Source organism: Ornithorhynchus anatinus, chromosome 4, assembly GCF_004115215.2.
Source record: "Ornithorhynchus anatinus isolate Pmale09 chromosome 4, mOrnAna1.pri.v4, whole genome shotgun sequence".
Lineage (NCBI taxonomy): Eukaryota > Metazoa > Chordata > Mammalia > Monotremata > Ornithorhynchidae > Ornithorhynchus > Ornithorhynchus anatinus.
Window position 1 is genome coordinate 65,275,262 of NC_041731.1, and position 53,010 is coordinate 65,328,271.

The 53,010-nt window shown below is 43.0% G+C and overlaps 1 protein-coding gene across 1 annotated transcript; it reads left to right on the forward strand.

Annotated features, from left to right (window-relative positions):
* The first annotated feature begins 267 nt into the window (after positions 1 to 267).
* Positions 268 to 41,799, forward strand: BAALC (BAALC binder of MAP3K1 and KLF4). The gene is made up of 3 exons (XM_029063409.2): positions 268 to 485; positions 29,629 to 29,798; positions 41,415 to 41,799. The coding sequence occupies exons 1-3, from the start codon at positions 287 to 289 to the stop codon at positions 41,523 to 41,525; spliced, it is 480 nt and encodes a 159-aa protein (XP_028919242.1). The 5' UTR covers positions 268 to 286; the 3' UTR covers positions 41,526 to 41,799.
* Positions 41,800 to 53,010: the final 11,211 nt, after the last annotated feature.

The following is a 53,010-nucleotide window of genomic DNA, read 5'->3' on the forward strand; positions in this document are numbered from 1 at the left end:
ATGAGGAAGGTAAGAGGAGGAGAGAGATAGAAGGGAGGGAGGGAGGGAGGGAGGGAGGGAGGGAGGAGGAGGGAAAGAGGAGGAGGAGACGGAGGGAGAGGGAGAGGAGGACGAAGAGGAAAAAAGAGGAGGAGAGAGAAGGATAGAAGGGGGAGGGAGGAGGAAGGGAGGAGGAGGAGACGGAAGGAGAGGGAGAGGAGGACGAAGAGGAAGAAAAGAGAAGGAGGAGGAGGAGCGGGCGGGAGAGGGATAGAAGGGGAGGAGGACAGGGAGGAGGAGGCGGAGGATGGGCTGCGGGGGCAGCCGGGCCGATGCCATCGAGCCGCGCTACTACGAGAGCTGGACCCGGGAGACCGAGTCCACCTGGCTGACCAACACCGACACCGACCCGCAGCCTCCAGCCGGCCCCGGACCGGACCCCGCACCCGCTTCCGGCCCCGGCCCCGAACCCGCCGGCCTGCCCCTCCGCCGACACCCGGACCCCGGTGAGTCTGACACCGGACACCGGACACGGGCCACCGGCCACAGGACCAGGGGGAGGGGGGCAGGGGGTAAGGGGACAGCTCCTCCAGCACCCGGACCCCAATCCCCGCATCGACCCGCGGGGCGCAAAGCCGGACAGGCACGGGGCACCGGGCGCACGGATGGATGGAAGGATGGATTGACGGATGGATGGATGGATGGATGGATGGATGGATGGATGGATGGATGGATGGATGGATGGATGGATGGATGGATGGATGGATGGACGGACGGATGGATGGTTAGATAGATAGGTGGACAGGTGGTCGGATGGATGGTTAGACAGATGGATCGATGGATGGGCGGGTGGTTGGACAGATGGTTGGATGGATGGGTGGATGGACAGATGGATGGATAGATAGGTGGGCAGGTGGTTGGACAGGTGGTTGGAGGGATGGTAAGACAGATGGATCGATGGATGGGCGGGTGGTTGGACAGATGGTTGGATGGATGGGTGGATGGACAGATGGATGGATAGATAGGTGGACAGGTGGCTGGACAGGTGGTTGGATGGAGGGTTAGACGGATAGATGGATAGGTGGACAGGTGGTTGGACAGATGGATGGATAGGTAGGTGGACAGGTGGTGGAACAGGTGGTTGGATGGATGGTTAGACAGATTGATGGATGGACGGGTGGTTGGACAGATGGTTGGATGGATGGTTAGATGGATTGATGGATGGGCGGGTGGTTGGACAGATGGTTGGTTGGATGGGTGGATGGACAGATGGATGGTTAGATAGGTGGACAGGTGGTTGGACAGATGGATGACTGGATGGATGGATGGATAGATGGATTGATGCATGGGCGGGTGGTTGGACAGATGGTTGGATGGATGGGTGGATGGATAGATAGATGGACAGGTGGTTGGACAGATGAATAGTTGGACGGATGGTTGGACAGATGGATGGATGAATGGACAGACGGATGTTAGTAGAGTTGGATGGAGAGATGGATGGTTGGATGTACAGATGGATGGATGGATGAGGGACGGATGGATGGCTGGATGGACAGATGGATGGACAGTAAGGAGGTGTCATTACCTCTGAAAACTGAGGAGAACCTGTAGTACATAAATATCCTAGAGTTCTGTGGACATTTGATAGAAAAATAGGTAAATAATTTTCAGGTTCATTTACAAATCAGTGTACTTAAAAGTGTTAATAATCAATCTGTGATCTTTAATAAATACCATTGGTTGATTTATTGAGCTCCATCTGTGTGCAGAGCACTGTACTAAGTGTCTGGGAAAATATGGTATAGTAGAATGGGCAGATACAATCCCTGCCCAGAAGAAGCTTTACAGTCTCCATCCTTCATTACAGGTATGGAATGAACATAGGCAAATGGGGGCCATGGAAGGATAGAGAGTGATTTGGACAATTTGCTGTTTGGTCATATTCCGACACAGTCAGATGCTTAAAAGTAGCTGATCAATTTAATTTTCTGATTTATTTGTGTTTGCAAGTACAATGAATTAAAAGAAGGAAAACATACTAGTTATTACAAATCAGTTCACCTGGCTTCTTCCATTCAGTTTAGTGCTAGTTGCATACATTTTTTTTTTTTTTGGTTGGGGGATCACTTATTTGACATTGTCTAGTATTCTAGCACAGAGGAGAAGCAGAATTGCCTAATGGGTAGAGCACGGTCCTGGGAGCCAGAAGGACCTGGGTTCTAATTCCGGCTCTGCCACTTGTCTGCTGTGTGACCTTGGGCAAATCACTTTACTTTGCTGGACCTTAGTTACCTCATCTGTAAAATGGAGATTAAGACTGTGAGCCCATGTGGGGGGTGGACCACATCCAACCTGCTTAGCTTGTATCTCCCGCAGTGCTTAGTACAGTACCTGACATATAGTAAACACTTAACAAATTCCATAAAAACAGATCTCACCTAGTACTTTAAAGGCCTTGGCATATAGAATATGAGATAGAATACAAGGAGTCTTAAAAAGGAATATTAAATACTTCCTTAGTTTTGAGTGATTCTGGTTTCATTCAGTACATTTACCTGCTGTCATACAAGATGTCAAGCACTTGGTGCAGTGCTCTGCACACAGTAAGCGCTCAATAAATATGATTGAATGAAGTTGTCATTTCAAGCTGTGGAAGACTTCTGCTGCTACTACATTTCTGCAGGGTTGAAGGCTGCTTATGCATATTTAAGCTATGTACTGAACTCTTGGTAACAGTACTGTGAGTCTTGAGGAATATAGCCTTCCAAGCTTTAAACACTTGGTTGTCCAATATTTTTCTGTTTTTGAGAATGAACAGAAAAGAGCCCAATTCTACCAGTTTTTTCCCTAAAAGTTAGGGAAACAAGGTAGCATAGTGATTTACAGGTTTTGGTTTATATCATCTTTGCACCATGAAATCCTACAAACAAGTTTCGACATTCTTTAAAATGGGGGAGAATTAAAGCCCACTCTGAATAATATACTACTGTATTTTTAATTGATCTGTGAATCCTTCAGCTGAGTCACTCAAAGCCTTTTTTTATACATTGTTTTGGTTATCTTTTGAGATTGGATGAGGACAGAGTAAACTTCTGTACTTACTGACATGGATACATAATGAGATGCGTCATTCTAGAAGTACCTGAGGATTTATGCACAAAGTCTCATTAATGTTGTTTCTGTCTCGGATATTCTTTTCATCATTCATTCAAACATATTTATTGAACATTTATTGTGTGCAGAGCACAGAACTAAGCTCTTGGAAAAGTACAACACAACAATAAACAGTGACATTCCCTGCCAACAGTCTAGAGGTGGGGAGACAAATATCAATACAAATACAATTACAGATATGTACATAAATGCTGTGGGGCTGGGTGGGAGAAGAGCAAAGGGAACAAGTGAGGGTGATGCAGAAGGGAGTGGAAGATGAGGAAAAGTGGGGCTTAATCTGGGAAGCCCTCTTGGAAGAGTTGTGCCTTCAGTAAGGCTTTGAAGTGGGGGGGGGGGCAGAGGGCAAAGTAATTTGTCAGATTTCGTGGGTGGGGGAAGCATTCCAGGCCAGAGGCAGGATATGAGCTAGGGGTTGGCGGTGAGACAGGTGAGACTGAGGCACAGAGAGAAGTGTGCAGGCTGGGCGGTAGAAGGGGAGAAGTCAGATGAGGTAGGAGAGGGCAAGGTGATGGACTGCTTTAAAGTCAATGATGAGGAGTTTTTGTTTGATACAGAGGTGGATGGGCCACCACTGGAGTTTTTTGAGGAGGGTGGTGACGTGTCCTGAATGTTTTTGTAGAAAAATGATCTGGGTAGCAGAGTGAAATATGGATTATTCTTCAGTCATTTACAGTATATTTATCTTTGTTTGCAAATGGGTATTTCTAGACTGTAAGCTCCTTGTCAGTCCGTCAGTCATATTTAGTGACCACTTCTTGTGTGCACAGCATTGTACTTATAGCTTGGAAAAGTACAATATAACAATTTAATTGACACATTCCCTGTCCACAGTGAGCTTACAGTCTAGAGGATTTGTGGGCAAGGAACATGTCTACCAACTCTGTCATATTGTAGTTTTTCAAGTGCTTACTACAGTGCTGTGCACACAGTATGCAATCAATAAATACCATTGATTGGGTATTTGGATTTGTTGTAGCCTTTAAATTGAAACTTCTCAAAAGCAGTGAATAGAGAAGCAGCATGGCCTAGTGGATAGAGCACAGTCCTGGAAGTCAAAAGGACCTGGTTCTAATTCTGGCACTGCCACTTGTCTGTTGTGTAATCTTGGGCAAGTCTCTTCAGTTCTCTGTGCCTCAGTTTTCTCGTGGGGATTAAGACTGTGAGCCCCATGTGGGGCAGAGACTGTGCCCAAACTGATAAGTTTGTACCTACCCCAGAACTTAGTACCCTGCCTGCCACTTAGTAAGCACCTAATAAATACCATAAAAAAACAGCAGGGTCATGCCTCATTTCCTTTGTAACTTGCACTATGCGAGTTCCATGTATGTAGATGCTCATTACTTTGTGAGAAAGTAACCTTACCGTGAACTAGCAGGCCGATTCTTGTAATTTAAAACTTGTTTTGCCAACGACCCAGAATAAAGCCTAATGGAGCACTGTTTTATCTTATGTCTGTGCTTCTCGTTCCCTTGCTGCAAAATGAGAGCATTCCGGTATCAGAATTTCTCAGAGGGCTTATGTAAAGATCTACTTAGGACTTAGAAAGCATGTAACCCTAAATGTTGGGAATTCCTTTCAGATTGTCTGACTGAACTGCCTTTTTCACAATAACGCAAGGTGCATCCTCATAACCCAGTTAAATGGCATACTGCTCCAGTTTGGTGTTCTTTGTGGTTAGACACTGATGAATTGCTGTCAGAATGACTAGCTGTAGTTCCCAGAGGAATTTGAGGTTGAAAGTTTTGTGAGATTTGGACCAAGAAAGCACACTGGGAGCAGTTGTAATGGCCCCCTCCAAAAACATCTTCATATGTTCACCTCTCTTGACAGCTGTTCCTCAGAGGGATCATGGTGAAGCTTGCTCTGGGCCTTTATGGACCACTCCACCATCTGGAAGTAGAAACTGAGCTGGTCCTAGTGGAGAGGACCAACAGAGAAGCAGCATTGCCTAGTGAGTAGAGCAGAGGCCTGGGATTCAGAAGATCCTGGTTTCTAATCCTCACTCTGTCACTTGTCTGCTCTGCCACCTTGAGCAAGTCATTTTGCTTCTCTGTGTCTCAGTTCACTCAACTGTAAAATGGGGATTAAGACCGTGAGCTCTATGAGGAACAGGGACTGTGTCCCACCAGATTAGTTTGACTCTATCCTAGCACTTAGAACAGTGCCTGGCATATAGCAATACCACTATTATTATTATTATTATCCTGTGGTTTTGATTCATCGGCGGATTGAGAGGGAGATGTGAGTTTTGGCATCAGTGACTACAACCAGTCCCAAAGCTTCGTTTCCTGGAAGCTGCAAATAGTTACTATCTCTAGGCATTGCGGAGGGGAGGTTGGTGGGAGGCTTCAGGGCTGGGAGGGAGGTTGGATTTTGGTCTTCAGTGACTGCATCCCAACCTGCAAACCCACCCTCAGAGAAGCAGCGTGGCGCAGTGGAAAGAGCACGGGCTTTGGAGTCAGAGCTCATGAGTTCAAATCCCAGCTCTGCCACTTGTCAGCTGTGTGACTGTGGGCAAGTCACTTCACTTCTCTGTGCCTCAGTTCCCTCATCTGTAAAATGGGGATTAAGACTGTGAGCCCCACGTGGGACAACCTGATTCCCCTGTGTTTACCCCAGCGCTTAGAACAGTGCTCTGCACATAGTAAGCGCTTAACAAATACCAACATTATTATTATTATTACCCTCCCTTGGCATTGTCACTCCCTCACCTAGCTTTGTGGTGTAATTTGCTCCTCACATCTTAATGGAAGCAGCGTGAGAAGGGGCGTGGCCTAGTGGAAATAGCCCAGGCCTTGAAGTCAGAGAATCTGGGTTCTAATTCTCAGCTCCGCCACTTATTTTATGTGTGACCTTGGGCAAGTCACTTACTTCTCTGTGTTTCATTCCCTCATCTGTAAAACGGGGATTAAGACCATGAGCCCCGTGGGGGACAAGGGCTGGGTCCAACCCGATTATCTTGCATCTACACCACTGCTTGGTAAGGTGCCTGGCACATAGTAAGTGCTTAAAAAATACCACGATTATTGTGTATGATTTTTTAAATGGTGTCAGAACTGGGTGTGCACTCCAACTGGCTACTCCAATACAGAGGAAGTGAAAGTGGCCCTCCCCATATTCCAGAGGCTGGGAGAGTCAGGTAAAGGAGCAGGGGCAAAGAAGAATTGCTCATGGAGGGATCTGAGGATTAGGACAAGAAATCCTATGGACCACCTGCTAATCCCAAGTTAGAAGTTAAGAAAACCAGAACATTTGGGAAACCCTGTAGCTTTTTAGGATGACCTCTCAGTTGATGGATTCATGGAAGAAAGAGTTGGAAATGATGCTGTTTATGCACTCTGGTTTATAAGGAAGTTCATAGGAAAACAAAACAAAATATGACTTTAGGAAAGATATCCCTAAAGGAAGCTGTGATTACTAAAAGAAGAATGTAGTGGACAAAATGACCTAGAGAAGGGTACTGCTGAAATAATAATTGGTGTTTCAGTGCTATTCATAAAGTGAAGAAATAGCTATTGTTTAACACAGAACTTTGTTTATTAATAATAATAATAATAATGATGATGATGATGATCATGGTATTTATTAAGTGCTTATTAAATGTCAGGCACTATACTAATCACTGGGGTGGATACAAGCGAATTGAGTTGGACACAGTCCCTATTCCATGTTGGGCTCACCATTTCAATCCTCATTTTACAGATGAGGTAACTGAGTCCCAGAGAAGTGAAGTGACTTGCCCAAGGTCACCCAGCAGACAAGTGGTGGAGCTGGAATTAGAATCATGACCTCCTGACTCCTAGGCCTGTGCTCTATGCTCTACACCATGCTGCTTCTCATTTATTTGAACTCCCCCAACTGGGAAGTGCTACTTTCCGACACTATTCTTAGCTTTGTTATTTTTTTAAATTCCCCCCAAATCATTAATGAGTGTTAGTCTCTGGCCTTTACATAGTTGCTTAATTTAATTTGCGTTAACTATTTGTGTTATGGACATACATATTTCTGTGGAAATTTATTTATCTCAGATTCCTTTTCCCTGGTTATTGCCAACCAGAGAATGAACATGGCTGCTAATATCCCACGGCACAAACTCTAATTCTTTACAACAATAGGAAAGGGTCTAGTGAGCTGTCAACTTGACAGCTAGGCTGAGAACTTCCTAGGGAGAATTAGCAGATGGGCAGTGGCTAATATAAAGCACTGACTTGGGTCCTTGCGAAAGTTTGGAAAATCACCCTGCTATTGTCTGGGTTGCTCATGGACTTCATAGCATGAGATGCTAAAAAGGATTCGCAGAAAATAACAAGGGCTGTTGGAAAACTGGTTGTCATAACAACAAAAGGTAAAAGTGGTGGTGGCTATCGTCGCAGTTCTCCGCTGTTCTGCTCACCAGGCAAGCAAGCAGCGTTGATGAACTGGGAGCAAACGACAAGCAGGTTTCAAATCAAAATCCCATGAAATCATTATCGCTTTTTAAGATACAGCCCTTATTTCAATAAGGCAAGATCAGCTGGCCTTTCATTCATTCAATCATATTTATTGAGTGCTTACTGTGTGCAGAGCTTTGATGTGGAAAGGCATATGAGAGAGAGAGTGTGTGTACACAGGCATGCTTTGAGAAGCCTGGGTATAAAAGGCCAGGTTGGGGTCACCAATGATCCCCTTCCTTGAGTTATTAAAAAGAGAAAATTTTAATAACTCAAGGAAGGAGATCATTGATGACCGCAACCTGGCCTTTTCATCAAAGGAGAAAGACCTGGGTTATTGCAAAAGCAGTGGACTTTATTAGGGGGTTGATCCACAAAGTTGATTTGAATCTCTTTCTTATACTTTTAAGTTTCTAAATGAGCAAATAGGCTCTCTCACAAATCAGGACTCTGTAGTTGAATTTTCTGAGATTCTTTGTACACGAGAAGCAGCATGGCTTAGTGGAGAGAGCACGGGCTTGGGAGTCAGAGGACATGGGTTCTAATCCCAGCTCCAACCTTGGGCAAGTCACTTAACTTCTCTGAGCTTCAGTTTCCTCATCTGTAAAACGGATATTAAGGCTGTGAGCCCCACGTGGGACAACCTGATTACCTTGTATCTACCCCAGCGCTTAGAACAGTACTTGGCACACAGTAAGCACTTAACAAATGCCATAATTATTATTATTATTATTATCAGGTAGATAGGACTTCTAATTAACTGAAGTTTGGTGTAAATAAATATCTATGTAAATAGTTTGAAAGCATTCTGTTTTGTATTCAAAATGAGATTATGAAATGAACATTGTACTTCACTGGTAGAGGGGTGTGAAGATCTAGAGAGTGTAGCCCTTCACCTATAGAGAATATAAGCCACCAAAACATAAAACTCTTTGTAAGCACTTTCTTTTAATTTTACATGGCATTTGCTTAGCCACATATGACACAGCCAACATCCCTATATTTAGATTCTGAATCTGGAATTGTGATATATTTGGACAGGTCCTAATCTCATATATTCTGTACAATTTAACTGAGACTTAAAAATACATTAAATATATATTTTCCATTCAGTAGGGTGGTAATCCGATGGTACTCTCCTTCCCTCTATACTATTAGCTCTTTGTGCGCAGGGAATGTGTCCACCAACTCTCTTATATCGTAGTTTCCCAAACTGTTAGTACAGTGCTCTGCATGCAGTAAGCTCTTAATAAACATGATTGTAGATTGATTCCCTTTCCCCAAGAGGTTACTAAAAACTGATTTAGCACCTTTTGGGTGGTCCTAAATGGCCTTGCTGCCCCAGGAATTTTGGAGCAACAAGACCAGAAAAGACTGAGTTTTTTAAGTGCCACATGGCTGTAGAGTGCACACAGACCACACAGGACAGGCAACCATGGAAGGTGGTTTTGTTTTAGAGCTTCCAGAGCTTCAGGATCACTGTGGAGTTGAGGATTCATCTAGTTTGGAGCTCCTTGGGAGTCTGGAGGAGCCCCCTGAATAGGTGACTTGAGTTTGGATTTAGGAATTCCCCAAAAATCTGATTACAGTCTGATTCTCTAGACTGAGAGCTCGTTGTAGGCATGGAATGTGTCTACCAACTCTGTGGTATTGTACTCTCCAAAACACTTAGTACAGTGGTCTGCACAAAGTAAGCGCTCAAAAAATTTGATTGATTGATTGATTTAATCCAGATCTTCCAGGTCTTAGAATAAATTGGAGGCCTGGAGAAAACCATTGGACCAGTTCTGGAACAGAGCTTCTGGGATGGGTCTAGCCAACGAAATCATCCTCACATCCAGGGAAGCAGCGTGGCCTAGTAGATAAAGCAAGAGCCGAGGAGAAAGAGGACTTGGGCTGTAACCTCGACTCTGCCACTTGTCTGCCATGTGAACTTGGGCAAGTCTCTTTATTCATTCATTCATTGAATCGTCTTTATTGAACGCTTACTATATGCAGAGCACTGTACTAAGTGCTTGGAATGTACAATTTGGCAACAGATAGAGACAATCCTTGTCCAACAATGGGCTCTCAGTCTAAACGGGGGAGACAGACAACAAAACAAAACAAGTAGTCAGGCATCAATACCATCAAGATAAATAGAATCATAGATATATACACATCATTAATAAAATAGAGTAATAAATAATATATATAAATATACTCAAGTGCTGTGGGGAGGGGAACAGGGAAGAGCAGAGGGAGAGAGTAAGGGGAATGGGGAGGGGAGGAGGGGTAGAGGGAAAGGCAGGGTTCAGTCTGGGAAGGCCTCCTGGAGGAGGTGAGCTCTCAGTAGGGCTTTGAAGAGAGTTAGTTTGGCAGATGTGAGAAGGGAGGGCATTCCAGTTCAGTGGTAGGATGTGGATCGGGGTCGATGGTGGAAGAGGTGAGAATGAGGCACCATGAGGAGGTTAATGACAGAGGAGCGGAGTGTACGTGTACGGGGTGGGCTGTAGAAGGAGAGAAGAGAGGTGAGGAAGGAGGGGGCCAGGTGATGGAGAGCTTTGAAGTCAAGAGAGAGGAGTTTTTGTTTCATGCAAAGGTTGATAGGCAACCACTGAAGGTTTTTGAGGAGGGGAATGACATGCCCAGAGTGTTTCTGTAGAAAGATAATCCAGCAGCGGAGTGAAGAATAGACTGGAGCAGGGAGACACAGGAGGAAGGGAGATCAGAGAGGAGGCTGATGCAATATTTCAGTCAGGATATTATGACAGACTGTACCAGCAAGGTAGCAGTTTGGATACAGAGGAAAGGGCAGATGTTGGCGATATTGTGAAAGGTGAGACCGTCAGGTTTTAGTGATGGATTGGAAGTGTGGGGTGAATGAGAGAGCAGAGTCAAGGATTTACTTCTCTGGGCCTCAGTTACCTCATCTGTAAAATGGGGATGAAGGCTGTGAGCCCCAAGTGGGACAGGGACTGTGTCCAACCTGATTACCTTGTATCTATTCCAGCTCTTAGAACAGTGCTTAACACATAGTAAGCACTTAATAAATACCACAACGATTATCATTATCACCTGTAAATGCCTCACTCCCAATGGGTATAAGCAGGTGACTTCAGGTGCTCCTCAGGATGTCAAAGCCAGTATTCATTCATTCATTCAATAGTATTTATTGAGCCCTTACTATGTGCAGAGCACTGTACTAAGCGCTTGGAATGAACAAGTAGGCAACAGATACAGTCCCTGCCGTTTGACGGGCTTACAGTCTAATCAGGGGAGACGGACAGACAAGAACAATGGCAATAAATACAGTCAAGGGGAAGAACATCTCGTAAAAACAATGGCAACTAAATAGTACCTAGCAGTCACCTCTGTGGTCCTCACCTGTGTTACTCAATACAGAAGTGCACCTTTTTAATGGTATTTGTTTAATAATAATAATGTTGGTATTTGTTAAGCGCTTACTATGTGCAGAGTACTGTTCTAAGCACTGGGGTAGATACAGGGTAATCAGGTTGTCCCACGTGAGGCTCACAGTCTTAATCCCCATTTTACAGATGAGGGAACTGAGGCACAGAGAAGTTAAGTGACTTGCCCACAGTCACACAGCTGACAAGTGGCAGAGCCAGGATTCAAACCCATGACCTCTGACTCCCAAGCCTGTGCTCTTTCCATTGAGCCATGCTGTGTCTATGTTTAGCACTTACTATGTGCCAGACACTCTACTAAATGCTGGGGTAGATACAAGCTAATCAGGTTGGACACAGTCCCTGTCCCTTATGTGGCTCACAGTCTTAATCCCCATTTTACAGAAGTGAAAAATAATCCTTTACCTTAATGAGATTACACAGCAATCCACTTGTGTTATTCTGACATCTACCATGCAAGGAACAATTACTCATTTGGTTTCTCACTGCAATTTAAAATTGCTTTGTTGCAGTGCTCAGATCTCACAGGCTCTGTGCTTGCTAAGGTATAAGGAAAAGGCCTAGTAGACAGAGAACAAGCCTGGAAGTAAAAAGAATCTGGGTTCTCAACCTGGCTCCTAATCCTGGCTCCACCACTTGTCTGTTGTGTGACCTGGGACAAGTCACATAACTTCTCTGTGCCTCAGTTATCTCATCTGTAAAATGGGCACTAAGCCTGTGAGCCCCATGTGTGACATGGACTGTATGTCCAACCTGATTAGCTTGTCTCTGCCCCAGCGTTTAGTACAGTGCCTGGCACATAGTAAGCACTTAACAAATGCCATTAAAAAATGTGCCTTTGGTTGGCAAGAGAAGGAAGATTTACTTTTCGATCTACCTTGGTCTTCTTCAATTTCATCTATCTTGCGGCCGACCTCTCGCCCACATCCTGCCTCAGGTGGAATGCCCTCCCTCTTCAAATCTGACAGATGACCGTTCTCCCCACTCCTTCGAAGCCTTATTCATTCATTCATTCAATCATATTTATTGAGTGCTTACTGTGTGCAGAGCACTGTACTAAGTACTTTGAAAGTACAGTTTGGCAACAGAGACAATCCCTACCCAACAGTGGGCTCACAGCACATCTCCTCCAAGAGGCATTTCCTGATTAAGCCCCCCTTTCCTCATAGTACAGTGCCTGGCACAGAATAAGTGCTTAAGAAATACCACAATTATTATTATTATTATTATTATTTAATGTGGAGGTGGATGGGCAATCACTGGAGGTTCTTGAGGACTGGGCAGACTTGGACCAAATTTTTTTTAGAATAATGATCCTGCAGCAGAGTGAAGTATGGGTTGGAGTAGGGAGAGACAGGAGGCAGGGAGGTCAGCAAAGAGACTGATACAGTAGTCAAGGCAGATTATATTAAGTGCTTGGATCAGTCCAGTAGCAGTTTGGTTAGAAACAAAAGGGCAGATGGAGAGAAAAGGGATATTAACTCTTGGAATCTCTGAAAGAGTTAATGAGGTTCTGTTACTACCTTTCTGGATAAGGCAAATGGAGGAAAACAGCACAATTCCAGGGTGATGTTTGCAAAAATAAGTGGCAAGGATAAATACTGCAGGGAAGCCAGGGTTGGCATGAAGGGACATAGTTAATTTCCACCTCATTGATTTTCTCAGGCCAACCGTTTCCGCTTCATCAAACTTTGCTGCTGATAGAGTTGTGTTTGTCTGGTCACTGGAGTTCATTTAATTTCCTTTCTATTCATTTGTTAACCTGTTCAGCACTTCTCATTCTCAGAGTCCTATTTCACATTCATTGCAATTGCTGGATACAAACGGATGGGAACGTTGTGCCATTTCAGCCTGGGCAACCAAGTTATACTCTCTGTGGAGAGATTTTTTCTAGGTGACCTAATTTCATGATCCTAGCACATCTTCTGATTTCCCCTGAAAGGTTGGGGAGAACATGTTAGCTGTTTAGGCTATGAAACCTGCCAGCCTTTGAAGATACATTCAGTTTTGCCATAATGTTATTTGGAGTACATTTTTTAACTAGAGAAAACTTAGGAAATTAGGGAATATTCTTCTGACTGCACGAACCTGTTATGGTTACAGTGCAACACCGGGTCAGAAGAATGAATGAATGAATCAATCCATCAATGGTGTTTATCGAACATTTACCGTGTGCAGTGCACTTTACTAAGAACTTGGAAGGGTACAATGCAACCAAGTTGGTAGACTTGATCCCGGTCCACATGGAGCTACAATCTAGAGGGGGAGACAGACATTAAAATGTTACAGATATGTACCTAAGTGCTGTGGGGCTAAGGCTGTGGAGTCAGGGAAGACCTCTTGAGGGAGATGTGACTGCCATAAGGTTTTGAAGGTGTGGAGAATGGTTGTCTGCCATATATGAAGGGGGAGGGAGTTCCAGGCCAGGGAGACGACATGGACAAGAGGTCGGTAGCGAGATAGACAAGATCAAGTTAGAGTGAGTAGGTTGGTGTTAGAGGAGTGAAGTGTGCAGGTTGGATTAAAGTAATAAATCAGCAAGATAAGGTAGGAGGGGTTGAGCTGATCGAGTGCTTTAAAACTGATGTTAAGGAATTTCTGTTCAATGCGGAAATTGATGGAAGTTCTTAAGGAGTGGGGTGACCTAAATGGAATTGTTTTTAGAGAAATGATCCGGGCAGCAGAATGAAATATGGACTGGAGTGGGGAGAGACAGGAGGCAGGGAGGTCAGCAAGGGGGCTGATGCGGTAATCAAGGCAGGGTAGATTAAGTGCTTGGATCACTATGGAAGCAGTTTGGTTAGAAAGGAAGGAGATGATTCTAGAGCTGTTGTAAAGGTAGAACTGCCAAGATTTGGTGACAGATGGAGTATTCAGTTGAATAAGAGTGCCGAGTCAAGGATAATGCCAAGGTTACGGGCTTGTGAGACAGAAAGGATAGTGGTGCTGCCTATAGGGATGGAGATTGCAGGGTGAGGACGGGGTTTGGGGGGGAAGATTAGGAGATCTATTTGGAACATGTTAACTTTGAGGTGCCGGCAGTAGAACTGTCCTGAAAGCAGGAGGAAATGTGAGACTGCAGAGAAGGAGAGAGGTCAGGGCTAGAGATGTAGATTTGGGAATCATCCACATAGAAGTTGTTAGTTGAAGCCATGGGAGAGAATGAATTCTCCAGGGGAGTGGGTGTAAATGGAGAGTAGAAGGAAATCCAAAGCTGATCCTTGAGGAACTCCCACAGGGAGAGGCTGAGAGGCAGAGGAGAAGCTGGCAAAAGAGACTGAGAATGAGAGGCCAGAGAGATAGTAGGAGAACCAGGAAAGGGCAGTGTTACTGAAACCAATGTTGGATATTGTTTCCTGGGGAAGAGCATGGTTGATAGAGTTGAACGCAGTTGAGTAGTCAAGGAGGATTAGGATGGAGTAGAGGCTGTTGGATTTAGTAAGAGGAGATCATTGGTGACATTAGACAGGACAGTTTCCATGGAGTAAAGGGGGTGGAAACCAGATTGGAGGGGGTCCAGGAGATAATTGGAAGAGAGGAAATGGGGTCAGTGGGTTTAGACAATTTGCTCAAGGAGTTTAGAGAGGAATGGTAGGAGAGAGGTAGTTGTGTACATGTTGAATACAATAGAGTTGGTAGTCACATTCCTTGCCCATATGGAGCTGTCAGTCTAAAAGGGGAGGCAGACATTAAAATAAATTACACTTATGTACATTAGTGCTGTGGCACTGAGCATGGAGTGAATATCAAGTGCTTAAATGGTACAGGTCCATTTTATGAATTACTGTATTGTAGAGAAGGATTACAAAGTATTTATCTGCTTTCTACCTCACTTGCTTTACTTTTTGTTATTCATCCTGGTGCTGCTGATTTTGAGAAGAGAGGTGAATTCAGGTTGCCTCCTACAAAAAACTGGGACTACAGTGTCTCTCCACAAGCCACCTTTAGAATGGGCTTCATCTGGTCTCTGAACAACCTGAACACAGTAGATTACTCTGTGAGGTCCAAGGGAGATTATATAGGAGAGATATTTCATCAAATGCTCAAACACTGCAAAGAGTGTTTGCAAGACTGTAAACTCCTTCTCTAGACTGTAAGATCCTTATTCATTCACTTATTCATTCATTCAGTCATATTTATTGAGCAGTTACTGTGTGCAGAGCACTGTACTAAGCATTTGGAAAGTACAGTTCAGCAATAGAGAGACAATCCCTGCCCACACCGGGTTTACAGTCTAGAAGGGGGAAATAACAATTATGGTACTTTTAAGAGCTTGCTATGTTCCAAGCACTGTTCTAAGCGCTGGGGTAGATACAAGCTTATCAGGTTGTACACAGTCCCTGTCCCACATGGAACTCACTGTCTTAATCCCTATTTTGCAGATTAGGTCACTGAGGTACAGAGAAGTAAAGTGACTTACCCAAGGTCACACAGCAGACTAGTGGCAAAGCTGGGATTAGAACCCATGTCCTTCTAGATTCCAGGCCTGTGCTCTATCCACTATGCCATGCTGCTTCAGGGAACGTCTCCCAACTCTACGATACTGTACTCACCCAAGTGCTTAATACAGTGTCTGCACACAGTAAATGCTCAGTAAATACTTTTGATTGATCGATTGACGAATTAAGAAGAGCAGCCAAATTGCTGAGGAAAGGGTTCTGTCAATGGGAAGAGTCAAGCACCCCTCCTCTTTGAAAGATTCAATCTTGGTTTGATCAAGTTCTCAACCTCTTCAAAATTCTTTGCTTCAGCTGTTGTGATCTCAGTTGGCACTGGTTTTATGTTTTGAGATACAAATCTTCAAGTAGCTTCTTTGTGCTCAAACATAAAAGACTTTGGCTCGAAAGGAGCAGCATAAATCAAAAGGCTTGGCTTTTCAAGGCAAAAGTTCCTAACATTCTGTTACCTTCATCTTGCATTTGCTAATGTCTTCATTAGGTGAGCTTCTAAACATGAAAATGTATTTTTCTTTTAGGCTGCTGCTGAAGCAAGCGAATCACTCTATTTTTTAAAACAAAGTTGTGTTCTGTACCTTTATCTTGGGAAAAAGGACACTTTATCCAAATCTCTTTCCATAAAAACTTTAACTTCATAATTTTCTCTCTATCTAGCAATGAAACTGAACAAAACAGAACCTCAGATTGTTGACAGCCCTAGTCTACCTGGATCTGAAGTTTGTGCAAATTCTCTTTATAGCAGTATGAGGATTCAGTGCACTAGGATAACTCAGAATGAAAACCTAAGTGTGATGTTTGCCTGAGGCTCTAGAGTCAACAAGTCCAGATTTTGGTTTGGGGTAACTCTTGCCTCCATTATTATTACATTATTATATTATTATTACATTAGCCAGTTACTTTCAGTTCTCCCATTATGTATTTTTTCACTACTTGTTTTGGAAAGCACACTGTTTGGGGAATAAGGAATGTTCTTCTGACTCCCACTGTCTAGCTGGATAGAATGTGAAGTGTTGTCAAAAGAAAAACTTGTTACAATAATAATAGTAATAATTGAGGTGTTAAATGCTTACTGTGTGCCAAGCAATCATTGAACCAATTGTATTTATTTAGTGCTTACCTTATGTAGAGCACTGTAATAAGTGCTTGGTGGAGTTCAATATAACAGTTGGTAGTCGCACAACTAAGTGTCGGGCTAGATGATAAATTGTATTTATTGAATGCTTACTGTGTGCAGAGTTCTGAATTAAGTGCTTGGGAAAGTACAGTATAGCAGAGTTGGTAGACATGTTCCCTGTTCAGTCTAAGCAGAAGGGAGAACAGGTATTGAATCCTCATTTTGCAGATGAGGGAACTGATGCACCAATAATTTAAGTGATTTGCCCAAGGTCATGGGTGGCAGACAAATGGCAGAGTTGGGATTAGAACCCACATCCTCTGACTCCCAGATGGGTGCTCTTTCCCCTAAGTTCCTAGTAAAAAGAAAAAAAGGAAAAGTCAGGAAATGATGCTTTCCTTTAAGGAGGTGTGAATCCAATAGAGAAAAAGAACAACACAGATAAGGGACAAATACACAAAAATCACAGCTGGATTCATATGTACAATTGGTAGAGAAATGGTGAACACTTTGAGGGACAGAGTCTCTGTCTAATTCCCACCCATATACTTTTTCCCACACTTAGTGTAGTGCTTTCTACACAGTAAGGGCTTAATAAAGAAAATGTTCAGGACATGTCACCCGCCTCCTCAAAAATCTCCAGTGGTTGCCCATCCACCTCAAATCAAACAAAAACTACTCAGCATTGGCTTTAAAGCAGTCCATCACCTTGCCCCCTCCTACCTCACCTAGCTTCTCCCCTTCTACAACCAGCCCACTTAATTTGCTCCTCTAGTGCTAACCTGCTCCCTGTGCTTTGATCTCGCCTGTCTCACTGCTGACCCCTGGCCCACATCCTGCCTCTGGCCTGGAACACCCTCCCTCTGGCCTGCAACACCCTCCCTTCTCAAATCCTACAGACAATTACTCTCCCCCCCCTCAAAGCCTTAATAAAGGCACATCTCCTCCAAGAGGCCTTCCCAGAGTAACCCCACTTTTTCTCATTTCCCATTCCCTTCTGCAACACCCTGACTTGGTCCCTTTGTTCTTTCCCTGCTCCCAGCCCCACAGCACTTATGTACATATCTGTAATTTTATTATTCGTAGTGATGTCTGTCTCCACCCCTATAGACTGTGAGCTTATTGTGAGCAGGGAATGTCACTGTTTAATGTTGCCCTGTACTTTACCAAGTGCTTAGTACAGTGCTCTGCACACAGTAAGCACTTAATAAACGTGATTGATTGAATGATTACAATTCCTACTGCATCTACAAATACATTAATTTATATTAATGGCTCTCTCCCCTCTAGACTGTAAGTTTTTTGTGGGCAGGGAACATGTCTACCAACTCTGTTATACTGTACTCTCCCAAGTGCTTAGTACAATGGTCTGCACATAGTAAGTACTTGATTGACTGATTTTCAGAGTAGATAGAGGGGTTGGAAACCTTAGAGTCAAAGCTCATTCTAGAGAGCCTTGTGAAGAAGGTGGGTCTTTAGCAGAGTTGAAGAGAGGAGAGAGGGAGGAGAGAGGGGTCCGCTTTGGCCAGGAGGAGAAGGGTGAGTATTTCCCCACTCCTTAAGGAGACAATCTTCTCAGTTGAAGGTTAGGCACCCAGACGAAACGTCACACTCACCTTCATGGTGGCAGATATTCCATTCTAGAAACAACTAAAGCTGAGGGGCCACCATCAAATGAAAACAAGAACTCTCTTTTCCACAGCTAGTATGCAGAGCTACTTTCTTCATATAGAGCAGCGCTTGATAGACTGCTTCTCTGTTCTCCAGTGGGGAGGGGAGTGAAGTAGAGAGAAAGTAGAGTGTGTGGGAGTGGAGTAGGAGAAATGAGAAACGAGAGGCAGAACTTCTTAAGGACTCCGTAAGAGTCTAGGCAAAACCCTTCCTGCAAAAAAAGAAATAAATAAAACAAAATTATGTTGTTTTGAAGGCTTAGCACAGGGACTGATTATTTTCCTGCTGCTCTAAAGTGGTGGTAAATATCTGTTGGCTTTTGTTCAGCAACTGTAAAATAACTGACATGGCACATTGACTAAGCTATGTGTATGTCACTGTTGGAAGGCTAGGTTGGGTATCCGGTGGAAAGCGAACCCTGTTCTAATAACATAAACTGGGATTTTCTAGCCGAAGTCGAATGGACTCCAGCTGGATTCTGCTCGGTAGTTAGGGTTTCGTTGAATAAGATTTTCCCATATGAATCTTTTAATTAAATCTGACCATGCAAATACTTTCAGCATCATTTTGAAGTATAATTGTTCATGCAGACTTTTCATTAATTGTGAAGGAATAACCAAATTATGATTTCCCCAAAACCTCATTAATATTAATAGTCCCCTAGATGGTAAGCTCATTGTGGGTAGAATGTTTCTGTTATATTGTTATATTGTACCCTCCCAAGTGCTTAGTACAGTGTTCTGCATACAATAAGTGCTCAATAAATACAACTGACTGACTGACTAGGTTGGCATACATGAGCAATTCCCACCCCCCACTCCCCAACAAAAGGATATTCGGTTTGCATATGCTTATAGTTTATAGCAGAAAATGTTCATTAGGGTGGAAGGAAAAGATCTGCAATCTTGAGGGGTGGTGGCTGAACTCCATCTTAGGTTTAAAGACTCTGCAAATATGCCTATTCAGTTCAAATTCCTTGGCCAGTGGAGACCCCTTGATGCCATAGTTAGACCCCCTACCTTATATGGAAAGGTGTAACGATCTCCCTGCTCTCTACCTTATATGGCAATTTTTAATGATCTTCCTTGTTGCTGCCTCAGCTAGGACTGCATTGGCCAACCCTGTATATTCTCACGGTAACTCCAGTCGATTGGGAAGGCTCCATGGTCGAGCACAGGAGACACTGCCAGATCAAAGGTCCTCCAAGCAATTACTTGTATATTGCACAATTTAAATTAAAATAGCCTTCTGGGCTACCTCCTTAACAAATGCAAAGTACTGATTCATTATTTCCATGACATTAGCCAGCCAAAGACTACTCCAGGAGAGTGAACTTAAAACGTCCTTGGCCTTTCGGAAAACCCTGAGGTGTTTGATTCCTTCTGTTAAAGTTTTATGTTCATTAGCTTTCTTTATATTGAGTCATTAATATCGCCTTGATACTTCTACATCATTCCAGCATATAACAGATTTAACAGAACGAGTCAGAGAATCAGTGGGAGGCTCCTTTATCTAACATTAGCATCTGTAGCAGGCATCTGCTAGGGTTAGATAGAAGACTCGTGCCATCTTCTTCCATCTGGCCCAGCCCCGTTCTTTTCTGTCACTGAATTTGCCTATCCATAATGTCCCCCATCACTGTCCTATGTGACTTCTTCTGCCCGAGCCACTTAATCAGTCAATTAAGGGTACTTTTGAGTGTTTACTGTCTGCAGAGCACTGTCCTCAGTGCTTGGGAGAGTACAGTCTAACAGTGTTGGGAGACATGTTTGCTGTCCACAAGGAGCTTACAGTCTACACTCCCCACTGCTGAGATTCTCTCCAGATCAGCCACTGTTATCTGTGGCTGGGTCAGCCCCACACACTTCTTTCTCCACCACCTAGGTTGTTTCCAGGACCAGTGGCTTTTAATAATTGTGTTATTTATTAAGTGTTTACTAAATGTCAAGCACTGCACTAAGTGCTGGGATAGATACAAGATAATCAGGTCGGACACAGTCCATGCCCCATATAGGGCTCACAGTCTAAGTAGGAGGGAGAACAGATAGTGAATCCCTGTTTTGCAGGTGAGGAAACTGAGGCACAGAGAAGGTTGTTGACTTGACAAGGTCCCATAGCAGGCGAGTGGGAGAGCCAGGATTAGGTCCCAGGTCCTTTGACACCCAGACTGAGTCTGGAATATTATTACCCTTTGGAAAGGGAATTAAATTTTAAATATTACTCGTTCAAAAATGCCAAAATAAGTAAAAATGATTCTTCTGAAACTAGACTCCTCAGTCAGTCAATCATCTACTGTATGTGCTGAGCACCATACTCAGCACTTGGGAGAGTGCAATACAACAGAATTGGTAGACAGTCTCAGTACTATGAAGATTTAGCTCTGACATTTGAATCATTACAAAGATTTCACCACTACTCATCGTTCCAAATTACAAACCCAGCTGGTAGCCGAGAAGCCAACAGGTTATTATTTGAGACATGGTATATGCTGTTCGTTTTACATGATCCTTTCATAGTGACATTCTTTAAACCCTATGACTGCTACTAATGCTAATAATAAAAACTGTGGTATTTGTTAAGAGATTACTATATGCCAGGCACTGTATTAAGTTCCGGGCTGGATACGAGCAAATCGGGTTGGACACTATCCCTGTCCCACATGGGGCTTCCAGTCTTAATACTACTTACTACTACCACTTACTAATTCTAATAATAATAATAATGTTGGTATTTGTTAAGCACTTACTATGTGCAGAGCACTGTTCTAAGCACTGGGGTAGATACAGGGTAATCAGATTGTCCCATGTGAGGCTCACAGTTAAACTCTATTTTATGGATGAGGTAACTGAGGCACAGAGAAGTGAAGTGACTTGCCCACAGTCACACAGCTGACAAGTGGCAGAGCTGGGATTCGAACCCATGACAGCTGACTCCCAAGCCTGCGCTCTTTCCACTGACCCACGCTGCTTCTACTTAATACTTACTACTACTAAGCCAGTTACACTTCCATCTGGAAGCCATTGTTTCCAGAGAATTGCAACCCAGACACCTACAATTCCTTTGGGATGAACCGTGGCCTTGAAGTTGTCAGCTGAATGTGTGGTTTTCTGAACATGCAATCTGAATCTTTCCTGATGTTTTGCTCTTTTCGAGTTTCCCAGTGCCATCTTGGGGGTTGGGAGAGGGTGGGAAGGGTGGTTATAGCCATGGTACCAAGGGATGCAAGGTACTGAGTAGACCCTCCTCTGTCCCATAACTCCCACGTGCTTAGTACAGTGCTCTGCACACAGTAAGAGCTCAGTAGATACAGTTGATTTACCTACAGTCCTGCTGACTTCCTTTCTGCCATTCTGCCATCTCTGGCTCCCTGATAGAGACCAAAAGAAGCCCCAGGATCAAAGAGAGTGGGGCTCGCTTTGTGAATTTGTAGTATTATACTCTCCCAAGTGATTAGCATAGTGCTCTGCAAACAGTAAATTCTCAATAAATACTACTGATTGAAAGACCAACTGAGTAATTTTAGACATGAACTAAAGTATCCAGCTTTGGCCCAAAGGTCTGTCCTAGGAATGAACCCATCTTCCCATCATCTTTCTGAGAGAAGCAGCAAGGTCTAGTGGATAGAGCATGGGCCTGGGAGTGAGAAGACCTTGGGTTCTAATCACATTTTGGGTTCTTATCACAGCTCCTTCACTTGTATGCCGAGTGATCTTAGTGTAGCGCACACAGTAAGCACTCAATAAATATGATTGACTGACTGACAGACTGACCTTGGGTAAGCCACTTCACTTCTCTGTGCCTTATTTCCCTCATCTGTAAAATGGAGATTAAGACCGTGACCCCCATGTGGGACATGCGCTATATTCAACCTGATTAGTTTGTATCTACCCCTGCTCTTAGAATAGTGCCTGGCACATAGTAAGTGCTTAACAAATATCATTTCTTTTAAAAAAACCCTTCCTCTATTCTCTCATTGCACTAAGACTTTCAGGTTCACAAGAATGCCAAAAGAGCCCTCTGACTGAAGAAGTGGATGGAAGGTGGAAAGAAGAAAAGAATTCAGTATTACTGGCATGGGGAGGGAAGGGAAAGAAGAGAAGGAGATCCAGTGAGCCAATCATCAAATCCCACACCACTTACAAAAACATGGGAAGGAATCACTCCCTCTCAACTCTAAGCTCCTTGTGGACAGGGAACATTTCTACCAACTCTGTTATATTGTCCTCTTCCAAGTGCTGAGTACACTGCTCTGCACATAGTAAGTGCTCAATAAATACGATTGAATGAATGAATGCTCTGCCCACAATAAGTACTCAATAAATATGCCTGATTTTTATGAACCATTCTATTAGCAAAATGAACAGCTGCTGCCTCTCTGGCCCTTTAAAGGATCTCTGAGTGCTTGCTCTGATCATTACTTTGCAGGACTTGCATAACAATCATCCGCATGGTTCCACAGCTCACCTTCTGATAATAAGGAGAGAAACCTCAGCTACCATTGCTGGCTCACAGCTGGGCTCCAGGCAGAGCCAGTACTAGAGGTAGCATAGGGACAAAAAAAATCTGACTGGCTCCAAGGCATGAACCCCTCACAGATGGGAGAATCCTCCAACAGTCTGACCAATGGGAAAATGAGCATTAGGTTTCAGCATGCAAACATTTCCAGAGGGGAAATTGGGGTGCTGTACATCTTTTCTTTTTGCTTCTTGTCCAAAAAATGAAAGAAGGGGATCATTCAATCTGTCACCGAATCCTTCATGACATCTCTAAAATCTTCCCTTTCCTCAGCATCCAGGCAGCTACCACGTTGATCTAAGCCCTTATCCTATTCTACCTCGATTACTACATCAGTCTCCTTTGCTGCCTACCCTGCCTACTGACTCTCCACGCTCCAGTCCACACTTTACTCTGCTGCCCAGATCATTTTTCTACAAAACTGTTCAGTCCACGTTTCCCCACTTCTCAAGAACCTCCAGTGGTTGCCCATCCATCTTGGCATCAAGCAGAAACTCCTTACCATCAGTTCTAAACCACTCATTCAGCTTGCCCCTCTGATTTCTTACTACAATCCAGGCAGCACACTTTACTCATCTAATGCCAACCTACTAACTACACTTTGATCTCAACTATCTCACCACCAATCCCTCACTCACATCCTGCCTCCTGTCTGAAACTTCTTCCTTCTTCATAGTTGACAGACACTCACTCTTCAAAGCCTGATAAAAAGCACATCTCCAAGAGGTCTTTCCTGATTAAGCCCTCATTTCTCCTTCTCCCACTCCCTTCTGTGTCACCCTTGCACTTGGATCTGTACCCTTTATTCACCCCACCTCACTTATGCATGTTTCCATTATTTATTCATATTATTGTGTCTCCCCTTCTAGACCATAAATTCGTTGTGGGCAGGGAATGGAGTGTGTTTCCAACTCCGTTATATTGTACTCTCACAAGAGCTTACTACAATGCTCTGCACACCGTTCAATTAATATTGTTGACTGACCATTCCACTTACCCACACGGTCACCGTGGGGATTGCAATTTCCAAACTCTTCCTCTAGAACCTAACTGTGGAAGGCAACCTCGCTTGCAGCTAAACAGTATTGAATGTGGTCACTTAGAATAATAATCATGGTATTTTCATTCTGGAAGGGATATTAAGAAAACATCTGGTCACCTTCCTTCCTACCAGCTAAGTAAATAACTAACCCACTGGGAAGTAGCATGGTGTAGTGGATAGAGCATGGGCTTGGGAGTCAGAAGGTCATGGGTTCTAATCTTGGCTCCTCCCCTTGTCTGCTGAGTGGCCTTGGACAAGTCACTTCACTTCTCTGTGCTTTAGTTACCTTGTCTGTGAAATGCGGATTAAGACTGTGAGCCCCATGCAGGACAGAGACCGTGTCCAATCCGATTTGCTTGTAGCTACCCCGGCATTTAGTACAGTGCCTGGCACATAGTGCACATTTAACAAATGCTACAATTCTTATTATCCTTCTTTCCTAAAGATTTCTTTCCTTGGTAGCCCATTTCAGATAGGCAAGAAGTTCTTTGCTCCTATCGATTTGGTACCAATAAACTCTTGGTCTGAAAGCATTGCCTGTCTTCAGAAATCTGTTCTGCCTTCTCATTTTAAAAGTTTTTTTTTTCTGAGCATTTATTTTGTTCCAAATTTGTGTTTCAGAGATCCCTGAATCAGCTCTGAATTGATCTTCATTTTTATTCACAAGACATTTTCTAAAACTGATCTAAGTGGTTTTCTTTCTTTTTAGCCCATTTTGAAACATTATATAGTTAAGTGGCTTTCATTTTAGTAGGATTGAAATTAAGTATAATTTATCAGCACTTCAAAATTCAGTCTATATTTAGAGACAATTTTAAGAAGCTCAATATCTGCTAGAAAAATTGAATCTTTTAGTATTAAGACCTCATTTAAACTATCACCAGATAAAATTTGTTCTTGAAAACTTTCATTCCTTACTGCAGAGACAGATTATAGGAAGCTATTACAAGGTGTTTGTTTTTGAATTGCATCACCCAACAATGCAGTCATTACTTTGCCCAAAGATACATTTTAAGTAAGATTTATTCAGTCTTGGCTGCAGTAATTCAAGAAATAAAACTAAAATTGAGATTCCACTACTTAATACTCCATGTATCTAACACCCTGCTTCCTAGACGAAGAAAACACAGCACAGATTGGCTATGACATTTTGGGGGTATCATTCTTCCAAGCCCTTAGAACAGTGCTCTGCACATAATGACCGCTCAATAAATACCAATGAGGATGATGATTCTTGAAATTACGGTCACTGAGGAAGGCAGAGTGAAGTGCTTTTTTTCTTGGGGAAAAGCTAATAGACTCATCAAAGATATATTTCCCCTCAGTAGCTGTCTTGTAGTGAAACTGTGAGGCTCAATTATTGCATCCGATTCCATCAGTTGGAGCTATGGCAGAACCTTTATAATTAATCAATCATATTTATTGAGCCCTTATGCTCAGAGCACTGTACTAAATGCTTGGGAGAATTACAATGTAACTGAGTTGGTAAATACACTTCAGTCATAGTTATTGAGTGTTAATTGTGTCAAAACCACTGTATCAAGCACTTTGGATAGTACGATACAACAGAGTTGGTAGACATGTTCCCTGCCCACAGTGAGCCCACAGTCTAGAAGGGGAGACAGATTTTAAGATCAATAAATAAATAATGGGGAGGTACATAGTGCTGTGGGTCTGAGGGAAGGGTTAACAAAGGGTGCAAATCCAAGAACAAGGGTGACAGAAAGGAGTGGGAGAAAAGGAAATGAAGGCCCAGTCAGGGAAGGCCTCTTGGAGGAGTCATGCCCTCAATAGAACTTGGAAGGTGGGGAGAGCGATCCTCTGTCAGATATGAAGAGGGAGGGTGCTCCAGGCTGGAGGCAGGATGTGGGAAGAGGCTGGCGACGAGATAGACGAGATTGAGATACAGTGAGTTGGTTGACACTAGAAGAACGAAGTGTGCAGCCTGGGCTGCAGTAGGAAAGCAGCGAGGTGAAGTAGAATGGGGCAAGGCGATTGAGTATAACTTTGAGAAAACACAGATCGTTTACCTCTTCTAGCCATGTGACCAGGTAAGAACAGAGGAATGGCTTTTCTGTGTTTTTCAGAACTCATCAAGAACTCATCAAGAAGACGCTGCTTAGAGAAGCAGCGTGGCTCAGTGGAAAGAGCCCGGGCGTGGGAGTCAGAGGTCATGGGTTCGAATCCCAGATCTGCCACTTTTCATTCATTCGATGGTATTTATTGAGTGATTACTACGTGCAGAGCACTGTACTAAGTAGTTGGAATGTACAATTCGTCAACAGATAGAGACAGATAGAGACAGTGGAAAGAGCATGGGCTTGGGAGTCAGAGGTCGTGGGGATTAGAACCGCTGCCACTTGTCAGCTGTGTGACTGTGGGCAAGTCTCTTAACTTCTCTGTGCCTCAGTTACCTCATCTGTAAAATGGGGATTAAGACTGTGAGCCTCATGTGGGACAACCTGATTACCCTGTATACCTCAGTACTTAGAACAGTGCTCTGCACATATTAAGCACTTAACAAATATCAACATTATTAGTATTATTATTAAAATTATTGCCAGACTATATGAATTTTTTCAGGGGCCATATTCTAAGCTCACTATTCTTTTTGATTCTAACAGAAAGGATTGCATGGAAGCTCAAGGGAAAAGGAAAAGGAATCCAATAGGAAAATGGAAACTTTGCCTTCCAAAATATTTAGGAGAGATTTTGTCTTCTCTTCCTCTAGTCTGTATATTTAGGGATGAGAATAACATGTAAGTCAAAATTGTTCTTGCTGCTCTGAGAGGAAGCTGCTGTCTCTAATAGTGGTGATTTTTAAACGCATTAGGGAGGACATGTTGTTCTACAGATATTGAAGGGGAAGTACGTCAGAGTCAGAGTCAACCTCAGCTTCTCTCAGGGAACTGAGCTTCCCAGACCTCTTGTCAGGGAAAAAAGTAACAACTCATCCTTAACTTGTTTTTTCTGAAAAGCAAAATGAAATTAAACCTGCTTTTAAATGCTTGTCCATCAGAGACATAAACACACTAGTTGGCCCTGGTCAGTATATCGAAAATCTCCCTTTCTCTGCTAGCTGTCTTCCAGATAAGCTGTGTTTTGCAATCTTCCCTTCCTGTGCCCAACCTCCCTTAAATTTGTGTCTCAGTCAGACCATATTTACTGAGCACTTATTGTGTGCAAAGCACTATACTAAATGCTTGGGAGAATGCAATTCAACAATAAACAGATTCCCTGCCCACTGACAAACTTAAGGTCTAGACAAACCCCTCCCCATTTGCTTAGCCCTTCCCTTCACTCTGCTGGTTCTCTTAACTCCAAACTCATCCTACCTGCCTTAGTGTTTTAAAAACAATTTATCCGAGTCCTCCAGCTTACCTCCCCCCCCCCCCCCCCCGCAAACCTCAAGATAAAATCCTGAGCAAATGTACTCAAAATTCAGTACCTGAAGACATTCCACAAGATTGCCAGAGTGTGTTCTGGCTTGCTGGCTAGGGAGGTGGAGAGAGACAGAGAGGGAGAGTGCGAGAGAGAGTGCGAGAGAGAGAGAGGGAGAGAGAGAGAGAGAGAGAGAATTCCTTAATGTGAAGTGCTAATTGGCTCTAATTATCATTTGATTCTGTGAAATATAGGCCTCTGCTGTCTGGGATTGTAATTTATAATGGTATTTATGAAGCACTTACTATGTACCAATCACTGTATTAAGTGCTGGGGTGGATATAAGATAATCAGGTCAGATACAGTCTTTACCCCACAGACGACTCACTGTCTAAGAGGGAGAACAGGTAATAGATCCCCATTTTACCACTGAGGAAAACGAGCCACAGAAAAATGAAGTGAGTTACCCAAAGCCATAAAGCAGGCAAGTGTCAAAGCCTGGATCAGAACCAGATACTTAGACTACTGGGCCCATGCTCTTTCTACTAAACCACGCAGCTCTCTCCAAGGTGTTGCTTGGAAGAAATTGGTCAATTTATTGACCACAACAGTGCCACCCCAGCATAGAAAACTGGGAGAAGACTCCAAGGGGTAAAGGGAGGAGAAAGACAACATTTGAGTCTCTTCCCCTGGGCTGGTGAGCTGGGTGGATGAGGAGAAGGGAAAGAGGAGTGGGACAGGGGTCACATAGGTGGTGGACTGTGAGCACTTTGTATGCAGGAATGCTTCTGTTGTTATACTGTACTCTCCCAAGAGCTTAGAACAGTGTTTTGCACACAGTAAGCGCTCAATAAATACGATTCAATGAATGAGTGAATGAATGAATAGTGGACAAAGGGAAGGGAGGTTTCACCGTGGCTCCAGGGATTGCTTTGGCCCTCTGGAAAGAAGGGAGAGTTAGAGTGGAGAGTTGGGAAAGTGGGAAAGTGAGGGTTGTTGCTCTCAGAGTGGTTGAATGGGGTGCTACCTCAAGCCTGGGGTTCCTGCTCCCATTCAAATGGTGATTTTATTGAACGGCTACTGAGTGCAAAGCAGGATTGTCTCTATCTGTTGCTGAATTGTACATTCCAAGCGCTTGGTACAGTGCTCTGCACATAGTAAGCGCTCAATAAATATTATTGAATGAATGAATGAATGAATGAATGAATACTAAGCATGTGAAAGGTACACCACAAGGAAAACCCATACTTTCTGCTCACAAAGAGCTTACAATCTCATGGGGGAAAGAGAGACAGAGTGGTGGAAGGAGGAGGAAAGACATGGGTAAAATAAGTAGAAGTGCTTGTTCTAGGCTGTATGCTCTGTGAGGACAGGAATGCTTCAACCAGCTCTGTTGTATTATACTTTCCCAAGCACATAGTATGGTGTTCTGCACACAGTAAGTACTCAGTAAATACCATTGACTGATTGCAAATATGTCCAGCTGGAACATCAGAATAAATAATCGAATATACTACTGACTGTATATACATAAGTGCTGAGAAATCGGCTGCTGAGATAATATAGTTTAAGGTGTTGGGAATTAATAGGGGATGGCTTCCTGGAGAAAGTGGGACTTGAGGGCTTCATCGTGTCCTCAGAACGGCACCGCCATCCTGAGTATGAAGTAGTTACTTGAAAATTCTTGAAGATCCTTTGATGGAGAGTGCTTTAGGGCAAACAGATGTTCTTCCACAGAATAAATCATTGGAAAGAATTTGTTAGACATGCTAAAGAGTGGTTACTACATTCAGCATTGTGGTAGCTGGGCTTTTAAAGCAGATTTCTCAAATGCCTGGCTTTAGCCCAACAACCAGCCATATGGCTCCGGGTTTAGTCAACTGTAGGTCATTTAACTGAGGATTTAGGTCTTGTAACAAATCATAATCGATCATATTATTGAGCTCTTACTATGTACAGAACACTGTACTAGGTGCTTGGTGGAGTACAATGTAACAGAGATGGTAAACATGTTCTTCGCTTACCAAAATGATCTTGCAGTCTAAAAGGAGCTTACAAACCAATGTAAATAGCTTATGTAAAGAAGACTTTCCAAGTATCTAATGAACTGACAACTTAATATATGCTTCCCAGGAAATAAAACCTAATAATATAGCTTGGAACAAGTGCATATTGTTAAGTTGTTCACAGAGTAAGTGCTCAATGAATACTTTTGATTTTATTAATTTTTTTAATTTTTGATTTTAGTAATAAAATCTACACTTATTCAGTGTCTCTTATCTGAAACCCTCATAGCTCTTGACATCTTGAAATGAATCTCATAACAACTTCAGGAGGTAAATGATGGTAAAAGTTGTAAACTGGGGTGGCGGAGGGATGGGGGTGGATCTCGAGTGCCACTTTATTGCAGGAAACATTTAGTAGCTTTATTCTGTTCTTGGTTTTCCTCACCCAGGCATTTTGGAAGATGGACTATCAAGTCAGACCTGTGTCACCCTGCCCTCAGCTGCAAGTGGAATAATGAACACCGAGAAGAAAACTAGCTGTGGCACTCAATGTACCAAACCCCCGGTCCATGGCTCAGGAACTCAGACACAGAAACAGAATGGCTTTAGAAGTGCGGAGGTAGGAATGCAATTATGTGACTAACTTCAGTGCCAGGAGAATTACTTTTGACCATGTTCCATCTTGGAGTCCAGCCCTGTTTAGTACCCTGGAAACTACGAGAGGTGTTTAGATCAAGATGGCAAGGTATTTAATCAGCACCCTTTTGAGACTCCTCTAGACTGTAAACTTGTTATGGCAGGGAATGTGCCTGTTAATTCCTTTGCATTGTATTCTCTCAAGTGCTTAATATAGTGCTCTGCATATAGTAAACTCTCTAAAAATATCACTGATGGATTGATTGATCGATAGTACCAATGTCTCACGTGCCAGAACAGTTAGGTTTTATTCAGTCTGTGTTTTCACTGAATGAATTAAGTGATGATCATGATATTTCTTTTCTTTTTTTATGGCAGGTGTTAAGCACTTACTCTATGCTACCACTGTACTAGGCACTGGCATAGATAGAAGCTAATCAGGTTGGACACCATCCATGTTCCACATGGGACTGACAATCTTAACGCCCATTTTACAGATGAGGAACTGAGGCAAAGAGAAGTTAAAAGACTTGCCCAAGGTCACACAGCAGACAAGTTGTGAGTCCCTCTGACTCTCAGGCCCGTACTCCATCCACTGAGCCACGCTGCTTCTTTTGGATTCTTAATCACAGTTTTGTTTGTGGAAGCACATCTTCTGTTCTTAGCATTTTCTGCCTTGAGCCACATTTCTCAGAGCTCAGCAAGAGCCTTTCCAAGAGGAAGTTGAGTGAACGATTCCATTCTGAAGACCTAGTCTGGGGAATAAGATGTAGCTGCTGGGCAAGAGATACACTAAAAAAATCAGCAGCTGAAGGAAGAAAGTTTAAATGTTATGAAGAAGTGTTGCTTGTCACTTGGAGTCCTAAACATCAGGAAAACAGCACTAGGGGCCCTGTCCCAACTCTCTGAGGATGGTATATAGGTGGTAGGGCTAACAACAGCCAAGCATCCAGAAGTAATAACACTTGTTAATGAAAATAATAATCAATAATTATGATATTTGTTAAATGCTTACTATGTTCCAGGCACTGTACTAATACTGGGATAGATACAAGTAAATCCATTTGGGTGCAGTCCCCTGTCCCATATGGGACTCACAGTCTCAATCTCCATTTTACAGATGAGATCACTGAGGCACAGGGAGGTGAAGTGACTTGTCCAAGGTTACACAGCAGACAAGTGATGGAGCCAGGATTAGAATCCATGACCTTCTGACTCCCAGGCCCGTGCTCTATCCACTACGCCATGCTGCTTCCAATGGTTTGTTATATATAAACCAGCCTGTTATGGATTTGATTTTTGGCCCTGAGCAAAGCATAATTGCTATGATGGACAGCTCACGAAGCCAAGTGCTGGGCACACCTCCTTCCCTCTTCAGAGCAAACTTTTTCAAGTATCAAATTTGTGATTAGCCAGTCTTTGGTGCTGATAATTTTAGCAGTAGTGATGGTATTTATCAAACTGTTCTATGAGCTAAACATTGAATTCAGTATCAGAATAAATACTCCATTGTCTTTCTATTTGAGTTTCAAAAACAAGAGTACTTGCTTCATTATCACTGTATATGCTTCCACTCTAAGGCATATTAATAAAGAGAAAGACAGATGCATTTTGGGTACTATCACTATCTGATGAGCACAGGAATGGAGTAAGCACACTGAGCATTATGGGTTAGTGGTATGATATCGGCTGGGGGACGGGGAGCGAGGGGATCATCTTCAGAGATTTCAACTCACAAGGGGAGAGCCATGTTCTACTGTTTTGCTATTTCCCCTATCTATAACCTACTTTAATGTCTGTCTCCCCTTCTAGATTGTAAGCTCCTGTGGGTAGGAAACATGTCTACCAACTCTGCTGTACTTACTCCGTCAAGTGCTTAGTAAAATGCTCTGCATCCAGTAAGCGCTGGATAAATAACATGGATTGACAGGTAGAGTGACAGATCGATTGACAGAGAATTGGCCAAAGAATGAAGTCATGACCTTAGCTCCAACTTTTGAGGAAATTACTCCACCATCAATGCCATATAAATTCAGAGATCACCTGGATCTTATGCCATTCCTGCAGAAACCTTCAAACAAGGGGATAACTTAGTAGTAGTAGTAGTAATAATTACACTAATAGCAATAATAAATAGTATTTGTTAAGCACTTGCTAAGTGCCAATGATTTTAGTAATTGCTGGGCTAGATACAAGATAATTAGGTCAGATATAATCCCTGTCCCACATGGAGTTCACAGTCTAAGAAGGAAGAATAAGTTTTGAATCTCTGTTTTTAAACCGAGACACAGAGAAGTTAGGTGACTTGCCCCAGGTCACACAGCAGGCAAGTGGGAGAGCCAGTGTTAGAACCAGGTCTTCTGACTCCCAGGCGCTTACTCTTTCCATGCTGCTTCCTTGACACCTGTGATATTGAAAAATTGCCACAAGGCTTCAAAGAGTCTAGTATAAGCATCACTTCAAGAAAAATAATGGGACAGGTCTTCATTTCTGACTTCTGCTTCAGAGAAGCAGCGTGGCTCAGTGGAAAGAGCCTGGGCTTTGGAGTCATAACTCATGAGTTCGAATCCCAGCTCTGCCACCTGTCAGCTGTGTGACTATGGGCAAGTCACTTAACTTCTCTGTGCCTCAGTTACCTCATCTGTAAAATGAGGATGAAGACTGTGAGCCCCACGTGGGACAACCTGATTCCCCTGTGTCTACCCCAGCGCTTAGAACAGTGCTCTGCACATAGTAAGCGCTTAACAAATACCAACATTATTATTATTATTATTTCTGGCATACTATCTAGAATCTTTCTGGCCAGGATCCTGAAGAATAGAAACAACCATGAACTTCTGAATCACAGTGTGGCCTCTGGTCAAAAGACAACACAGGAGAGATGAGCACTGTGCAGGTCAGAGAATGGAGAAGTGTAGGGAGAAACACCAAGCTGTCTTTATTGCACTTGGAGACCCTACAAAATCAATCAATGGTATTTATTGAGTGCTTCCTGGGTGCCGAGCACTGTACTAAGCACTTGGGAGAGAAAACTATAACAGTTGGATGACACATTACCTGCCCACAAGCATTTGAGGTTATCAACAAAACAGAGTTGGAGCAATTAAGTAAATTTGGCTGCTCAGAGAAGTTCACCAAAACCCTTGGCAGGGAATGTACCTGTTATATTGTTGTGTTGCACTCTCTCAAGTACTTAGTACAGTGCTCTGCACACAGTAAATGCTCAATAAATATGACTGAGTGATTGAAAACCCTAAGGCTACTCTACAATAGTAGGGCTGACAAAATGATGCTCTGCCTGACCCTTCACTAATGCCACTGTTCTAATCTCTCCTCTGCCAATTGCTTTCAGTGTGAACTTAGGCAAGTCCCTTGACTTCTCTGTGCCTCAGTTTCCTCAGCTGTAAAATAGGGACTCAATATATGTTCTCCCTCCTACTTAGACTGGGAGCCCCAAGAGGGACAGGGACTATGTCCAATCTAATTGACCTGTACCTACCCCAGCACTTAGAACAGTATATGACACATAGTAAGCTGTTAGCATGGCTTAGTGGAAAAAGCACGGGCTTGGAAGTCAGAGGTTGTGGGTTCTAATCCTGGATCTGTCACTTATCAGCTGTGTGACTTTAGGCAAGTCACTTGATTTCTCAGTGCCTTAGTTACCTCATCTGTAAAATGGGGATTAAGTCTGTGAGCCCCAAGTGGGACCAACCTGATTACCTTGTATCTAACCCATTGCTTACAATAGTGTTTGAGACATGGTAAGCGCTTAACAAATACCATCATTATTATTATTATTACTATTAAACAAATATCATTAAAAAATTTGAGTAAATAATGGTTCTGTAGAAGATCAATCTATTCCACGTTTCTACATTCTGGATGTGACTAGGGAGCAAGAAGCCAGTCAGATTGTGCTTTCAATCTACCAGGAAACTCTTCTGACTCAATATGTCATTGCATTATGGTTTGATCACTGTAATTTTCCAGCCCTGACGGGTCCAAATTTCTTTCTGGCTCAGATAGCTGTCAAACAGGTGTTTCATAGACCTACAGACTCGGACTGGCCAGTTTGTCTCTACCTGTGAGGTGGGTGGGAATGGGAGGAGGCAGTGAAGGCAGAGTTTGTATGGAGTGGGTGTGTCTTTTTCAGGTGATGAATTTTTCTCCTATTCCCCTCTCTCTTCATCTTCTATTTTTCTCTCTATTTCTACCACAAACTCTCAGAAATTATTACCTTGGTAATTTCAAGGGTCAGTAAATAGCCAGGAAGGAAGTCAAATCCTCTTGTCTTGCCTCCTATCAAATGTTTACTGTGTCAATTGAACTTTCCGTTTCTTCTGATCTTGTACCTTGGTGAACGAAGATAATAATAATGATAATAATAATAATAATGATAATAATAACATTAATCCACTAGGCCATGTTCTGCTACTACTGCTGAACCATGAATGTAAAAACATTCGAGAAGAGGTGTGGTATAGCGGATAGGGCACAGGCCTGGGAATCAGAAGGACCTGGGTTCTAATCCCAGCTCCACCAGTTATCTGCTGTATGATCTTGGGCAAGTCACTTCACTTCTATGAGCCTCAGTCACCTCATCTATAAAGTGGGGATTAAAACTGTTAGCCCCGTGTGGGATATGGACTGTGTCAAACTCAATTACCTTGTATCTACCTCAGCACTTAGTGCATTGACTGGCACATAGTAAGTGCTTGACAAATATCACAGTTATTATTATTCCAGCAGTTGCAACTGAAGCACTAATTTGGCTAATCTGGAAGTACCATCATTCATTTCCAAGTGCCTGATTTCCCAAGGACTCAGTACTGGTCTCTAGGGCTCCAGGACACTGCACAATGTTGAACAATTTTAGTCATCATTCTGCCTCTTCAATGGCAGGAACCATTCAGTTGGAGCTGGGAGGATGTGCAAGTATCATTTCAAGAAACCTGCCCATCTAGCAAACAGAACAGGAAGTTAATCAGCTCACTCTCCTCTTGCCCATTCAACTCTCCTCCAACAGCCAAATGAGTACAATTAGCATCCTTTGCCTTAGCCACCTGTCTAGAGTGAAGCCTGTCTGGGAAGCCATCTGTAATCAAAAATGATTGGCCAAAAATCCATCCCTGAGTGCAACCACAGATGTTCCCTTCAAACAGCTTTCGCTGAACTTGTGATATATGATTAGAGCTTCAAACTGCAAATTTAAAATTTTTTAAAAACCCAGCTTTTCTCTTGTTCATCATTTCCAGTAAATTAAAATTCCCAAGTGGAAATGTACTGAGTCCTAGCAATCTTGTTGGTTTATTTCTTGTCATCACTGATAAATTGCTTCGATTTGAAGTTTAATCAATAAATCAGTGGTCTTTGTTGAGTGCTTACTGGGTACAGAGCCTTATACTAAGTGCTTGGGAAAGTATAATCCAATAGAGTTGGTAAACATGGTCCCAGCCCTCAAGCAGTTAAGCCTAGAGAATGAAAAATTCCAGATCCACTATCTTGAAGGCAGGGCTGTTTTAACCTAGGGACAGAAGAAGAAGCCTCTAAGGGAATTTCCTCATCAAGAAGGCTCCCAGACTTCCCAAGCCATAGAGAGATCTCACAGCCAACAAAGGAGCCCCTCATCCATCCTGTCTCAGTATAGTTACCACTCCAAGAACAATCCAACATGCCAGACTGTCCAGAGCAATATGTTTTATTGAAGATGGGTGGATATCATGGCTCTCCCACACTGGCAAACTAGAAGGGGGTCACTGACCTGCGCAGCAAAGATCGCAGTCAAACAAGCCCACTTCTTCCTTCCAAAGTCTCATGTTCCTCCCTAGTTACACCCTCAGAGTGGATCTCCTTACACTTGATGTTTCTCTGGGGGTGGGGGAAGGGGATGCCATGCAGCGTGGCTCAGTGGAAAGAGCACGGGCTTTGGAGTCAGAGGTCATGGGTTTGAATCTCACCTAGGCCACTTGTCAGCTGTGTGACTGTGGGCAAGTCACTTCACTTCTCGGTGCCTCAGTTGTCTCATCTGTAAAATGGGGATTAAGACTGTGAGCCCCAGTTGGGACAACCTGATTCCCCTGTGTCTACCCCACCGCTTAGAACAGTGCTTGGCACATAGTAAGTGCTTAACAAATACCAACATTATTATTATTATCACTTGTGGAGGAGGCTGGTATGATTTCATCTCTCTCTGTCCCTGTTCTCTTGGATTCTGATTTGTTATAAACTGTCATCCTAATGGTCTCCCTCCATGGTCAGGGGTTTCCTCCTTATACAATCACTTAACTTCTCGGTGCCTCAGTTACCTCATCTGTAAAATGGGGATTAAGACTGTGAGCCTCTCGTGGGACAACCTGATTCCCTTGTGTCTACCCCAGCGCTTAGAACAGTGCTCGGCACATAGTAAGCACTTAACAAATACCAACGTTATTATTATTATTATTATTCCTCTCTGCCTGCTTCTTTGTTTCATTTCTTCCTGTTTGCTGAAGACAATCTTCTGCCGTTCTTTAAGACAACCTCCAGACATTCTTACTCTTTCATCCTGCCTTTGCTGTTCACAATCTCTGAACGTTGAAGATAATGGACCCAGGGTATTTATTGAGAGCTTACTGTGTGCAGAGTACTGTACTAAGCACTTGGGAGAGTACAATGCAGCAGAGTTGGTAGACATGTTCCCTGCCCACAAGGTGCTTACAGTCTAGAGAGAAAATCACTTTTGCTCCTTTACTGCTATCAAAAATTGCCTCAATCTGCCTTTTCTGCTCATGTCATTTTCCCCTCAAAGATTTTCAAGTACTCCAAAACCTTGTATATCAATCATTCCATCAGGCTTCCTCTGCTCTGTATCTACCAGAGGATTAATCTGTCCCTGTCTGGGAGATTGGGTGTTGTTTAAAGGAATATTGGTAGGAGGAGAGAAGAAAAAGAAACACCACATTTGTGAGAAAAGGTGAATAAATAGGCATTATAGAGCTGTGAGACTATTGTGGTAATTGTTAAGTATCTTGTTTTTGCTAAACACTATACTGAGTACTGGAGTAGATACAAGATAATCACATTGGCTATGGTCCCTCTCCAAATGGGCTTACAGTTCAAGTAATAATGATGATAATAATAATAATCATAATAATGATAATAATAATCATGATAATGATAATAATAATTGTTAAGCACTTATTATGTGTCAAGTTCTGTTCTAAGTGCTGGGGTAAATACAAGTTAATCAGTTTGGATACAGTCCCTGTCCCATGTGGGACTCACAGTCTAAGTAGAAGGGAGAACAGGTATGTAGTCTTTATTTTGCCGATGAGGAAACTGAGGCACAGAGAAGTTAATTGGAGCTGCTGAAGGTCACACACAGTAGGCAAGTGGGAGACGTGGGATTAGATCCCAGGTCTCCTGACTTATAGATCTGTGCTCTATCCACTAGACAAAACTGCTTATCTACAGCACAGGGACAGAAAAAGGATTAGATTCAGCCAAGCAAGAAAATGAAAGAGGTACTTGCCATCACTGAAGTGACACTTTCTCCTCCAACATTATAAAAGAAAATAAATTAGAGGACAAACTGTGTACTTAAGAACCACATCAAAGAGAATAGAAATGTCTGCGTTCTCTGAGGCCACAGGCATAGAAAGGTCATAATCATATGGTATAAAAAAATTACACATCAGCTTTCTCCTAGGAACTGAAAACAGTGTCTCCTAGGAACTGAAAGTGCTATCTCAATAGTTCTCACAGTATCTCAGAAAAGAAAGGGCTGACCGGTATTGTTCATGTCATCTCAGGGCTGAAAAACTAGGGTAACCATGTGGTAGCTGGAGTCTATAAATGCCAGCCTAAAGACTAGGGTTGGAGAAGTAGCATGGCTTAGTGGGTAGAGCACCAGCCTGGAAATCAGAAGAGCCTGGATTCTAATCCCTGCTCTGCCACTTGTCAGCTGTGAGATCTCAGTTACCTCTTCTGTAAAATGGGGATTAAGACTGTGAGCCCAATTTGCTGATGTCCACCCCAACGTTTATTATAGTACCTGGCATATAGTAAGTGCTTAACAAATACCACTAATATTATTATTATTATGGTACTCTAATCCCGTTCTCAGAATCCAAGATAGGGGACGGTGTGCATCTGTACCAGCCTGGGCCTTTAAAGTTTCCTCATTTCTAAAATGAGAATTGCAATATTATCCAGCCAAATTTCCCCAGAAAAACCTTATCTGACCAAGTAGTTACTTCTTTCACTAGGGAAGCAGCATGGCTTAGTGGAAAGACTCCGGACTCGGGAGTCAGTGGTCATGGGTTCTAATCCCAGCTCCGCCACTTATCAGCTGTGTGACTCTGGGCATGTCACTTAACTTCTCTGTGCCTCAGTTACCTCATCTCTAAAATAGAGATTGTCTATGAGGCCCATGTGGGACAACCTGATAACCTTGTAGCTACCCCAGCACTTAGAACAGTGCTTGGCACATAGTAAGCACTTAAATACCATCATTATTATTAGGAATTTACTTGTCAATTGGAACCTTAGATGCCTGACTTTTGCAGTTACGTTTGTCCTGTTTCATATGAGTTTTGTTAGTGCTAGAGCCTGAATGTGGTAATAATTGTATTTAACATTTTATAGATGAGGTAACTTAGGCACAGAGAAGTTGTGTCTTACCCAAGGCCCACAGCAGGCAAGTGGCAGGGCCAGGATTAGAACCCAGGTCCTTCTGACTCTCAGGCCGGTGCCCTATCCACTAGGCCACGCTGCTTTTCTATTGAGACTGTCGGTCTCTGGCATCAGCCCTAATGTGGGAGGAGAAGAATGATGAGGAGAGGGAGAGGACTAAGATGCCACAATAGCGCAAGATGCAATCTCATTCAGGAGCCCAGGGAGGGTTCTGAATCAAGGCCACTGCAGGGGACAATCTCTGGTAATGTTAGGTTGATGTCAGTGGTTTTTATCCTATGTAGATTCCAGTCAAAAACTAATTTTTTGGCCCCTGGAAAAAACCGTCGACACCTGTCCCAGGCAGACTTGGCCATAGTCTCATATCTCTAGACTGTAACCTCATCCTGGGCAGGGAATGTGCCTACTGACTCTGTTATATTGTACTCTCCCAAGTGCTCAGTGTGGTGTCCTGCACACAGAAGGCACTCAATAAATACCACACTTGATTAATGGGGAAACAGATGAGAGTTATTCAAGAAGCAGCCTAGTGGAAAGAGTCTGGACCTAGGGGTCGGAGGCCCGAGGCGCTGGGTTCTAATTCAGGCTCTGCGAAGTGTTTCCTTTGTGACCTTGGGCAGGTCATTTAACTTCTTTGTGCCTTAGTTCTCCTGTTCTCCCTCCTACTTAGACTGTGAGCCCCATGTGGGACAAGGACCCTGTCCAACTTGATTATATCTACCCCGCGCTTAGAACAGTGTTTGAACCATACTAAGCACATAACAAATACCATAAAAAGAAAATAAATACAACTAATTGGTTGATTGATTCAAGAATTCAAAATTGAAATTCTGGATTTTCTGACTTGATTTTGATTACAGTGTCAATATGCTTTGTTCGGAGCTTAAAGACAAGAACTTCAGAACCTAAAAAAGATCGTTACAGAGGCTATGCACAAAGAATAGTGATCCTGGGACCAAGGCAATGTTTTTCAGGAGATTCCACTCAGAATTAGGAGTTAGGGGAAGTCGTTCAGTCACACTAGGTAACTTATAAAGGAAGGATTGTCTTGGAATCTGAATATCTATGAACAACTAAAAGATTGGGAGCCTTGAACTTAAATTCTAAATTATTATCTGTTGAGGTTTCAGAGTTGTAAGCTTTCAGATTCAAGCTTTTAAATACTCTTGGGATGTGCCATATGAAGTGCAAATCAGGCAGAAATTTGCCTAATAATGGTTTTACTTCATAAAACAAAAAAACTTTTTGGATAAAGAAATGTCATGCAATCAGACACTGGTTCACCTATCCCAATTTTCTGTCTTTAACATTCACAGTGCCCTGGTTGACATCCCACATTTTGTCTCTAATAACCCATGTTGGATCGCTCCTCAGTTCAAGGCAGTCCACTGTGCAGGGGGAGAGCAAACAACTACCTTATGGCAGTATTTAGCAGTTGTGAAACATAACGAATGGGAGACAAAATTAAGCAACTAGAACCAAATGGTTCTAAATTGAGACGCAGCATGGTTTAGTGGATAGATCACACACCTGAGAGTCAGAAGGACCTGGGTTCTAATCCAGGCTCTGACACATGTCTTCTGTGTGACCTTGGGTAAGTCACTTTACTTCTCTGAGCCTCAGTTCCCTGGTTTGTAAAACGGGGATTAAGAGTGTGTGCCCCATGTGGGTCAGGGACTGTGTCCAACCTGATTCACTTATATCTACACCAGTGCTTAGAATAGTGCTTGACACAGAGTAAGTGCTTAACAAGTACCATTATTATTATTAATATTAGTAAGTAGTGGGTGGGATGGGGGTGCCTGCTTTTAAAGGAGAATGATTGTACAGACATTCTCAGAAATCCTGAGGGCCTGCTATCTGCAGCGGGAGTTTCCCGATGCTGATGATGGAGCTTCCCACCAGATACAGTAGATTAACCTTGGGCCTGAGAATCCAGGACCAAGAACCTACCTGCACAGGGGAGTGGTTCTTCGTGGTAATGGCTTGGGTGGCATTCATTCATTCAATCATATTTATTGAGCATTTACTGTCTGAAGAGCACTATACTAAACACTGTACTAGGAGAGTACAATATAAAAATAAACAAGCACATTTTCTGCCCAACAACAAGTCTACCACTCTTCTGTCCCTGAGAGCCATGTTCCCGATGGGACATAAACTGCAATGAGTCGAATCCAGGCAGGACTGTAGCCCACTGCAAAGTGCAGATGTGATCTTCCCCCTCTTTAAATCAACTACAGGCAGAACCAGAAACTAGAATCCAGGCATCTTTCAACTGGACTGACAGCAGGGTGGGGGTGGGCCGGGGGGTGGGGGTGGTTCTTCAGGGAGTAGATGATGGCATGATTGAACCTTACTCATTCATTCATTCATTCAATCAATCATATTTATTGAACACTTACTGTGTGCAGAGCACTGTACTAAGTGGTTGGAAAATACATTGTAGGGGAAGCTCTCTTATCAGACACAATCTGGGTGTTGGTTCCTTTTCATTAAATTTTTTCATGTTGAATATAGTTGTTCTTTCATAAAGATTGTTTTGAAAAGAAAAATCTATACTCCTCTAACATTAACCAAAACTATGGCCTGGATTTGGCTGCTTCTAATTGCTAAGAACTAAAAACCCAACTGACAGCTCGGAAAGTTATAATCTAATTAAGGAGAGAGAAAAAACCCACAAAGAGTGAATATTCAAAAAGAGCTTTTTGCATTCACCTTTTCATAGGAACAGGCTGGCCCTTACTATTGATATCTGTTCCCTTTGTAAACATGACCTACAGAAAAAAAAAAATCGGAGACCAGTTGCTCTTTCCCATGATGATTTTTCTAGTGAATGTCTCTAACCACCTAAAAATGCCAGGGCTATGATCTTTGAAGGTCTCCCTCCTGAAACTCATTAAATTTTCTTGAACCTTTCCAACAGGTTAAAAGGGATTCCAAGAGGGTACCTTCAAAAGAAGTCACCAATAACGTTCCAAAAAGCATCAGACCAATGGACAGTGATAGAAGAATCACGAAGAACTGTGTTAATTGACTACGTTTTTCCCCCAGAAGCACCAGTGGACTTCTCTATGCTTTGGTGCACTTTAACTGAGTTTGCTCAAGTAAGGAGCCTGAAGATCTGTGAATGCTCATTGCTGAATTGTGAGATGCTGCTGAGGAGTGCCTTGAGAGACTTTGGATTACCTGGCAGCCAACAGCTGCAGATCCTGTTTGGACATCCACAGACCTATCTTTATCAAATGCCTTGGCACAGCACTAAAGAGATAATAAACCACTAATGTGCCATTCACTTTTTCTCTCTCCAAGACCAGTGTTGTGTTTTTATGAGACTCCAGATTCTCCATGGCCAAGGTGGAAGTAGCCACGGGCCAATTCTTGAAAAGGAGACATTCCCCACAAATATGCTATCTCTGGATGGAAAGGCCTTGCATAAGTACTGAGCTTTTCTAGTTGTACTCCTCTGGCCTTTTTAAGTTTCATCGAACTTTCCTTTTCTATTTCCTCTTAAGATGGGTTTCATTAAGCTTCCAATCCGATATCTGTGAAGTAGAAGGAGAGAAACAAGTGTGGTGTTCTGACTTTGTAAATTTGAATTTGGGACGGTGACTGAGTCAGCTGGGGGCAAAGCCATGGAATGACTTTGGGAGTGAATCTGTTCTTGTCATCAAGGGCCCCAGGATCACTGTATGCCTAGTGGATAGAGCATGGGCCTGGGAGTCAGAAAGGCCTGGTTTCTAATCCTGGCTCCACCACTTGTTTGCTGTGTATGACCCTGGGCAAGTTACTTCACTTCTCCATGCTTCACTTCTCTCCTCTGTAAAATGTGGATTAAGACTATGAGCCCCACATGGGACAGGGACTGGGGCCAACCTGATTAGCTTGTATATGCCCCAGCAATCAGTACCGTGCCTGGTATTGTAGTAAGCGCTTAACAAATACCACAACCATTATGGTTGTTATATATTATTGTCTATTTCACGCTCCTGGCATTCTGGGTTCATTTTCAACCTTGAAAACAATAATATCGGGTATGTAACTGTGGTGTCTCTAACTTTTCATTTTGAATGCAACTGTGAATTTGGGGGCAGGCTTTGAGGTGGGAGGGCTTCAAGGGGATGAGACTTTAAGAGGATATGGTTTTTAGGGGCAGAAGTCCCTCTCCTTTTCTTTCCTCCAGCCTGCAGTTGGGTGAGGTTCCGAAAGCTCCCGGTCAGCCCCCTGAAGCCTGGGAAGCGGGGAGGAAAAGCCTTACCTGTCCCAGAGTCCCCTGGGCTTCAAAGCCTCAGCCTGTCCAGAGTACAGAGAAATAAGATGAAAAGGAGCAAGGAAAGGGAAGAGGAGGAATGAGAAGAAGGGGAGGAGACAAAGAGAAAGAAGGAGGAAGAAGGGAAGAAAGGGAAAAAGGGAGAGGAATGAGAGAGGTTATTTACTCTCTGCTGCCACCCAGTTTCTGCCATCTTCTTCTAGAGCGGTGGCTCCTATTAACTGGAATAGAGAAGCTCTGGCAAAAGGCCCATGACAGACTAGTTGTCAGTCAATCGTATTTATTGAGCGCTTACTGTGTGCGGAGCACTGTTCTTAGAACTTGGGAGAGTACAATATAACTGAATAAGAGATACATTCCCTGCCAACAGCGGCTATAGTAGCCGGCCCCAGGATGTTTACCGTGCTGCCACGATGCCCCCAAACATCCATCTTCCCTCAAGAGCACCCATCTTGTATCCAGGTTCTTCCCCCTGACTACAGTGACTTCCTTCACTGCCATGGAGTTGATGTTTCTGTGTGACTGACGTTTCTGAGAGGAAACCAAGTACTGTTGACTCCAATGGGCAATTTGACTCTTACAGAACCGAGGCTGAGTGTTCAATCAATTAATCAATCAGCTCAATAAAGAGCGTTTACTGGGTGCACTTAATAAGTACTTGGTATCTGTACTAAGGGTGTCCACAAATAGCAACTCTCACCCTCTCAGCCACCTTCATTAGCAGGATGGTCTGGGCTGAGCCAGAACCCAAAAGACAACTGCTACTGGGCCCAGAGTTGCCTCTCTCCCTCTTCCAGGAGAAGACTGAGAGAACAAGTCCCACTGAGAAGCAGCAGGGTCTAGTGGAAAGAGCACGGGCCTGGAAGTCAGGGGACCTGGGTTCTAATCCTGTCTCTGCCACTTGTCTGCTGTGTGACCTTGGGCAAGTCACTTCACTTCTCTGTGCCTCAGTTACCTCATCTTTAAAATGGGAATGAGTCCTATGTGGGACAGGGACTGGGCCCATCTGAATTAGCTTGGATCTACCCCAGCGCTTAGTACAGTGCCTGGCACACACTAAGTGCTTAACAAATTCTGTTAAAAAAAATCCAAGCCCAATGGATTGATAGAACTAGGCTTTGTTTTATCAGTGAATGGAAGAGTGGTCAAGTCAAGTTTGGTTTGGAGTTTCAGATTCCCCGCAGGACAGAACTGGTCCTGAAAAACCCATTTTGATCGGCCATGATGATCAAATATCAGTTGTGTCGGGGATTTAATTTCTTTGTTTCCCCTTTCATTAAATGTCTCAAAAGAATTAAGATGGCCCCCTAACCAAAGAGAGACAAATGTCCAACTCCCCAATAAAACTAATTTTCTCCACTCTACCCAACCACCCCTTGCCTTGGGCCCCTGGCTTGCCTACACAATTTCTGTATGGGCTCTAAGTTATTTTAATGCAAATTTCTAAGGTGTGGTTTTAATATCATGCAAGAAAGCATGCTGGTGTTGGAAGCATTGGGAAAGCATTTTGAGCTTGTATAGCATGACCTGAGATTAGGCAGAGGAATGTTAGCTAAATTTTATATTTTGTTTGCCATGTCTTGGCTTTCATTGTTTCCCACCTAGTGGATTTTTAACTAATTAACTTCATCTGCCTGACATAATTATCATTAAAATATTTAAATTCAGTCACTTTCAATAGCTCTCTCTATATCTCATTCCTTATTCCGATCAAGATTTGATCTCTAATGAAAGAATCTGCTGTAGTTCTAAAATTGTAGGCTTGGCTGAATTCTTTAGCACTTTCAGATAAGTAGCAAGTTACATCTTTTGCCTGATATCTTACCTGAAACTTGAAGTCAGAATCCTTCAGATGTTGCAATTTTCTGTCAATATAGAAACTCTGACATCCCTTAATTATCAGGTTCTAGTTCCTCTTTTCAGAATCTGTTATATTAAAGTTATTCAATAATGAGATGGTTTCTTTCCCTGCTGTAGATAGAAATACTGTAATTGTCTGAGGATCCCCTTCCTAGACTTAGCCCACTTGCTCTCACAGAAAAATGTAAATGCCTGTGCAAAGTATTCTCAGAAATTATTTGCACTCAGTCAGAATTAAAACCCGAGCTGCTCTCAATCAATTGATTAATGCTATTTAATGAGTGCTTACTGTGTGGAGAGCACTCTACTAAATTTTTGGGAGAGTACCATTCAGCAGGGATGTCGCACCTTCCTGATGAAAATGGTGTCTTTCTTTATTCCTCAATCTGGAATCTGCCTTCAATTCGCCTTTGGACTTCATGTTGCTTCTTCTCTGATCACTGAGCTGGGCTTTGCAAATTTTGTAAAACAACAAGTAATTTATCGACATGATTTAGACTATTTTCAGATCGATTTCTGCTGCTGCTCTGCTTCACGCCTTGCACTTCCTGTTTTCTCCTGAATGTAGCTTGTCCTTTCAAGACATATCATATTCCCCTAGCTCAGTCCTTGCTTCTCAATGATTGAAATAGGTGGGACTGCCCTAAGAGAGCCCAGATGAGGCTAAAAACTTAATTCCTACTTTTGCAGTAGGTCAATCAGTCAATTTATGGTATTTATTGAGCACTTACTGTGTGCTGAACACTGTGCTAAACACTTGGGAGAGTATAATATCATTGAGTTGGTAGACTTGTTCCTTGCCCATAAGGAGTTTCCAGTTTCCAGGGCAAGATCTGCATCTATACCCTCTCTGGACTGAGTCCAAGGTGATGTTGAACCTTGAAACTGAAGCCGAGCCTGAGAGGTCTTGGAACAGGGTGGGGGGAAGGCTGAGAAGTTCAAGGACCAGAACTTTCTTAAATCCTTCTCTTTCTTTCTCTCCCCTCTGTGCTTTCCTCCCCACCTCCCCACCACAAAGTGTCAACTATCCTGAAACTGCCGAACTGTTTATGCCAGTCCTTAAAACCGGTTCTGTTCGGGAGTACAAGTTTTGTTTCTTGTTCTATTACTAAAGGCCTAGTTTTTGCACTAGATCAAAGATAAAGGGAGTTTGAGAAGCAACTTGATCTAGTGGATAGAGTAAGCCTGGTGTGGGCAGGGATTGTCTCTCTTTATTGCTGAATTGTACTTTCCAAGCGCTTAGTACAGTGCTCTGCGCACAGTAAGGACTCAGTAAATTCGATTGAATGAATGAGTCAGAAGGTCATGGGTTCTAATCCCAGCTCCGCCACTTGTCTGCTGTGTGACTTGGATCAAGTTGCTTCACTTCTCTGTACCTCAGTTTCTTCATCTAGAAAATGGGGGTTAAGACTGTGTACCCATGTGGGACAGGGACCGTGCCCAACCTGATTATCTTGTATCTACTCCTGTGTTTAGTAGTGCCAGGCAGATGGTAAGCGCTTAACAAATCCCATTAAAACAAAAAAGAGTAGCACTTCCATCAACAGCTATATAAACAGCCTTCTGTTTTTAGAAATAGTGTGCAGTAATGGGCAGGGCTGGTGTCAGATATTTAGCTTTCCTGAGGCAGAGAAAAATTTGCCCTCTGCTCTTCTTGCTACGCATGTAGTGTTCCCTATGGCATCATTGTCAATATCATTATTGAAGAAAAGCAGCATGGCCTGGTGGCAAGAGCACAAGCTTGAGAGTCAAAGGACATGGGTTCTAATCCTACCTCCACCACTTCTCTGCTGTGGAACCTTCGGCAAGTAACTTCACTTTTCTGTGCCTCAGTTACCTCATAGGTAAAATGGGGACTAAGACTGTGAGCCCCTTGTGGGACAGAGACTATGTCCAACCTGATTATGTTGTATCTACCCCAGTGTTTAGAACAGTGCTTGGCAAACAAATACCATTGTGCTACATTACATGTGCACATGGAATGTGAGTACGCTGTACACAAGTCCTTTTTTACCCCTGTACTCATAGCGTTTCTCCAAAGTGAACCCTGATGGCCCCCTGGCCACCACCACCGCTGTCTTGCTTCAGAGCCATTTTGTCACACTTCCGAGCCTCTTTTCACACAGGCATTGCTTCTGAGAGCCTGGGCACTTTAAAAATGATAACTACTACTGTGCCCACATCTCTATATTAATGAGACTTCCTCCAGAAAGGAGATAGGTGTCAGCTTGCAGCGAAAGAAGTGTCTCTTCCAAACAGACCAGATAAATATATCTTCATTCTCTCTTGCAAACAAGAATAGCTGGCCGTTCACTTGAGAATAGCTGCATAGTCAGCCTTGGGGAGGGCTACGTGGGCGGTACCATCAGCTCCCTCAGGAAATGTCCCAGATTTCATGCATGATCACATGCATAATCTCATGTAAAGGGCCTAAACAAGTGTTTCTGGGGCTTTTAAGTTCAAGACTTGGACACAGTCTCTCTAGGGACTATACCTCCCAGAAATATGTAGGGCATACAAGCTCTACAGTCAATCAAGCAATCAGTGGTATTTATTCATTCATTCATTCAATAGTATTTTTTGAGTGCTTACTGTATGCAAATGAGAGCTTGTTGTATGCAGAGCACTGTACTACATGCTCCTCTAGACTGTAAGCTCATTGTGGACAGGGAATATGCCTGTTCATTGTTACATCATACTCTTCCAAACACTTAATACACTACTTTGCACATAATAAGTGCTTAAAAAATACGATTGAATAAATGGGAAAGTACAATAGTACAATTGAGTTGGTAGACACAATCTCTGTCCACAAGGAGCTTTCAGTCTACAAGGAGGAGCTTACAATCTACAGCTATAATCTAGGAGCAGCATGGCTTTGTGGAAAGGGCATGGGCCTGGAAGTCAGAGGCCCTGAGTTCTAACCCCTGCTCTGTCAGTTGCCTGCTGTGTGACCTTGGGTCAATAGCTTTACTTATCCATGCCTCAGTTTCCTCACCTGTAGAATGGGGATTCAATACCTGTTCTCCCTCCTAGTTAAACTGTGAGTTCCAGGGACTGTGTCCAACCTTGGTTAACTTGTGTATACCCCAGCCATTAGAATAGTGCTTGACATATAGTAAGTGCTTAATAAATGTAATAATAACAATAATGATAATACAATCTCTTTTATCCCTGTGGGACATCTATATTGACTGTCACTTGATTCTACAGCTTATCTAGCCAGGGCCACTCATGAGTATTTGCTAAGTCTTTGCACTAAAACACTATTCTTCAAGCAAAACTAAGACCAATTTTAATTTAAAGTTCTGTGGGTTCCATTAGGTATCTGATAATGTCCTAGCACAGTTCTAGACACACTGTGAAAGTGCACCAGCAGTGGAACCTAAATTTTAAATTTTGAGAAATTGCATGGCAGACAGAAACCACTTAAAAATACCATCATCCTCCTCTTAAAGACGGAAAACAAAAACTGTAATGTACTGTGGCTAGAGAAGCAGAATTTTAGGCTCCTTAGTGGCTCAGCATTCACAGGCACAGCCACGGCCACACTGACTGCTCTTTAAGTGAAGACTGTGAAGTTTCCACGGTCTTCTCAAGGTTTTGTGGAGGAGGTGTCATGTTGCTTGTCTCTTTCCCGATGGAGTGAATGCCAGTACTAAATCCTTTTATGTAGACAACGCCAAAAATCCAGGATGCCTCTGGGTCTATTCACCTAGCATATTGTTCATGAATGTAATATAGAAACTGATCACCTGTAGTAACTGAGAAATTACCTGATGGGGGATTGAAACGTGAAAATCTCTGGACAATAAAATTGTCAGCTCTCATGGTGTATATATAAGCAACTGGAAATAATCAAATGATGGGAAGACCAAATTAACAAGAATACCCAGAGATGCCAGGAAAAGACAATTTCTCTGCCCCATCATCCAGTTTATTTCCCCCCCCCCCCCGAGTCCCACCTCTTCCTTATCCCTGTGAACTCCTGTTGCTTCTGTCTCTGTACTTGGATCCTCAAAAATTAACTGTTTCCTGGGGGAAACTTTCAGGGTCACACAGTTTCCCAGTAGAAGTAAATATTTGAATTTTAGATCTGGTGCTGGCAACTCTAGCATATGGACCAGATGGTAATATAATTCAGCCACCCTGCCTGGCATGCCAGCTTCTAGCCATCATTGGGTATCAGTCAAATCCCAAGTCGCAACTTCCAGTCTCTACATTCCTGGACACATTCCTCCTCAGTTTCCATCACTGTCCTAAGCCTCTCCTGCTCCAGCATGTTGATACAGGAGGCTGAGACATGGGATTCAGAAGCAGTAGCAGCCATGATAGCAGCACAACTTCTGCTGCCTTAATAATTATAATAATCAAGATGGTGTTTATTTGGTGTTTGCACTAAGTGCTGGGGTGTATACAAGCAAATTGAGTTGGACACAGTCCCTATAATAATACCAGTAATGATGGTATTTGTGAAGTGCTTATTATCTGTCAAGTACTGTTCTAAGTGCTGGGGTAGGTACAAGGTAATCAGGTTGTCCCACGTGGGGCTCATAGTCTTAATCCTCATTTTACAGATGAGGTAACTGAGGCACAGAGAAGTGAAGTGACTTGCCCACAGTCATACAACAGACAAGTGGCAGAGCTGGAATTAGAATCAACGACCTCTGACTCCCAAGCCAGTGCTCTTTGCACTAAGCCGCACTGCTTATAGAGATGAGGTAACTGAGGCCCAGAGAAGTAAAGTGACCTGCCCAAGATCACATAGCAGACAAGTGGATGACCTCACAGGCCCATGCTCTATCCACTACGCCATGCTGCTTCTCCATGCCTTGAAAACACCCTGTTTCCACCCTCTTTCCCCCCTTCTAGGACTGGCATGGCAATGATAAAACCATTGCTAAAGCCTGACTTAAATGACATTCCTTAATGTACAGGCTCCAAGCGTCATCAGCTCAACTGCTTGTTGGGGAAGTATTCCAAATACAACACTTCCCAGAAAGGACAAGAATGTGGGTGGTTACGAATTGCTCTGAATCAGGCACAACTTCATCTGTAAGGGTAGAAGATTTCTGTATGGGGCCGCTACTTATGAGAAACAGCAGAAGACACTTTCTCTCTTTAGGGTGGGGTTCCTTCTGGTCAAATTTCACCCATAGTTTTCGTGGCCTACCCATACTCCCTGCTCTAGATGCACCAATTAAACTTTAAGAAAAGCAGAAAGACAAAGGACTAAATCAACTTATCCTTGGCAGTTGGACTCTGGAAGAAACTAGAGAAGCAATGTGGCCTAGTGAAAAAAAGCACAAGACTAGAAGTCAGGAGGTCTAGGTGCTAATCCTGTCTCCACCACTTGTCTGCTATTTGACCTTGGACAAGTCACTTAATTTATCTGTGACTCAACAGTAAAAAATGGGTATTTAATAACCTGTTCTCTCTTCTTCTTAGACCGTGAGCCCTGGGTGGGACAGTATCTATCTACCACAGTGCTTGCACGTGGTAAGCACTTAATACAATATCTTCTTCTACTTCTCTTTCTCCTTCTTCTTATTCTTCTTCTCCGTCTCCTCCTTCTCCTCCTCCTCTTCTTCTGCTTCTTCCTTCTCCTCCTTCTCCTTCTTCTCCTTCTTCTCCTCCTTTGTCCTCCTCTCGCTTCCAGGTAGACAATTCTCTTTGAAAGATCCTTTCTGAAGCTCCTGAGTACCTGAATGCATGAATTCCTAGAGCCATATCTAACCATGTTTATAATATTGCCAACAGCTCTTTAAAGCAGCCTGTTTCCCCAGGGATTTTCTCATTACTCATTTCTCATTACCAGAAATAATCAACTCCTCAACATTCAAGACCACATATCATTGAGTGGGAGGACCTTAAAACCACGGCAAAGTGAGAAGCAGCATGGCACAGTGGATAGAGCCTGGGCTTGGGAGTCACAGGTCTTGGGTTCAAATTCCAGCTCTGCCACTTGTCAGTTGTGTGACTGTGGGCAAGTCACTTATCTTCTCTGTGCCTCAGTTCCCTCATCTGTAAAATGGGGATTAAGACTGTGAGCCTCATGTGGGACAATGTGATTACCCTGCATCTACCCCAGCGCTTAGAACAGTGCTCTGCACATAGTAAGCATTTAACAAATACCAACATTATTATTATTATTATAGAGCACAGATCTGGGAGTCAGAAGTTCATGGGTTCTAATTCCCACTCCGCCACATGCCTGGTGTGTGATGTGGGACAAGTCACTTCACTTCTCTGTGCCCCAGTTACCTCATCTGTAAAATGGGGATTAAGACCGTGCACCCCATGGGAGGCAGGGACTGTGTCCAACCTGATTAGCTTTTATCTACCACAGTGCTTAGTACAGTAGTGCCTGGCACATAGGAAGTGCTTAACAAATGCAATTAAAACCAGGTGGAATAAAACAAAACCACCAAATGCCATAATAATAATCATTCATTATTGTGAAAAAGCCAAAGGGCACCAACACCTGGAGGACAACTAGAGTGATTCAGACTGGGCCCCTCTTTGCCCGCTGCTGTATACCCTTTGAAGAGAGAAAGTTTAGGTCACTGAGATTGGGAGCATGCAAAGGCAGACTCTGCCCTACTAGATTGATTTCCCATGATGTAGACAGGGTTAGCTGAAGGAGCCCCTGGCCTATAATCCGTGACCTGAGAGAGCTGCATATCCAGAGACACTGTTGCTCACTGACCAAGGACCAGGGTTATCGCTGTTATTGCTGTAGCTATAGCTATTATCGCCATAGATATCCCCACAGCACATATGCATATATATGATAATAACAATAATGGCATTCAGTTCTTACTATATTCCAGCCACTGTACTAAGCGCTGGGGTGGAAAAAAGCAAATCAGGTTGGACACAGTCCCTGTCCCACATGGGGCTCACAGTCTCAATCCTCATTTTACAGATGAGGTAACTGAGGCATAGACAAGTGAAGTGACACAGCAAGGTCACACAGCAGACATGTGGCGCAGCTGGGATTAGAATCCATGACCTCCTGACTCCCAGGCCCATGCTCTATCCACTATGTCATGCTGCTTCTCAGATATATGTATATAATCATACAATATCATCAATTATCAATACAATTTAATATATAATATTATCAATCATACAATAAATACATATCAGTTACTTTTCTTTCTTCCTTTCTTTCTTTCTTTCTTTCTTTCTTTCTTTCTTTCTTTCTTTCTTTCTTTCTTTCTTTCTTTCTTTCTTTCTTTCTCTCTCTCTCTCTTCCTCTTAACTGTGGGCAGGGAATATGTCTGCTTGTTGTTATATTGTACCCTCCCAAGAGTTTAGTACAGTGGGTGAGGGGGAGGGAGGCCTAGCTTCTACTAAACCATTTATCATAACTTTAAACATTATAAATGCTCTCTCATATAGATTAGATTAGGCTGGAAAGCTAGGAAAAACTACCATTAGCCGATTACCTAAAATTCAATTAACCCCCTCAGATTTTTCACACAGGACTAACTTACTGGATCATTTCTATATTATCAGTTTCTTTTTTTAGAATTCAAAATGCTGAATTTATGCCTAAAATAATAATAATTATGCAGAAATGGGTGCAGCAGAATCTTCTCAGTTTGTGTACACTTTGTTGATTAAGATAGAGGCAAAAGCTGCAACCGTATCTCTGAACAGGCAGATTGGAGCCTTTTTTCATTCCATTTTGAAAGTATGCAGCCAAGAAAGAAGCCTCCTTTCAAATGACAAGTCTACCACGACAACTGTAAGGCCTGAGAGATGAATGATTGGAAATGATCTGGTTAGTGAATGGAACAGAAATAAATCCAGTATTGTTTCAACTTCTAAGGGCTCGTTGTTCTTCCCTTGCCATTTAATTTGTCTCATTTCTGGGTCAAAATGATCTGTATCCCTTTCCTAGATGTTTAAATGATCATCATCCTCTTCTTATTCTTTGCCTCAGTAAGGTGGATTTTAAAATGCCAATTCTTGACTGCCTCTAATGCACTCAGTTTTGAATCATTTGAAGTCCTAGTTTGCTACTGATTTTCTATAGATCAAAACGAACACGGAAACAGTATCATCTTCTTGTTCTGACAAGGGAATGAAAGATAATAGTTGTCCACTGGTTTGTCAGAGAAGAGGATGGTAGCAATTATAAAACAGGAAATCAGGATGGGAATCAGATGGCTTCTCATCCTGGCTCCACCACGTGCCTGCTGTGTGATCTTGGGCAGGTCACTTAGTTTCTCTAAGCCTCAGTTTCCTCATCTATATAATAGAGATTTATTTCCTGTTTTCTCTCTCCCTTAGATTGGGAGACCCATATGGGACAGGGACTGCATCCAACCTGATTATCTAGTAATCACTCCAGCACTTATAGTGTTTGGCACATAGTAAG

Excerpts from the sequence above, each read along its gene's own strand:
- BAALC (XM_029063409.2), top strand. The coding sequence starts at position 287 with ATGGGCTGCGGGGGCAGCCGGGCCGATGCCATCGAGCCGCGCTACTAC. Across the intron at positions 486-29,628 it reads CCGCCGACACCCGGACCCCG|GCATTTTGGAAGATGGACTA; the intron begins GTGAGTCTGACA and ends TTCCTCACCCAG. Across the intron at positions 29,799-41,414 it reads ATGGCTTTAGAAGTGCGGAG|GTTAAAAGGGATTCCAAGAG; the intron begins GTAGGAATGCAA and ends CCTTTCCAACAG.